The sequence below is a fragment of the Balaenoptera ricei genome, chromosome 4, assembly GCF_028023285.1.
Source record: "Balaenoptera ricei isolate mBalRic1 chromosome 4, mBalRic1.hap2, whole genome shotgun sequence".
Lineage (NCBI taxonomy): Eukaryota > Metazoa > Chordata > Mammalia > Artiodactyla > Balaenopteridae > Balaenoptera > Balaenoptera ricei.
In genome coordinates, this window is record NC_082642.1 from 73446043 (window position 1) to 73518131 (window position 72089).

Sequence of the window (72089 nt, forward strand, 5' to 3'; positions counted from 1 at the left end):
CCTTTTAAGGAAATTAATTTTACAATTTTCTTTGAAAGTAACTTACCATGTGTTTTCTAATTATTTTCTTTTCTGAGATGTTTTTATATTCTCACTTTTTGCCTTGTTTTACGTTACATTTCATTATTTTGTGGTTCTGTTAGCTTGATAATTTATACTTTCCAAAAGTAGCCTTTTAGTGAATGCCTTAGATTCTACACATACCTGTGATTTTTTTTTAAAAATTATAAATAGATGATCTGAAGTCATTTTCTTTCATATTGAAGTACCCCAGCAAGTGTGCTGCTAAAAATAATTTTCAATTTTTCCAAAAGACATTACTATTTTCAAATAATATTTATAAATGATATACAGAAGTGGTTAAAGTTTGTTTCTTTATATATAGATATCCAATTGTTGCAGTACCATCTTTGAAATCACTTTTATTTCTCTGTTAAAGTACCTTGGCACATTTGTTGAAAATAAATTGAAAATGTATGCATGAAAAAAAAAAAAAGAAAGAAAAGTTCCCTTTCGGCTCTGACTAGGACTTAATACGAAGAATACCAAAGACCTTCAAAAGGCTTGTTGCTGTATTCCATAATGGTATGGTTTAAATTATCAGGAAAATCCTGAGCTTTTCAGTTCAGTGGTGTTTTTTATAACAGGCTTTGTCCAGGATATCATAAACTGAGCCCTTAAATACACAGAGAGCGTAGAGTAAAGAACCAGTTAGTATAAAGTAGAATTAAACATGGAAACTCCCTAGGGGCATAATCTGTGAAAGAAAGTAGACAGTATGTTTAAAACTACAAATCTCCCCCAGAAAAAAAATACACAAACACGCATTTTGCATACAGTTTTAGAAGACTCACTGACCCTTAGAAAGTTTTGAGAAAAACTGGAATCTGAACATGAGAAATTAAGGGGACAGAGGAGGGTGACCTAATGAGGGCTACCTAGCCAGTGTGGGAGAAGGGTATTCATGTGATACTTTGCTTAAAGTCTAAATGCATTGTATTTGACAGCTACTTTATAATATAAAAAGCTTATTATGACTAGTCTTCAGCTAGAAGGCAAATACGGCATTTTTAGTCACATTCCAGCTTTTGAAAACGTTAACATAATATTTTCATTCATTCATCCCAAAAAGGAAATGCTGTTCATTTTCATTCAAAGACCAGTTTCCTTTTCATTCTTAAAAAAAATAAACAAATCTGACAAAAGGCATGATGAGATGCCCTCTTCTGTTTCTAAACAGTTAATGCAGGGTTACTGAATCCAAGCAATTTTTGGAGGATTTCATATTAAACTGTGAACACAGCAGGATTTTAAAATCCTAAAGTACTCTATTGACCTCCAGCAATTGGAATATCTCCTTATGCAGCAGAAGTTCCTCTTTGCCAATTAAAGAGTGCTCATTCCTCTCTGTGTAATAGTATACCCTGTTCCTGGCTGAGAAGAAAATAAAATTAACCTTGGGCTGGCGGCCGTGTGCCTGATTTCCCTGGGCGAGTGAATGAGCTCACCAAATGTATAAATAATGTGCCCAAGTCCCCTTGTTGCTCAGTTTTTTTTATATTCACTGCCCACAGCCTTGAGCACAATTCCAAACTGTTAATGTGTTAAATATTTTCATCAGGGCTTGATTCCAGTTGCTGAAAAACCAATAAGATAACAGTAAACCCAGAAGGGCAGCCCAAACTTCCTGTTCTTTGTTGGCAGAGTTTTGCTGTGCAACTTGCAAAGTTTGACAAATTATGCAAAGAACCAAATGTAAAAGGACAGTTCCGAGATCCACATCGAGGTGCTGGAGCACAGTTGTTTTAGTGGAACTGCTTCTGGGCCGCTGCCAGTAGCATCTGGGCAGGAAGGAAATGCAAATTAAAAGGAAAAATTAGGCCATTTTAGAGCAAAGCCATTTTTCAGCAAACGCTCAGTGCTAACACTAAAGAATAAAGAAGGCATTATGTAGTTTTAAATTCAATTGATTGATTCTTTTCCTGGGTTCTTCTAAACTGCTTCTTTCCCTCTTCCCTGGAGGCACTGAGGGGTTTTGATAAGAGCAGCGGCTGTTCTCATCCTTGGTACTTCATACAACCTCTTCTCATCTCATTCAACTACAGAAAGTGAGTTTGTCCTTATGTAAGATGTGTAACCTTTGCTGAAATCAAAGCTATTCGCTTTTTTTTTTTTTTTTTTTGTCTTTTAATCATCTTCAAAACTAAACAAATAACTCTAATCTAGAAAACTAGACTTTGGAATCAGAAGTGAATTTTAGACACCTCTCTACTACTTACCAGTCCTTTGAACTTGAGATTCCTTGTAAGATTCAGAAATAGATCTGTTTCCTGTTACACTGTCAAGTGGCTGTTGAGATAAAATGAGATTATATATGGAAATTCACAGTAACACTATTCTTTGCCCTTTATATTTATTAACTCATTTAATCCTCGCAACAGCTTTACAAAGTGAAGACTATTTTATTCCTATGTTACAGATAAGAAAACTGAGATAGAGAAATTAAGTATTTTGCCTAAGTCCTCCCAGCTACTAATGTCAGAATCTCTGACACTCAGACCCCCGTAGTCTGGCTCAGACTTTTTACAACTACGCACACCGCCTTCCAGTATGGATGTCAAGGGTTGTCATTCATTCATTTATGCAGCAGATATTTATTGGCCATCTACCATGTGCCACACACTCTTTGATTATAACTGAAAAATGATCAAATCAATGAGATTTTTATTACTTTTCATTTTCACTTTCTTCACCCTACAGAAAATGAACAAAACACAGAAGGAGAAGAAGAAAGAACCCATCACTGAGACCCTTTTCAAGATAGTCTCGTAGAACCTCACGGTGCTACCGTTCCGAGGAGAGGGCCCCTCTGTGGCGCAAACTCAGTTACTGCTGATAAGAGGGGCTGCGGGTGGGGGAGACAATGGTGCACAGCAGACAGCCTCCCCCTCCGCAGCAGGTGCAGAGGGGGGAAGGCCACAGAAGCACAGGCAAGCTAAATCGGGACCAGGATTTCCTGCTCACTGAACAGCAGAATCACTAAGCAGCAAACCCCAGAGCCCCACTAATCTTCAGCCTGCTTCACTAGGTTCTAGAAGATCCAGGGAGACAACGTGAACCGGGAACACACTTGCTGGACGGAAAGCGCTTGTGGTGTTAGATGTAATGACCAGGTGATCTGTAGTGAGTGACCCCCACCTCAGCAAGGACTCCAAAATTGGCAGGTCTATACAGGAGACATAGATGTAGTATTTAATTTGTAAAATGAGGGAAAGGAGATTCAAGTCCCAGAATTTACTTATAATCATCTAGAAAAAAAAACCATTAGAAAAAGGATAATTAATAGTTTTAACGCTAATAAGGCTTTCTCTTCCAAAGTAATCAAGAACGTCAAATAAGTTTAGCTTCATTAGTCAATCACCTTCCCCTGTAGTAAGTTATCATTGCTATTATTTACCCTACTTTTAAGAAAGGGAAAATTTAAATGATCAAGAATAAATAGGGGGCTTCCCTGGTGGCGCAGTGGTTGAGAATCTGCTTGCCAATGCAGGGCACACGGGTTCGAGCCCTGGTCTGGGAAGATCCCACATGCCACGGAGCAACTAGGCCCGTGAGCCACAATTACTGAGCCTGCGCGTCTGGAGCCTGTGCCCCGCAACGGGAGGGGCCGCGATGGTGAGAGGCCCGCGCACCGCGATGAAGAGTGGCCCCCGCTTGCCACAACTAGAGAAAGCCCTCGCAGAGAAACGAAGACCCAACACAGCCAAAAATAAATAAATAAACAAAGTAAACAATGCCTTAAAAAAAATTCTTAAAAAAAAAAAAAAAAAAAAAAGAATAAATAGGATTGTGATATTGTGACATAATAAGAGATATGTATATATTTGGACTTCATCCCTGATTACTGGCACAGAGTTCTTAAAACCCTTCTAATTTCCTAAGTCGTAGGGGTGAGAGGAGTGTCTTTTGCTATTCATGATAAGCCCCTTTCGACCCCACCTGAGTTTATGCTAATGAGGTGACACTCAGCGGACTGCTAGATACTTTCAGGATGGGGCTGGTAACCAGAGTAACCAATAGTGTGATTAGAAGGTTGGAACTTTCAGCCCCACCCCTGACCTCCAAGGCAAAGAGAGGGACTGGAAATTGAGTTAATCACCAATGGCCAATGATTTAATCAGTCATACCTACATAATAGAACCTCCATAGAAACCCTAATCAACAGCGTTTAGAGAGCTTCTGGGTTGGTGAATGCATTCATGTGCCAAGAAGGGGCTTATCCCAAATTCCAATAAGGACAGAAGCTCCTGCGCCCTTTCAATCTAACCCTATATACTTCTTCATCTGGCTGTTCATTTGTATCCTTCATAATATCCTTTATAATAAACCAATAATAGTAAGCAAAATGTTTTCCTTAGTCCTCTGAGCTGTTAAGCTCAGGACTAAGTGTGGGTCCTAAGACCCACACTTGAGCCCCTCCTCAGGCAAATTATCAAGCCTGAGGAGGGGATCAGGGGAACCTCCAATTTGTAGCCAAGTCAGACAGAAGTGTGGCTTACCTGGGGGCCCACTATGTGCAATTGGCTTCTGAAGTGAGGGGCAGTGTTATGGGACTGAGTCCTTAACCTCAGGGTTCTCTAACTCTGGGTAGTTATTGTCAAATTGAATTAAATTGTAGGACAGCCCTACTGGAGTCCACAGAGAATTGGAGAATTGCTTGGTGTGGAAAACCTACACATTTGGTGCCAGAATTGTTGGCAGTAAAAACAGTTAATAGCAGAGACATTTAGGCATTCCTACAGGAAGCTACAAAATGTCACCTGCCAGGAAAAAGATTCTCCTATCAGGGAACATGCACACTTTCTTCACTTGAAAATGTCGATTCCTTTTTGAAAATGCTGGCTAAGTATGGGCTCTGTCCTCTCCCATAATCTGCCCCTCTGATGAATATTAACAGTATTAACTTGGAAAGTGCAACATCCCTCTCTCACCATACTTTTTGCCCCATCTTCTAGGACACTTGGAAAGAGGAGGATCTTGGAGACCATTGCTGTCAATCAGTTCTCTATTACACTACACACACACACACACACACACACACACACACAGAGTGTGTGAGTGCATATACACCATCCTGATGCTGAACAAGCTGGTAATCTTCAAAGACACAGGTGGAATGGGTAAGAGGTGCACTAAGTTCACAGAGGCCAGTCAAGCAGTCCAAGGGTAATCCTGGGCCCCGGAGTTCAGACATTTACACAAAACAACACATCAAAATCATCTCAGAAAAGTGAAAGAGTAGACAGAAATAACTACAGATATTTTTCAAAAGCAAACTGAGGGGTTAAAGGTGTGGGTGATTATAAAATGGAGAAGAAGAGTGAGGTTTCATTGTCAGTGGTGCTTTTCTGCTGAGTAGGGCTGTCATTTAAGAAGCAGAAGGAAAACAGAAAGCATCCATGACACTGTGATGCCTGGAAACTTTTCAAATTCAGCTTTAGATAGAGGTTTGGAGTCCAAAGGAGGCTCAACATATCAAGAGGGATTTAGGTCTCATCTTTAAAAAGCACCTGAAAAGAGAGAGCAGTTAACACACTGGTAACCAAGGGTTAACAAGAGAAGATGTGAATTCTGTAGATTTTTGGAACACACATTCTTCCAAAGGCAGAAGAACCAATTAAATGACATAGGATCACAGATTCTTGGAAAATGTTTTAGAGATGTAGACCCTTGTTCCATACCACATGATTCTGTAGCCTTTGACTGAAAATTTTTCTTTGTTCATTGGGGTGAAATTTGCCTCCATATAACCCACATTTACTGATCCTAGGAGTAGTGAGAATAAGTCTCTGTGACAGTTCTTAAAAAATGAAGGCAGTTATCAATCCCTCTCCAAGCCTGCTCTTCTCCAAACCAAATAGCTACAGTTCCCTTTGAAAGTCAGATGACATGGCTCCTAGGGTCTCTCAAAACCCTAGGAGCTGCCAATGCAGGGGACACGGGTTCGAGCCCTGGTCTGGGAAGATCCCACATGCCGCGGAGCAACTGGGCCCGTGAGCCACAACTACTGAGCCTGCGCGTCTGGAGCCTGTGCTCCGCAACAAGAGAGGCCGCGATAGTGAAAGGCCCGCGCACCGCGATGAAGAGTGGCCCCCGCTTGCCGCAACTAGAGAAAGCCCTCGCACAGAAACGAAGACCCAACACAGCCATAAATAAATAAATAAATAAATAAAAACAAAACAAAACAAAAAACCCTAGGAGCTCTGTTTTGGCGTCAAACTTCAGGGGCCTAAGAATCCCATGGAATGCTTGTAAGGATGAGAGGAAGCCTGCCAGCCACACCCCACCCCCATGTTCTGTTGTAGTCAGAATATCTAGGATGGGACCTGAATCAGAATGTTTAGGTCTCCCTTCCTGATGCAGGTGGCCTAAGACCCACACTTGAGAAACTGCTAGTATATTCTTGCCACATTAAAGTGTGATGTCACAAACTGGATGTGGCCCTTCAAACTCCCTCCTACTAATTCAAGGTCGAGTGAAACAATAACCCTCTCTGATCTGGACACACAAGCCTATTTTCAAAGCCTCACCTCTTTTGGATAAAATATTTTATCAATTCTGTCCTTTGGGAATATAACTACAAAACACATTAACTTTAATGTCTAAGTGAATATGTTTTATATGACCCAAATCATAACTGTGGAAGTTGTATTTGGAGTTTTATTATGATGGGAACAGATATAATTCAAAAACAGTCTTTTCAGTCCTGACCCTGGTCCTGCCTGACAGGAAAGATCCTGACAGCCTAAGAGTATTCTTACACACTGATCTCTTTTTAGTTGAAATGTTTTTACTATTATTATAGTCTTTGGAGAATTATTTACTATTCTAAAACTCAATCATTTGATGTGCCTATTCTTACTTTTGATCCGAGACCACCCGGTCAGTATTCTTCATAAGTCCCCAGTGTCATAGGATCTGTGGACAATTATAAGAGCTCCTTCTCGGAAAAACAAAGGACAGAACAGACTCCATTTTCAGTTGGGGTTAAATGGGTGGAGACACAATGTCCTACCCAGCAGAACAGTGAAGTGGAAAGTAGCAACTCCAGGTTCAGGTATGAATCAGGAACAAGGCATGAAGCAACGTCCTGGCCATACATCTGATATGCCCAGTAGGAGCGAGGCCTCCCCGTGACCAGAGACAAGTCCCTATATCAGATTTCAGGTGTGACAAGAGAATAGAGGCTTCTCTTGTCCCTGATCTAAACAGAGAAACTTTGAAAGAAACTAATTTAAGAGCCAGACTGGTTCAGACACCCCAAAAGAATAATGTTTATGAAAATAAAACAGAAGATACCGATTATCCATGTTTACAAAATAGTTCAGAGAGGTGCCATCAACCAGTGTCCTCTACTAGTAACAATTTATATAACTACAGTACACTATCAAAATCAAGAAATTAACATGGGTACAATCCACAGACCTTATTCAGATTTCACCTGCTTTATATGTGCTCCTTTGTATGTGTTTCTATGTGGGTATATAGTTCTCTGCGATTTTATCACATATGGAGATTCATGTAATATTATAATATTATGATATATTATCATGATATTATGATACCATATCATACCATAATAATATTATCATGCTTTAAATCGGAACATGATGATTTATTTTTTAAGCTTCCATGTTGTTGGTGAAGTTGTTGAACTAGTATTGTAATGAAGTTCAACCTCACTATTAACCAAAGAAATCCTGTGTAAAATTTTAAAATACTCTTTTTTCCTTTTAAATCAGCAAATTTTCCTAACTGATAATATTCAACGTTAGAGTATAGTAAGTCTGGCGTTCTCATGGTCTGCTTCTAGGAGTCAAAATCAGTACAACTGTTCTGGAAACAAATATATATCAAGGGCCTTTTAATTTTTTTCTCCTTCTGATCTAGCAACTCCCCTTCTAGAAATATATACTAAGAAAATAATCAGATTATTGGACAGTTATCAGGAAAATATGTTTACATAATGTTATCTACACTAGTGAAAAACTGAAAACAGACTAAATGTCACAAAAAGGCCATTGAAGCAACGCTATGTTATACAACAATTAAAAGTGGTGGGGCTTCCCTGGTGGCGCAGGGGTTAAGGATCCACCTGCCAACGCAGGGGACACGAGTTCGAGCCCTGGTCCGGGAAGATCCCACATGCTGCGGAGCAACTAAGCCTGTGTACCACAACTACTGAAGCCCACGCCTAGAGCCCGTACTCCGAAACAAGAGAAGCCACCGCAATGAGAAGCCCACGCACTGCAGTGAAGAGTAGCCCCCGCTCATCGCAACTAGAGAAAGCCCGCACACAGCAACAAAAACCCAAGGCAGCCAAAAATAAATAAAAATAAAATAAATAAATTTATTTTTTAAAAAGTGGTGCTTTTCAGGGACTTACAGCCGAAAGAGAATCCCTATAATAAAATATTAAGTAGAAATAGTAGCTATAGCTCATAGCTCACATTAGTTTTGTGGAGATGTATTTTTAGAGCACTGGGCTTCTGCTTCTGGGAAGGTGAGGAGGGTGTACTTTTCTCTAGTCCTCCTGCTAAGTAAAATGTTATATGTAAGACAATCATAGGAATAATCAGAAAGGTGGAGAAAGGAAGGCAGAATGGCTAGGGACCTCAAGATGCAAGGAATGATATGGTCGTGAGTACCCTGGATTTTCTGTTTGCCTCATATATCCCAGACTTGTACAATAGCTAAGGAAGCCAGCTACTCAGCAAATAAGTGCAGATTTTTAAAAAGCTCTGACAAAAGCCTGCTGTCTCTAGCCAAAGGACTAGGAGAGGGGGAGCCAAGCAAGATAGTAAACGTTTAGACAAAAACAGCTATACTCTAGGCAAATACCACAGAAAAACCTGTGGTTCCCAACCCCACCCATGCCAGCAAAGGCTGAGTGGGGAGCTAGACTTCCACCCTCACCAGGCACCCCAACACCCCTGTCAGGGTTGCATCTGAGAAGGCCAAGTAGAGAACCTGGACTTGCATTCCCATCAGCCAGTAATGAGCTCCCACTCTAGCAGTGCCATTGGAGATCACATGGGAGCCTGGACTTCCACCTCCACTTAGTGCCCCCTGACACCCCCAGTGGCATGGATCAGAGGAGGTCTACTGATGAGTCAGGATCCTCACCACTGCCCAGCAGTGATGAGGCCACTCTCCCCTCAGGGTGTCAGTTGAGGCTATCTGGGGAGCAATAACAAGGCACTCCAACCCCTTCCAGCCAGGCAGGTGTCAGTGGAGGCCAAATGGGGAGCCAGAATTCCCACCCCTGAAAGGCAGTAATAAAGAGCCTCCTCTTGAACGTCAATAGATGCCAAGTGGGAAACCTGAACTTCCAGCCTCACTTGGCTGTCACAGTGTTCTGCTGCCGTTTCCCTGCTGGAGCAGGGCTTCAGGAATCCAGCTGATACAGAAGGTTTAACTAAGATCCAAGGTCTCATAACAAAATACTACCCAAATGTCCAGATTTTGATAGAAAGTCATCTGTCATACTAAGAAACAGGAAGATCTCAAATGGAATAAAAAAAGACAATTAATAGATGCCAACATGGAGATGACAGAATTATCTGACAAACATTTTAAATTATCTATCACAAAAATGTTCAATGAGCAATAATTAACACACTTGAAACAAATGAAAAAAATTGAAAGCCTCAACAAAGAAATAGAAGATATAAAGAAGAGTGAAATGGAAATTTTATAAATGAAAAATACAATAACCAAAATAAAAAACTCAGTGAATGGGCTCAAGAGCAGAATGAAAGGGACAGAGGAAAGAATCAGTGAAATAGAAGATAGAACGATAGAAATTACCCAATCTGAACAACCAGAAAGAAATATATACTTTTAAGAAATGAACATAGCCTCAGGGCCTCGCGGGATGATAACAACAGATTGAACATTTGTGTCATCAGAATTCTAAAAAGGGAGGAGAAAGAGGAAGGGGCTGAGAAAGGACTCAAAGAAATAATGGTGAAAACTTCCCAAATTGGCAGAAAACATAAACCTACAGATTCAGTTTGGGAGAAAATCCCAAATAAGGAAATCCAAAGATATCCATACCAAAACACATTATAGTCAAACCTCTGAAAATGAAAGACAAAGAAAATCTCTTAAAAGCAGTAAGAGAGAAATGACATGCCATCCATAGGAACAAACTATTTGAATGAAAGTGTATTGCTCATTCGAAAGCACAGAGGCCAGAAGGAAGTGGCACAACATTTTTCAAGTGCTGAAAGAAAGAACTGTCAACTCGGAATCCTATATCTAGCAAAAATAACCTTTAGGAAGGAAGAGAAAAACAGTACATTCCCAGATGAATGAAAACTATGAGAATCTGTCACCAGCATACCTACCCTAAAAGAATAGCTAAAGAAAGTTCTCGAAACAAAAAGGAAATGATAATAGTAGGAACCTTGGAAATACAAGGACCAAAAATATGGGTAAATACAATAGACTTTCCTTCTGCTCTTCAGTTTTCTAAATTATGTTTGAGAGTTGAAGCAAAAATTATTACACTGTCTGACATGGTTCTAAATATATGTGGAGGAAATAGTTAAGACAATTATAAGGAGGCAAGGGTAAAGGAAAGTAACTGGGGTAAGGTTTCTACACTTCATTTGAAATAGTAAAAGGACAACACTAGTAAACGGTGACGTTAGGTATACATAATGTAATACCTAGAGCAACCATTTAAAATGTTATAAAAACAGATACCACCAAAACACTATAGATAAATCAAAATGAAGTCTAAACAATGTTCAAGTAACCCCCAGGAGGGTAGGAAAAAGAAAACAGAAACAAAAAGCAGAGAGAACAGAAAACAAAAAATAAAATAAAATGGCAGTTTTAAGTCCTAACATATCAATAATTACATGGAAATGGTTTAACTACAATAATTAAAAGACACAGGTTGGCAGAGTGGATTAAAAACCATGACATAACTATATGATGTCTACGAGAAACTCACTTTATTTTCATTTTTTTACTTTTTCTTTTTTTATTGGGCTATAGTTGTTTTACGTTGTGTTAAGAAACTCATTTTAAACATAGCAATATAAGCATGTTGAAAGTGAAGGGATGGAAAAAGGTATACCATGAAAACATTCATTTAAAAAGCAGTAGTGGTTATATGAATATCAGATAAACAAGTCTTCAGAGCAAAGAAAATTACTAGAGACATTATATAATAATAAAGGGGTCAATCCACCATTATATAATAATAAAGGGGTCAATCCACCAAGCAGATATAGCAGTCCTAAATTTAGATACACCAAATTATAAAGTTCAAAATATGTGATGCAAAAATGATGAAACTGAAAGGAGAAATAGACAAATTCACAATTACAGTTGAAGACTTCAACTCTCCTTTCTCAACAATTACCAGGACAACTAGATAGAAAATCAGCAAGGATATAGAACTCAAAAACTTATCAATCAACATGATCTACTCATTCATAGAATATTCCATGCAGCAGCAGAATACATATTTTTTTCAAGCTCCCAAAGAATATATTCCAAAATAGACCATATTCTGGGCCATAAAACAAACCCCGACAAATTTTAAAAAATTGAAATCAGTCAGGGAATTCCCTGATAGTCCAGCGGTTAGCAGTCCATGCTTTCACTGCCAAGGGTGTGGTTTTGATCCCTGGTCAGGGAACTAAGATCCCACAAGCCATGCAGCGCAGCCAAAAAAAAAAAAAAAAAAAATCAGGCATCATTCTTTGACCACAGGGGAATCAAACTAGAAATCAAAAATAGGAAAATTTGGAAGTTAAGTTAAATTTGGAAAAACGCTTGGAAGTTAAGCAACACGCTGGTCACTCTTAAATCATCCATGTCAAAGAGGAAGTCTCAAGGGAATTTTTTAAAAATATATTAAACTGAACAAAGTGAAAACACAACACATTAGCACTAAAGCTGTGCTGAGAGTGAAATTTACAGTGTTAAATGCATAATTAGATACAAAGAAAACTCTCCAATTGATAATCCAAGCACTTGCCTCAACAGTCTAGAAAAAGAAGAGCAAAATAAACTCAAAGCAAGCCTAGGGAAGGAAATACTAAAGAGAAGAGAAGAACAGTGAAATTGAAAACAGAAGAACAATAGAGAAAAATCAATCAAACGCAGAAGTAATTCTCTGAAAAGATCAATGAAACCAACGAATCTCTAGCAAGGCTGACAAAGATTAAAAAGAGAAAAGACACATATTACAAATAAAATGGAGCTAGCACTACAGATTCTGCAGCCAACAAAAGGATGATAAAGGAATACTATGTATTTGAAATAGTACATATAACAAACATTGACAGTTTAGGCAAACTCAACCAAGTATCGAGATTTTGCTAGGTTACTCATTTTAATAATAATCCCAGCAATAAATTAATTGAAGCTTGAAAACAATACTTTCTTTTCATTTTCTTATCTTTTAAAACAAAAACATTCCCTCTAAACCACTGTGGGCACTGCCCCCAATCAGGTTCACCATAGGTACTTGTTCAAAATGCAGATTTCTGGGTTCAAGCCCAGGTTTACTTAATCCAGACCGCTGAAGGTGGGGCTAAAGAACCAGCACCCCAGGGATTCTAGTGCACACTGAAGCTTGAGAACTCCAGCCTCACCTCAAGAAGCCCTGAGGTGAAAACAGCGTGATTGTTTTCAGAATGTTACCTTTTATTCTTCATTCTTGTTCTATCTTTTGTTACCATCCCATGAGTGAAAAATAATTGCCACAACTAAAGGGCTTTTAGCCTTGCTCCGTAAAGCAAAGATGATGATGCAAACAAGATTTTCACAAAACTAAATATGGAAAAACCAGCCTCAATGGGAAAATGCAATTTCCCTTTCCCACATTATTTTTCCCATTACTTTACCCATATATGCATCCACACTTTTGGTTGTTTGCTTTGTTTACTTCGATTTAGGCTCCTGACTAAATTTGTTAAATGTAGTTAAGTTGAGTGTTACATCCCTGAATCAGGCATATCATCCTTCCATCACTCCATGCAGCTATATTCCTGCCTGTGTTGTGGTGAGTCAGTTGTGCATGTCTTCACAGGATGGTTATGAGATAATGGAAAGATTCCCACAGACATCAAGCATGTAACGTTTATTTAATGGCGAGGATGTGAAAACTTTGAAGATGGTTGTGTAAAGCAGGCAATAACACAAATAGAAGCAAAACTTCCCAGGTCCCCCCACATTCCACAGGGAGATGCATGGCTGTGGATAAACCACCCTTCTGGGCATGAGAATTTGCTAGGCAGGAGACATCTTTTCCATTCTCATGGAGATTGGTGCCCCTCTGTTCTGGAAACCACCCAGACTATGACAGACTACAAAACACCCCCAAATCCTTCTTAGGTGTTTACAGCAATGCTGGGGAAAGCAAAGGTACTTTTTCCAGAAGCATGTTCCCCCATGTTCTGGACAGTCTGAGGTCCATTCCTGTATCATTTCCAAAATATGCCAGAGCCTCAAGCACTGTGGTTTCTGGAAGTGCCACAAGGAAAACCAACAACAGAGGAATGGTGCCATTTGGCAAAAGTGGAAGTTTAGTTGCCAAGAACTTGACAGTGTTCTAAGAGGCAGGCACAGTGTTACTCATATTTTAGGAGCTTTTGAAAAACAAGACCAAGACCAATTTACTCTTCCTTCTTTTTCTCACTTTCTAATCAAATTCAAACAGGGTCACCATCTCCTACAGTCACACTGGCTGGCTTTGTCTCCTGCTCCATTGAGAAAATTTAGGTCAACTAACATCACCCATCTCAGCTTTCTTTTCCCTAAGTATGTATTTTCTACATTAGCTTCCCTTAAGAAACCATAAGACATAGTGGTAACGAGCATGAACTTTGAAACCAGACTACCTAGCAATCTGACTATGTACCAGCTGTGTGACCTTGGGTAGTTACTTAACTTTTCTGTGCCTCAATTTTCTAATCTGTAAAATGGGGATAATAATAATACATACCTCACAGGATACAAGAGTCCTTGTGAGGAAGAAAGGCTTATACTTGTTAAATACTTTGAAAACACTCAGAACATGCCAGGCACATAGTAGATAGTTTTTTGGCTATCATTACTCCTATCTCAGAGAATGAAGAATCCTTCACCTTTTAGAGGTGAGCACCTGCATCTGCACCCCTGATGCCCTTCCCATCATCTCCAACAAGAGTGGGCTCCATCAGTGTCTTCTTCCTCTATCTGCAATCTCTCCCTCTCTCCTAGCTCTTTCTCCTCAGCCTTTAAAGATGCTCGAGTGTGGAGGAGTTAGGTAAGGGTCCACAGAGGAATCTAAACTGAAGCTGGCCTTGAAGGCTGAGTAGGAATTTGCTGATGGAAGGAGGGGAGCAGGGAATCGGCATAGGGCTGCAGGAGTGGGGTTTTAAGCAAAGGAAACAGCACTAGCAAAGGGCTTTGATGTTGCATTGGAGTGCCTGAGGACTTGCTCTGGGTGGTCATGGCGTAGAATACCTGGAGTGAGTCGCTAAAGGAGAGTCTCTAGGACAGGGTCACAACTGCAAAGGCCTGCAGAACCAGGAAGGTAAACTGAACGAGTCAAGTGGGCTGGTTAAGAAAATTGGGAATGGAGGAGGTCTTAGCCTCGGTGCCCACCAAGCAGAGCCTGCGACAGGGGCTTAAGTACAAGCAGTTTATCTTAAGGAGGTCTTCCCAAAGAATGAGAGTGAGGGACTGGAAAGAGTGAAAACGAGGAGAGAAAACCAATCCAAGGGTGAAGGTGATCTGGTTACTGCGGTGGAAAACTGCAGCCCTGTTCCACTGGGGACTCTCCAGGAGCTATGGAGAATTACTACATGGAACACAGCTTGCAATTATTCCCCCAAGACATAAAAATAGGGCGTATTTATCAGCTGGCTCTTGATCCTCGTCACCAAAGGGCTGCCACATAGGTTATTAACACCTTGACGCTTACAGGTTTGCACCTGTAACAGAAAGGTTAGAGTTCCTTCCTGCTTTCCATCCTGCAGCAGCAGAGGAGCTGCGGGGCAGAGAGCAGGCTTGTAGTTCCAGAAGCCCCAGAGGAGTCCAATAAAGGGCGGAGGGCCGGCTGTTTCTGCAAAGTGGAGAGCTCATGCCCCATCCAAAAAGGGTAGCCACAGCTCACACGTCATCATCTGACTTGTACAGAAATGCTGCCCAATATGGCCAGAAATCCAAATTTTTATGGTAAATCCATTGGCTTTAGTCTCTTGGGAACTAATTCTAATTTTCCTAAAACACTGTGGGGCCAGAGAAAATATATCTGCAAGACAAATTCAGCCTTAGGCTGCTGGTTTGTGAGCTCTGCTTTAAGAAGTCTTTAATTTAATTCTATGACAATAGGGAAGCAGTGAAGGTTTTAAAGGCAAAGAACGACATGGCCAGATTTGACTTAGGCTCCTTCCTCAGATGCTTGGCTTTTACTCTTCAGGGCATCAGTCTATGAATTCCAAAAGTGGCAACTAGGGCTTCCCTGGTGGCGCAGTGGTTGAGAGTCTGCCTGCCAATGCAGGGGACACGGGTTCGAGCCCTTGTCTGGGAGGATCCCACGTGCCGCGGAGCAGCTGGGCCCGTGAGCCACAACTACTGAGCCTGCGCGTCTGGAGCCTGTGCTCCGCAACAAGAGAGGCCGCGACAGTGAGAGGCCCGCGCACCGCGATGAAGAGGGGCCCCCGCTTGCCGCAACTAGAGAAAGCCCTCGCACAGAAACGAAGACCCAAAACAACCAAAAATAAATATTAATTAATTAAAAAAAAAAAAAAGCGGCAACCACCTGTGATAGGGCAATTACAAGGTAGCACATAAATCCAGCACAGGCCACAGTTTTTCTAACTGGTAGTGACTCTGTAGAGTCCTTGAACCCAAAGATGAATTCCTGTTTTCCTCGCCAGCTACCAAGTGATCAAATGGTGATCACACGCAAAGAAACATGAAGCTGTTCATTCTCTTTCCTCGGTCCACTAAGAAGGACTTGGCAGGAGGGCATGTGGATGAAGTATATGGCGGCATCAGGCAACAGCCATTCTGAGAGTGCCCATCTGCAGAACACAATGAGCATTTCCTAAGGCCTTTGCTTAGGAACCCATTGGGTGGATACTGTGCTGCCAGCAATCAAAGAGAATTCCTAAGGAACAAATTTCATCATCCTCCTGCACAGGTGGAGGAAGGGAACAGAGGAAAAACAGCATCACACTCAGCAAATGAAAATCCCCCAGGCTGCTGACTGCGAGCCACTGGCACCAGAGGAAAGCGATAGTGAGTCCTCATGCAGAAATAGAGGCACGGTTCTCGTCCCAGGGAAAGGCTTTGCCTTATATAGTTTTATCCGTCCAAAACAGGAAACAGATAACTAAGGTGTCGCTGCTTGCCTTTTAAAACACAATTCTGCTACAGCAGTGAACTCTTGAGCTTTGGTCACTTGTTTTAATTCTCTAGAGTGTATTTTTACGCTGTAACGGGGGTGAATAAATTCATATCTAGTGTAACACATGGAAGAATTTAGCAAATCTGGGATAGAGATGAGAACATATGGTTAAATAAGAAGCACTATAACAGATACTAAAAGTAAAGGGCTTAGAAAACTTCTCCAGTAAAACATAAAAGCTACATACTTAGAGATACAGTGAAACAGGTTGGAAGGATGCACATTATGCTAGTAGTACGAGTTACCTCTAGGAAGGGAAAAGGGTTGGGGAAATGGGGATTTTAAGGAGCATTTTCCCTTTTCAAAAGTGTTGGAATATTTGACAGTGAAAATGTTTGTAGGTCTACTTACGTGATTAAACATGAACTTAAGTAATGGGAAAAAACAAATTTCTGAGAAAGTTCCTTCAGGTCACATAAATACACTTCAAAATAGCTGATCCGGTTGTGATTTAATGCTCTGTTCTACAACTTATTTGCAAAAATGCAGCGTAACTGGATAGGTGAATAATTATTCCCAAGACTCCACTGAAGGTCAGAAATTTTTCCAATTTTAGTGTTGGGCGGAAAAGCCCACATCACTAAAGGGACAATGTCCCAAGTTCTCTTTCTTTGGGAAGCGGCAGTTTTTATGCACTCAAATCCTATGCTCTGTCCAGGAAGTGGGTGGCAGCTTCCCCCAGGAAGAGCCCCAGACTGGATGCTGAAAGTGGAGTGCTTCACAGCCCGCTGAGCACAAAGCGCAGAGCCTCCGCGTCCTGCAGTGCGTTCTTTCTTAGGACTAACGTATTCTGACTTTCTGTCAAACTGCACTTTTTCACTCAAAATTTCAAAGTTTTCTTAAGTGGAAAGGAAATTTTGCAACAACTTTTAAGAGGGATAACATGAATAAAGTGCTCTTTAGAAGATTATCTGATATATAGTGAGTGCCTTACAAGTGTGAGTTAAGCAAATTAAACTCTATGGACTAAGAACTAATTATACTTAAAATAGGACAAAGCATTTGCTCAAGTGTTTTGAAAATTTCCTGCATTAGAAGTTCCAGCATAATATCTACCTGTCTGCTCTAGCCCCTTGTTGGTAAAACTGTCCTTTCTAAAGAGGCATCCCAGTAAAAGCTAAACGACACACACAATGCAGCCATGGCTGTTTTGGTCCAAGCAGTCATTCTAAAACTTGGCTACATATTAGAATCACCTAAGAAGCTTTAGAAGTCCCTGGAGACTCAGGCACATCCTAGAGCAATTAAATCAATTAAATCAAAATCTTTGGGGCATGACCCAGGCATAAGTTTGCTGTTATTGTTATTGCTGTTGGCTTTAACTCCCCAGGGGATTCAACTGTGGGACTAAGTTTGAGGACAACTGCTCAAACTTTAATATGCCTACAAATCCCCTGGGATCTTGCATAAAGATAGGTTCTAATTCAGTAGGTCTGGAGTGGAGTCTGGGATGCTGCATTTGTAACAAGTTCTGAGGTGATGAAGCAAGGATCCAGTTTCTAGAGTCTATGGAGATAAATTTTTAAAATCCACAGCAGTATTGTTTCTGAAAAGGAAATATTGAAAAACACCTAGATGTTCATCAGCGGAAGGATGAATTCAGACAGTGGGACACTATATAGTATTTAAAATGAATAAATAGCTAAATGTATATTGATAAATCTCAAAAACAATGATGAGAAAAAAAGAAAAATAGAGATATCTGCATATTGTGATGCCATTTATATTAATTTTGAAAGCATAAACAATAATACTATATATTGTTTATGGTACATATGATATTAATATAGTAATGTATGTGGAATAATAAATGCCAAGTTCAAGATGTGGGTTTATCTGGGGAGAGATGAGATTAGAATTGGGAAAAGGTGCACAGTGGGTTTCAGCTGAATCTGTACTTCAAAATATCAGAATAAAATATGGCAAAATGTTAGGATTTGATAGTGCTGGCAAGCTTTGTGATGAGTATATGTACGTCTGTTTGGTTTTCCGCTATGTTGCATATATGAAATAATTCATAATTTTAAAAGTTTAAAATTTTTGTACACCCATGTTCATAGCAGCATTATTCACAATAGCCAAAAGGTAGAAGCAGCCCAAATGTCCATCAACAGATGAATGGATAAACCAAATGCAGTATATACATACAATGAAATATTATTTGGCCTATAAAGGAAAGGAATTCTGACACATGCTACAACATGGACGAACCCTGAGGACATTATGCTAAATGAAATAAGACAGTCACAAGAAGACAAATACTGTATGATTCCACTTACATGTGGTACCTAGAATAGTCAAATTCATAAAGACAGAGAGTAGAACGGTGGTTGCCATACTAGGGGTGGGGTGGGGGGTGGGAAAGAGTGTTTTTTAATGAGTTAAAGAGTTTCAGTTTAGGAAGAAGAAAACAGTTCTGGAGTTGGAGGGTGGTGATAGTTGCACAACAATGTGAATATACTTAATGCCACTGAACTGTAGACTTAAAAATGGTTAAAATGATACATTTTGTTATGTATATTTTACTACGATTTTTAAAGGTTTTTAAACTTAAACAAATCACAAGTATACATCCATCAGTAGAGGACCAATAAAAGAAATTTTGGAAATTATACAAGGGAACACCACACTGTCAAAAAGAATGAGATCCACATGTGTTGGTATAGAATGACTGCCAAGGCACATTGGTCACTGGAAAAAGTGTATGAAATGCCACCATTCATATTGCATAGAATATCTCTGGGAAAATAGCTAAGAAACTGGTAACTGTGATTGCCTCTGGGGAAGGAAACAGGGAAGCATGAGTTCAGGGGTGAGATCAAGACTTATCTATTCAAAAAACTCAACTGATTTTTAAATGATCAATTCTCTAAATTATCCATACTACTAAGAGGGATGAAAATAAATAACTGGAATTCACACCTAATACCCCAATTCTGAGTAACTGAATTTTAGAGAGGTTAAGTGACATGCCCAAGAGCACACAGGTGACAGAACTGGAACCAGTTATCTTAGTATGTACTTTTTCTAAACGTTTGAAATATTTAATAAAAGACTTAAAAATATGTCTCTTTATGTACTGCTAGCTTACTGAGGCAGAAAACATTATGTTCTCCAAAATAAATTATGTTTGAGAAAACCTCAGTATTATCTAGTTTAGTTTGTATATTGTCAGCATGATTTACACATGTCTGTTAACATTTGTCCCTGTATATAATTTTAAAAATTTTCAACAATCTTCTCTGATGAAAGATTTTTCTAGTCCTTTCCTTCTAGTTTGGGACTTTTGTTGACCATTTTAATGTAGTTTCCATGTTTGTTGTTCACATACCCAAAAATGTATGGATAATGGATTCTTTAAAGCAAAATAGACATTTTTAAAACATCACAAAAAAATCATAGACCCATAGGCATATATATACAGACATATACATACATATGTATCCTGAATCCAGATCCGCCACTTTTCCCACTCTGTACACTTTAGCAGCTAAAGCTGTAAAAGAATACACTCCTCAGTATCTCCCAAAGACATATCTGCCTCTGTTTTATTTACGGATAAAAAGTCCTTTCCACCACTAGGTGTCTTTTAGCCAAAGATCCTGCTTCAAAGGTAGTGTACCAATCACATTCAAACTGCTAACTGCAAGATTTAGAGAGTCCACAGGGTGGCACTAGATACCTTTGGTCAAAGTCCATAACCTGGTAAGCTGTTTCCAGAAAACAAGGATAGAGAAGAGCCTCTAGCATCAGCAAAGATTAAAAAATTGAGGCTAATATGAAAGATATCTTGTTCCTGTCTGGAGGGATGGCTGCCAGCCAAAACACATTTGAAGCTCCAATTACATACTTAAAAACTTATCCAAAATGCCAAGCAGAAGTTATAGACTGCCCGTGGTGGAGCATATTTCTTCCAGTGGCAAATTTCCATCTGTTCCTTTGGACATACTTCATTACAAGTATTTGATCATCTTAAACATATTTCCATCTTTCCATCTACTCCCCCCAATACACATCTCTCTCTCTCTCTCTCTCTCTCTCTCTCTCTCACACACACACACACACACACACACTATGGAGTGTATTTTCAGGTGACTTGTTTTCTGATACAGGGTAAGAACACATAATCACATCTCTATTAAGTAATATTTATACTTCAAAATAGTTACCTATCTTTATCTTTTTCTAAGTTCCCAATTTTCAACAGTTTATGAATGTCTCACAAATAGGAATAAGACTTGGTGGGTTAAGTTTCAACTCAGATGATAAAAATCTTAAAACTTATCACAAAAAGATCTATTTCTGATCTTAACAATCTTGTATCAATTTATAACAGACTGGGAAAGTTCAGTGTTAGTCTTTTCCATATAGGCAATTTTAAAAGATAACACCCCATGCTTGACCTTGAATAGATTTTCAGCAAACACCTAAGCCTCAGAAATGCCTGAAGAAAGAAAATCTGACAAGCTCAAGTGGTTTAAAACTCTATTTTTATGCCCATTATCGTGGCTTTCTTTTAAGCCTTGAGTATTTTACAACACAGAGACAGATTCAATGCAATCTGTTCACTTCATTCAGAAACATTTTTTCTGTGCAGACACAAGAATTTTTCCCACGACAGTAAGCGTATGTGTCTTGCATCCCAATTTAAAAAACCACAACAGCACCTTCCAGGCCTATAATCTTCTTTTTAAAATAAGCATTCAAATTCAAAAGCACATTGCATACAGTTAACCAGAGTGCTTAAAAGACCATACCCCAATAATATATTGTTTATATAAGCTGATTATATTTGCAAGAGTATTTTATATGTAAAATACACAAAAGATTAGCAGGCATATATGCCTTCTAATATGTGTTTATTTCCAGAAGCAGCAGTTATGGTCCCGCTAAGCAACTTTTCTCAGAATTTGAAGGAAAGATAAACTTTAAAATATATCAACAAAATTGAGAACTCGCTCCAGTCCCAGGCGAACTCCAGTGATGGGGGAAAGGGGTAGGTAGTGTGGGCAGCTGGGTCAATTCTACTGCAAGCCTAAGTAGCTGACAATACTCTGCATGAGTTCAAGAAGCAGGTGGCAGAGTACGTGCAGACTGATGAATGGTGAATCCACAGCCATCAACCATCTGCATCAAAAATAACACCTCAGCACCTCAGTGCTGACCATGTACCTTCTTTCCTTGATCTCCAACTCATAAGCAAATGATTTGCAGACAAGACTCAGAAACTCTTTTATTAAATTGAACACAAAATGACTGTTATAATAATGTCAAGCCTTTATCAGAAATCAATACATAAGTGAGGATACACAGCCAAAATGAGCCATCAACATAAGCAGTGTAAATTTTAAATAACTTTCAGATTTCTCTATCCAATATGCTGAAGAAAATAAAACCAAAAGAGCAATTTCAGTTTCACAATTCACAGTTGAGTGGTTTTAATCCCATGACACTTTTGTCATTTATGTAGCCTCAGAACACAAACAGATTTCCATAGTGGTGACTGGCACATAGCATATACAGCATATACAGATGTTCAACCCCTGTATGACATTCAGGGAAAATTGTAGGAAACAATCCCAATTTCATACAGTTTTGGCTGGCATTTTTTAGCTATATCCTTTACCAGAGACATTGTCCTAGTGAAATAGTAAAAGCAGTTTTAAAAGTTTGCCATGCCATTAAATGCAGGGTTCTAAAGTCTCCGTTGGTTTTCCACGATTTTATTCTCTATTTTAAAACAATGACTGCGCTAAAATGCAACATTAACAGTGAAAGCAAAATCAGTTTTGCTTCTGGATCTAGAGCATACATCCAAGAGAGGCAACTTATTGTCCTAGCAGATACATGAAATGCTTTAGAGCAGAGTCTGACATACTCTAGTAAGGCATTTCAAAGCAGACACACCATACCCAAAGTAAATTATTACGGCAGCCGAGGATACCACAAGGTGAACACCAATTAATACAGAATAACATGAAATTCTTACAGAATGACACACTAATTTACAAAACCACAGAAAGGTGCTCAGTTACCAAAAGAAGGCAAAACAATGACCAGCCACTCTGAAAGAGTTTTGTTCCCATAAATGCCAGATTTTTCAGAGTAGAAATAAACTGCTTTATATGTGCTTTGCCCTAGGGTAATATCGTTCATCCAGACACATGGGGTTACTTTTCCTTAAAAAAATATATCATGTAGAGAATATACATATAATCAGCGATATAGAACATTTATTTTCACTAGTGAGGGGGTCACTTAAGCACTTACATAGAAAGAGTTATGAATGAATCAAGAAGGTTATATAATGCAAAAGGAAATCTGATAAAACCTGTATTGTTCGTGAGATTTTTAGCAGTTGCATTGACTTAATGAGGAACTGACCATGGAAAAATCTTGACGTTCAAAGAATTGTGAAATGTCTAAAAATGAAAGTCTAATTAGTAAAAATACATATTTTCATTTTAAGGGCCCCAAAGGAAGTGTTACTTTGAAAGCCATGAATTTTATCAAGCAAGCACAGCACATGCATCAGGAGTACTGACGTTTCAGTTCTGACTTACCCGCTGAATCTTCATGACCTGCAATAAGTCACTTAAATTCTTCCGATTTGGTCCACAAAAAAATTGGCGTAAAAATAAAGGCGTATGTCAAAACTTTTCCCTAAACAGTACTAGAGTAAAGCTGAAGATGGTTACTAAGGCTCACAATTTCAACAACTCATCGTACAGTACAGTCATTTTTAATCCTGCTAATTATGGCTAAGAGAAAGCATGGGCAATTACAATTCTCAGGGAAGTCAAAGGCTTTAGATAAATTAGTGGTTTCTACTTTCTAAACTACTCAATCTGTTCCTGTAGAGTTGATTAAAACAGCTAATAGTCTATGGGGTTGACTCTTTACTCCTCTCTACTTTCTGGTAGAACATGTGAAAGTAGTAAAAGAAGTGATACCATGGAGAAAAGCAGCAGTAGATTGAAATGAGGTATAAGCTGATTTAATAAACCCCAATCAGTAATTTACAGTTTTCTAAAGAAGCTGCATAGTTCAGCAAAAATACATCATAAGAGGAGGGGTAAAGAAAAAATTCTTGTCATGAAGCTTTAAAATGTATGACAATTAGCATTTAAAACGACCAACACCAGAAAACTTCAGTTTGAAAAGGAGTCGTCTTCCCTCACTCTAAGCACGTACAGAAACTGAAAGGGGAAGGCTAAAGTCCACAGGAGAAAAGAACATATGTTAATTGGCTCAGGTTTTCAACTTCATACACAGCTTTTTAAAAGATGTTAATATGCAGACAAATATTAAACTACAGTTAATGCCACCTATGCCGAAGTGTTTAAGGGAACTGTCTGAAATTTACATTAAAATGTGTATTTTTTAAAAGTCCATTGTTTGATGGATAAATAGAGGGATAGACAGATATGCAGTAATACAAGTACTGGAAAATGTTGATGGTAGAATCTAGTGGTAGTGTATTGTAAAATTCTTCAACTCTATGTTTAAAATTTTTCATAATGTCAAGAAAAATGTTAATATTTCTACAACAAAATTAATTTAGCAGTGTGTTTTAAAGACTCAAAGTACTCAGGCAATTTAAAATTTTAAATTAATTGAAGTAAGGAAAATTTTGCTCTAAAATACCTTGAACCTGATTTGTGAAGATGCCTGTTTTTAATGTAGAGATGAACTAGCACAATTAATAAGTATTGTGAAGACAGTCTCTCCACACACTTCATTTGCAAATACATAATTCTATCCTCTCTACAGTATTAGATAAGTTTGAAAAAGACACTGGAATAAAGTTTTTCCAGACTTCAATATCAAACTCTCCCAATCCACCACTCTACTATTCACTAAATATAAATGTAACACAGATCAAGGCGACAAAAAAAGATCAATGACTGTTGCCAGCCTGGGACAACTGGATTCATTTTCAGCATGTATGGTTCCTGATCAATAATGATACAGTCTTACTCAATATCAAATTGAGATTGCATAAAGAAAAAAAAAAAAGATGTAGAACACAGAATGCACATAAAGCTTTGTTATTCCAAGCTCCTGTTTTATGAATCGTGATTAATGGCAATAATTCTATCATCTCTCCTCTCTGTGAAATGCTAAAACTTGCTAAAGGCACTCATATTCTGGGCTTATCAAAGACAGGGTCACATGGTACCATAAGCCAGTATTTTTTTTGGTAGCTACCCAGAAAGGGAGTTGATAAATGATCCTCCCATTCATAACAAGAAGGCAAAGTCAAACAGCTATCAGTAGAAATGTCATATGAGAAGCTATTTACACAGCTATTTGTCCATTCAGTTAGATTGATAGTAATAGCTCACAATGGCAGGGGTCCACCACCAAAAAACTAAAGCAACAACAAAACATTCTTTATTATGCCTGAAGCTCCTGAAGGGTGATTTGGCTGGTTAAAAAAAAAAAAAAAAAAAAGTTGGTAAGGTGGAGTATTTTTAAAATATCTGTTCAAAAGCCTGCATTAAACTTTTGCCTATACTGACAAAACATTTCTCTATCTCTAAAGCAGCTCTGTTGTCTTTAGTACATGTCCCACCAAGTTTTTTTAGAAGGTACTTCCAGCCTATGTTCTGACACTGAGGAAACAAAACAGATTAGGTTCCAAATCCATCACTCCTAGGCCTCTCTGTAGAGGATATTATGCAGAACAGTTACCTGTCTCCCCTGACACGAGCAAGACTCGTTTCACATGGGTCACTGGATAGTCCTCAAACGGTCGTTGCTCATAATCCCAGCCAATTCAGGAGTGAAGGAATCATTAATCCCACCACTAATCCTTCGAGTCTATCTACAGAGGAAGATTTAACCAGATATAGATATATACATATATCCTTTTATCCTTTTTCAAAGTGTAGATAGTGTAGCTACAAGCAAGCACACCAGTACTGGAGAACAGCTCTGTAAAATAAAGTGGAAGATCTCATGCTTTACTTTTAGCTGTTTAAGTAAGAGGGACATGGGGATGATCTCTGATAGCCATGATTCTTCATTCAACCTCAGGGTTTCAAAAACTCTAAATGGTTTTCTAAGTTTACCAACGAATGAAAAGGGGCAATAGGGAGGAGGAGTTGGAGGCGGAACTTTTTCTAAATGAATGGTATAAAACAAGTATTCACCTTGCAGAATTCAGTGCAATAAGAGACAAGCAGACAAACGTCATAAACAACATGCACATATTTACAAGTTGTAGTACGTGATATACAAAGACAAGACCAACAAAGTGTTTTCAATGTGGGGTCCAAAGGATTACATGGCACACTTGGTTCTGTAGCTGAACATTTTTGAAAAAACACTTCGAAGGCATAAGCAATCCAACCTTTTAATTGGAACACCAAAATTTTTCCTTCACAACTTCTTGCCCTCAATATCTTAGAAGAGTTTCTAATTGTTATCTTCGAACACTGATTTTTGAATGACAACTTACACAAAGATATTCACAGAGAAAAGAGACTTTGATGCTCTGAGTTCTTCTTGCAGATGATTACTGGAATCTACTTATTTGACTAAAGGTTTTCCATTGGTTAGGGCTCTGTCCGTCCTTATGTACAGAATATAAAAAGATACTAACATGATTCCTGGGGAGCACAGGGTGCAAATTCTAAAGCACAATAAAGAGCAGGGCTCGATTTCACTAAATGAAACCAAATGAGTATCACTGACTGCAGTAGTAACAACAGCCTTCTTTGACAGGGGAAAAAAAAACACTGTCTGTAAGGAATGCATGAGTATGAGAAATTGTACCATGAAGAGATGTATTTATTTAGGCATTTCCTTTCTGACACCTCTGTCACCCTTTGTTTCACCTATGGAACACAGGAGAATACTGCAAGGTAACAAGCTCAAAACATAACCCACTGTCACAGAGATGTGTGATTTTTTTTGGACGGGTCTGTAACCTTTATAAATGATCATAGAAGTTATTTATCAACTTCCTAGAGTTTGGAAATTAAGGAGCAAACCCAGCTATTGTAGGCAATATGGTATCTAAAGTGTCATATAAAACAAACACATCACTCTTTTTTAGTGCAAAGAAATATAACAAGTAAGAATTAACACTATAAATCTAACTTTTTTCTTTAAAAGAAAATGCGTTTATGGATTCATAACATCCATTAAGGGCACTGAGAGATGAGAAACCTGAATATGCAAGGCCAGGAAAAACATTAAGGCCTTAAGTCCACTGCTGTTATACATATATAATGAAATTGTTATGTGGGGAGAGTAGAGGGAATACTTCCTTTAATTTTATTTGTAAAGGAAAAACCGAAAGTGGATGCATGCCACTTTTATAAAATGTAAATTCTTATCCACAATCTTTTACTGTTATCTAAGGATTCAATGAAATCTTCTCTATGGTATCACATAAAGCTATATGTACATAGTTTTATACATATATGTGTGTGTATATATATAAATATATATATATATACACACACATACCTATACATGTGTATACATATATATAGTCACACATACAGAGAAAGAGGGGGAAAAAATGAGATTTTTAAATAATCACAGAACCATGTGGCCAGAACTGTCATATTAAAATCTACCAAAAAATTATACTTAGCAGCAAAATGAGTAACCTACTGACCAATAAGATAAGCTCTAAATTGCCCTAAAATAATCAATTATACTTTATAGATTACTACAAAAAGGGTTATTATACTAAGAGTCACAGGTCTAGACAGAACCTCAACAGAATATTATTCCATTCTTCTGTTTCTGGAAGAAAATAAAATTACTAAGCAATTTTACCTTTCAAAAAACCACCACTTCAACAGAAGGGCAACTTGGTGGTGTACCAGAGGTTAATCACAAAACTTAATTTTAAATATGGGTCTAGCATTTAAAAATTGTTCAGAAGTACTAAAGGAGAGGAATGATGATAATTTTCCTTCTCCTCATCTCTTTGCCTACAGAATTTTCAAGGAAAAATAGGAGTTTTGTTTTTAATTAATAATATAAGCAATCAAAAGTGAATTTACCATAGTGCAAAGATACTGCTCAATACAAACTACCTGGTGAACATGGCCTTTCAAAAGAAGTATAGATGAGCACCAGTCTTATGCATGTAAATATAGTAAATAGGTAAAATATGGTTAATGAAAGTTCATAGAATCCTCCATTATTTAATCTAGATATAACACTAGAGCTTCTCATTTTAAAAACAAGAACAAAAATAATAATACTGTTGAAATGATCAGATATGAAAGTAATCTATAATATATTTTTATTATCTTCAAGGAAGCTAGATTATAAAGAATAATGCCAAAGTTCAGGTATTTTTCTACTGGAAATGATGATACTAAAATTTGATTAACTTTTTAAAAAAATTCTTCTCTATCTCAGAAATAGTAAAGGTGTGGTATTTTTCAGGACAGTCAACAAAGTAGCAAGACAAAGAAGAATGTAAGTAAAACGTAAGGATCTGTTTACCTAAAAAGTCTACCAAAACAAACATCAAGGGATCTGAACTTACAGTTGAGACCATCATATAAGTACATGTTATTATCATCAAGTAACTCTAAATTGAAATATCAAACACATTTCATTTCCTAAAACCAAATGAAAAAAATGTTTTTTTTTTTTTTAAATCACATCTATTCTAAACTCATTGGATATTCAAATGTGGGGCTTGGAAAACCCACAACATAGCTGGGGCATGAAAATGAGCTTATTGGATAAGCTAATTCAACTGGTGGAAAAAAAGAGGTGGGAAGAAGGTGAATTTAAATTTGTGAAATTCACAACCGGAAATGAAGTTTCACTGTTTGGAAGTACACAAGCACATTAGAACTGTCTGAATCCAAGAAAACCTTCATTTCAATAATTGGAGGACATGATAAAGAGAAAAACTGTCCTGGGAAGGACTCTAATGCAGTTTTACATAGTATATCCTACTGACAATGCATTGAGTTGAGGTGGTGATTCCAAAGAAGCCTTGGGAAACTAAAATCTTTGCTTACCTGTTTTTACTATGATCTCAAGCAAGAACTCAATAAAATTATTTATTTAGCAGTACATAACACTAAAACTGCAAAAAAAGATGAAGCTTTTAAATAGTTAAAGCTCTAAGTGGTCAGGCTACTAGTTGACCAGAACTTGGTCAAGATAAAAAGTTATTTTTCATGGGGTAGGTAGGTCACAGGCTTTAAGCAGCTCAACACAACTGACCTGAAAAAGTATCATGACTTAAGCACGTTCTCTTCCTTCCCCAGTTTTGACACCTCGTGGACCCACTGCAGGTTACGTGTATTAACATTAAGCAGAGGAATGTACTCATATCAAAAGAACCACAAGGCAGAACATGTTGACAGAAGGCAAACAACAGGCAGGACAAGGTGCTCTATCTGAATATGACAATCACTATACATATCCCAGATTCTCCATCTCATTCCTGTACCGCTGTTCAGACACCTTGCTTTTATGTTGCTTGCTCTCTAAATGCTGCCGGAATTCCATTTCTTCGCCGGCCCCAACATTACACATGGAGCAGTAAAACTGGCCACTTGGAGTAACGCACATGGCCAGATCACGTGGAATTCTCTGCCGAGAGCGGGGATTGAAGTAAGGACCTGCTAAAGCAAGAGGCAAAAGTAATGTATTCACTTCAACATACTAAGTGAATGGTGGTCTGACCAATTATCACTGTAATTTGTAATTCTAAGCTCAAAGTATAAAATTCACAGATTCCTAGCTTTAAAAGAATGTAAAGTTAATGGGTTTTTAAAATTACAGTTTTATACAGGTTCAATCTAAAAAGCTAAAATGATTCCTCCAACTATTGTCAGAAATGTTACTGTAGAGCCAGACCCAAACTCTAAAAGACAATGTCTCTAAAAAGTAAATATAATTTAAAAAATACTTTCATTTCCAAGCATTATATCAAAATCTGTATAATTATGCTAATTCTTTAATCCAAAAATTCTACTTGTAAGAATTATACTAAGAAAATGTTGAGAATTTTTGCATAGAGATTTATGAGCAAGGACATTTATTTCATCAGAGTTTATAAAAGCTTTTTTGGGAGGGTGAGGGGAAAGGAAAGATCCAAAAATATAACTCAAAAAATCATGGTAATGAATACAATGAAAAACTATACAGTCACTAAAAACAATGTTATAGAAAACTCTTTAGTAACAATATTTGATTATAATATGCTATTAAGTAAAATAAGAATATCACAAAATATGATTACATTTCCATTTTACAGAAGTAACATACACAAAGAATTGGAATGACGTATACAAAAATAGTGGAATTACTGATAATTTTTTTCTTTACGTAACTGACTTCTTGAGTTGGACCATTAGCTCAATAATTTTCTGCTTTTCCTTTCTACTATAATAATAAACATTTAAGGCTTTTCTCAAAATGTTACTTTAACTGCATGCTACAAATATTGATGTATTTTTATTACTATCTGGGTCTAAGAATTCTCCATCACCAGTATGATTTCTTCTTTGGCCCATGAGTTATTTAGAAATGTTTAAAAACTTCCAAACACATAAAAATTTTGTTTGCTTTTTTATATTTTTATTATTGAATAAAAATAATCTCATTTAATTGTACTCTGATCAGAGAACATAAGTCTAAACCACCTTCTACCCTAAAGTTTTTTTTATCTAATATTAAGATAGCTATCTGAGCTTCCTTCATTTCAGCTGAATATTTTTTACCTAATCTTAAAATCTTTGTCTTTTAACTGGGACTTTAGTAAGTTTACATTTATTGCAATTACTGATATATGTTTAGATTTTCATTAATCTTATTATATTGTGCTTTCTATATGTCCCTTTTTTCTATGCTTCTCTTGCCTTTCCAATTAGCTTTTTGTTGTTGTTGTTTGTTTTACTGTTCACATGAGTGACCTCTGCTCATATGTGTATGCACTGGAGGCTGGGGTAGGGATATGATGAGGGACTGCTCAGTCCTACTCTCCCTACTGAAGGTAATCAGAAAATGCAGTAAATATTCCTATAAACTAGTAATTCTGAACTGAAGGTATATATCAGAATCACTGCTGAAGCATTTTCAAAACACACATATGTCTGAGTACCACTCTAAACTTACTGATTGAAAATCTCTAAGTCATGGTTCAGCCATGTGTATTTTACAAAAACTCCCCAGATAATCTGAGTCACTACCCTGGTTAAACACCACTACTATAATTTTTATTTTTCCCAATAAATGGGGATTTAATATGGTGCAACTTTAAACCAAATAGCCCATTTTTATAATGCATTTCAATGTCTCAGCTGACAAATACCAGAAGAAACATAAAGGTACTGTGATAAGAGACCTTAAAACATAGACTTGGTTTAAAATCAAAATAAATAATACACTAAATAGGAAATAAATAAATAAATAAATAAGACCTGAAATAAACACCAGCTTGAAAAACCACTAGACCAATTCCACAAAACAACAGCTAACCCCAAATTCTCAGGGCTATCTATTACCATTAAAGGAAATAAAAATAGAGAAGACCATTTGCAGAACATAGTGAAGGTATGTGGAAATCCACAGAATACCTGAATTATTCTGTACTGCATACATATTTCTCCTATTAGGCATCATCTTATATTCATTCCCTTCTTTCCGGGTCCGCCGTTGACCAACCTCTGAGGATTCTCTGGAGAAGAGAAATTTTAAAAGAGTGAGACTTCTAAACAAGGATCCCTTTCAACTCTTTTCTCTCTAGAGACATTCTCACATAACACGCTGGCCTAAGAGAAAACAGCAATACCTACGAGAATGAGTTACTTTGAGCTTCCGCAAGCCGCAGCCTCTTGGCATGATTCTTCCCTTGATAGTGAGCCTGGGCCACAGCCGGAGAACTGAAGGAGGCATCACAGAGCTTACAGTAATCATTCTCTGTGGCCAGAATCACTCTGCCTCCTGGCTTAAAGGAGCTCATCTGACAGCAAAGATATGAGAAACAAGGTTTTAAAATGTGCACTTTATTCTCTTCTTCTCCTCAAAGTTCCTTCCTTCTAAGAGTTGAAAAATAACCGAACGTTATGGCATGACCACGAACACTCAGCTTTATAAGGACAGGAAATAATTCATTCCAGAAAGAAAAAGAAAAAAGAAAAAATGGCTGGGAGACAATCATTGTTTTGCATTACAATCACCTGTGTACCAAACTGATGAATGCCTCATTGCTATCTCCATTGAAGAAATTTTAGAAAAGAAGTTTAAAAACCCAATATGGAAGATTTAGGGCAGTACAGGTAAGGCCTAAAATCACATTACCAGAAAGAACGAAGTCCTCCCAGAATCCATCAACAAGTATTTACTGAATGCCTACTGTTTATAGGGCTTGCTACCTAATGCAAAAGTGATATACAGACATGTATTTAAAAAATGAGCCCCTGTCCTCAGAGTCTATAAATTAGCTACAGATATAGTATAATTAGGGGGGAAATAACCAGCAGATCCAGACAATTGTATTCAGGTTGGGAAACAGGGAGTTAAGGGAAACCTAACACAGTGCCTGGAAAATAGTGTGAACTCAGTAAGTATTGCTGGGTTAACAAAACATGACACATTAGATTTTGGCTAAAGAAGAATAAAATATACAATAAAGAATCTGGAAAGCATATCATATCAGGACCAGCTGAAGGAAATAGCACTGTTTCACCTGGAAGGGAAGATTTTTCTGGGGACAGGATAACTGTTTTCAAAAATCACAAAGGGCTATGCTATGAAAGAAGCCTAAGGCTGTTTTCCCAGGAGGGTGGAGCCAGCTGAAAACAGTCCCTAACAGGAAGCAGCTGTCCATTTTTAGAGCAGCCTTCAGGTATTAGCACTGAGACAACTACTCAGCCTGAAGATCTCTCTGGGTATTTTCCTGTCCTCTGATTCTGTTTTTAACATATCTCATTTTCCCCACAAATTCATGAGGACAGAGGAACAGCTGATATTGCTATCCACACTGTAAGTACTGAAAAACTGACACTCAGAAAAGTAAAATTATACCATGGTGTTTAGGAGTAAAGGTCTAACGTCAAGAGAAATCATTGCTCCACCACTTTATAAAATTTGTAACACGATGGACAAGTTACTTAGTTTACCTGGGCTTTTAATAAACTTCCGGGTGAAACCAATGCTGCTGGCCCATGGATCATACTTTGAGAAATAAGGTCAATACCTCTGAGTTGTTGCAAGCATTAAATGAAGTCAGGACCCAGGCCAGGAATGAGGCAAGGGAGGCACTTGCCATGGGCACACAATTTAAGGGAGCATCAAAAAACTCAGCAATCAGGATTAAAAATACTTAATGGGGGGCTTCCCTTGTGGCACAGCAGTTAAGAATCTGTCTGCCACTGCAGGGGACACGGGTTTGAGCCCTAGTCCGGGAAGATCACACATGTCGTGGAGCAGCTAAGCCTGAATGCCACAACTACTGAGCCTGTGCTCTAGAGCCCGCGAGCCACAACTACTGAGCCCACGAGCCACAGCTACTGAAGCCCGCATGCCTAGAGCCCGTGCTCCGCAACAAGAGAGGCCACCGCAGTGAGAAGCCCGCGCACCGCAACGAAGAGTAGCCCCTGCTCACCCCAACTAGAGAAAGCCCGCGTGCGGCAACGAAGACCCAAAATAAATAAATAGAAATAAAAATAAATAAATAAATAGAATTTAGAAAAAAATACTTAATGGAATATTTTTACCAATCAAACTTACTGCAAAAAAAATCAATGAGGAACAAAATATCAAAATTTAAAAAAAAAGACAGGATCAGCAACAGTGCCATGTCAAGCCACACTGCTGCTTAAGGCAAAAGGAAAATTAATAATACTTATCCTGTCTTTAAGTTTTTGACATTTTGTTCACCATTGACTTTTTCACGTTAATTTTGAATTTTTAAAATATCACATTATTTATCTTGATTACTGAGTATTTTGGCTCCCTCTTAAATTCTGTGCCTAAGTCAACTGCATCCCTCATCTCACCCTAGGCCCAGCTCTGAATGAAGTAATGCATGAAAAGCGCTTAGCAGAGTACCTGGCATAGTAAGTACTCAATTAAAGTGATTCTTATTTATTATTATTTATGACCTATAGAAAAATAATACTTCAAAGACAGAGTAGCATCCATATTTCAGAGGCTATTAAAGTACAGGAATATCCTGCCTCAAAGCACCTGATCTATCTCCCAAAGAGTGAAAGGAACTTGGCTCTCAAGTGTGTGTCATGATACCAAAGTCCAGAAAGAGTTTATACAGGCTCTCTGCATAGAGGTAAGAAAAGGGCAGCCTCAAGAAACTGATCTTGCTGGAAGGCAAAATATAAAGTCAATGGGATTAACTGCAATAGAGATATAAATGTTTAAAAATCTCTCATTCAGGGCTTCGCCTAGACATTCAGGGCCATTTAACCCAGAATTTTGAGAAATGCATAGAGAAAGACTCATGAAATAATTTTGTTTCATCATTTCATGCACCGTAACCAAAGCCAATGAGAAATCTTGGGATTCGTGGATTTTTGCATGCATTAAATCCAGCACCACGGAGTTCAAGGAGTTAAAAGCACTAAGTAGGACCTTTTAGGAATATTTGCTCAACGGTACCTTGATGGGCACATAGACAACAAATTTTATCCATGACCATCTGTGCATAGGACAGCCCCCACCTTGACACACGTGTCTCACCTGCGGAGGGACTGGAACAGCTGGAGTAGCCACAGGTTCCACTGCGTTGCTCATTCTGGCAGGAGGAGGACAGCTGTTTGCTGCATAGTAATTTCGTAGTTTCTTACCATGATTTTTACCCTAGAAGTAAAATGAAATGAGAAATCACCGTGAGGAAAATTTGTCAAATTGAGTTAACGTATTCACTGAAAAATAAATAAATAAATAAATTTTATTCTTTCAGAGATATGCAACAGTGGGATAAACAGACCACTAGCTAGATTTGATTATTACACCTTAAAGCAGAAGAGTCTACTCTTTGATTCTAACAGAAGGATTAAATTTATCTGGGAACAATAAGAGAACAAAGCCAAAAGACATTAATTTCCTATATATTTCTGGAAAAGTACCACACTTTCCAGATCTGTGTCCTCTCCCAACTTGTTGCCATTCATATGCCACCGCCTAAATATGAATTTTATGACACTCTGATCTAATCTACTTTATAAGTCAGTAATGAAATGGATAATCCAATTACTTTTACAAAAATAGCACTTACAGAGCATCTTTTTACTTACAAAGAACTCTCATATGCATTAGCTCATTTGCCACTCACAAAAATCCCGTAAGAGGAATTTGTTAATGTTATCCACATATGACAGCTGAGAAACTGCAATCCAGAGAGTGTGGGGAACTTGCCCCCAACACCTTCAGGAGGCCTAGCAATGGGGCCAGAGCTTGAGGCAGGCCTTCTGAATCGAAAGCAAGGCCCTTTTTCAGTACAGCATGATGGCTTCAGGATACACTGTGAACCTCTATTAAAATGGCTTTCCTCTCTCATCATGTTTTGTTTAATTTATTATTCACAAGTTTATGGCTGAGCTGATAAAAACTGGTGGGAAGGGTCAGTGGTCTAAAAGCATTCTAAATGAGGGTAAAACCATATATTATTCTTTAAACTGCACTGTAAAATCCAAACCTGTAGACAAATATTTATTCACCATCTACTACATGCTAAGCCCTAGAAATAAATAGGACTAGCATATTGTCTAGAGGAGGAGACAGATATGTAAGCAGTTAAAAGAATGAGCTAAGTTCCACTTTTTGGCCACTGGAATGCTGTAAAGGTGCTTTTACCGTGGTCACAGTGATCTCCAGGAGTCAAATACAACAGTCACATCTGTGCCGTCATTATGCTCTAAGAAGCACCATACTATTCATACTCCCTCCTTCTATTGTCTTCTATGACTACCTCTTACCTCCCTACCTCTCATTCTCTAAATGTTGCAGCGTCCAATGCACTACCCTCAGCCCTCTTTTATCTCCATCTATACGCAAACTCTAGGTTGTTTTACCCAGTCTCACAGCTTTAAAATATAATCAATAAGTTGGTGACTCCCAAAATTACCTATCTCCATCCCTGTTATGGGCTGATTGCTTGTGTCCCTCCAAAATTCCTATTTTGAAATCTAATCCCAATGGGATGGTATCTGGAGGTGGGACCTTTGGGAGGTAATTAGGTCATGAGGGTAAAGCCTAATTAGTGCCCTTTAAAGAAGAGGCCAGAGAGCTCCCCGGCCCTCTTTTCACCATGTAAGGATATAAGGAGATATCCTTACATATAAGGATATAAGGCTGTCTGCAATCTGGAAGAGGACTTCGCCAGAACCCACACATGCTAGCTCTCCGATCTCAGACTTCCAGCCTTTAGAACTGTGAGAAATAAATGTTTGTTGTTTAAGCCACCCAGTCTATGTAATTTTATAGCAGCCCCAACAGACTAAGACAATCCCTGACCTTCCGAGCCATATACCCAACTGCCTTCGTGCGATCCACACGTTGCATTCTTTTTTTTTTTTTTTTAAAGTATTTGTTTTTATTTATTTATTTATGACTGTGTTGGGTCTTCGTTTCTGTGCGAGGGCTTTCTCTAATTGTGGCAAGCGGGGGCCACTCTTCATTGCGGTGCACGGGCCTCTCACTATCGCGGCCTCTCTTGTTGCGGAGCACAGGCTCCAGACGTGCAGGCTCAGTAATTGTGGCTCACGGGCCCAGCTGCTCCGCGGCACGTGGGATCTTCCCAGACCAGGGCTCGAACCCGTGTCCCCTGTATTGGCAGGCAGATTCTCAACCACTGCGCCACACATTGCATTCTTAAGAGGCATATCCAACTTAAAACATCTAAAACATAAATTTGGGTTCCCTCCCCACCACAGAACTTTCTCATCAGTGCCACCACCACTATTCATCCACATGTCAGTAAACGGCACTACAGTCCACCCAGTTACTCAAGAAAAGCCGAGGGGTCCTTTTCTTGAGTCCATCTCTCCTTAAAGCCAACACATGCAATCCATCGGCAAGTCTTGTCAGCCTACCTCCAAAATATATTTCCTAAGTCATTCCATTTCTTTCCATGGACACTCAAATGCCACAGTAATCCAAGCTACCAACTTTTTTCACTTGTAGTGGGCAGCACCTCCCAATGGTCTCTGCTCTACACTCTCATCCCCCAAGCATTCTCCTCATATAAGCCATACTGACAACTCTAGACATAAATCACATCTTGTCACCTCTCACTTAAAATCTTCCAATGGCCTCCCACTACACATAAACTAAAATCCACAACTCTTACCTGTAGGTCCCATTTGATCTGGTCCTGTCTCTTCTTGGATTTGATTTCACACAGCACCCCTTCCTCCTCATCACGTTCCTGCCTCACGGCCCGTCATGCTGTTCCTTAAACATGCCAAACACATGGACTCTAGGGCCTTTGTACTCGCTATTCCTTCTGCTTAGAATGTTCTTTCCAATCTCTGCATGGCTGGCTCCTTCTTATCTTTCAGGTCTCAACCCAAACAGCATCTCACTCAACCTGAGGTGTCACCCCCATCGCCCAAACCCCACTCCCCACACACACTCTCCGTCACACCGCCACACTGTCTGCTTTCACTTTATCATAGTGCTACTCATCACTATCCGAAATAATGTTTGCTTATATTTGTCTCTTTCCTACCCTCTGGAATGTAGACTCCTTGAAAATAAGGGCCTTGTCTGTCTTGTATAGCCCCAATTTCTAGAACAGTTTCTAACATATAGCAGGCAATCAATCAATACTTGTTGGATAAATGAATCACTATTATAGTGGAGATAAGGAACAAACTGCTAGGAGAACACAGAGAAGGAATGGCTTACTTCTGCCTGAGTGTGTCAGGGAAAGCTTCCCTGAAAAGGGGACATGTGAGTTATCTTTTAAAATAAGCAAGTTTACTAGGCAGGTAGGGAGTGAGGGGAAAGAAAACTGGGAAAGAGGAAATAGTGTGAGCAAAGGCCCAGTCTGCTGGAGAGATGGTCTTCAGGATCCTTTGGAAAAGAGGTAGGAGTTGATATACACAGGGAGCTAATTATTCGTGGCTTTGTCCATGATACAGAACTCAGACTTCAGAGGCAGTAGGGGGCCCTCTGAACGACTTTAAGCAAAGCAGTTACATGACTGGATTGCATTTGATAAAGATCATAGGAAATGTGAAGACAGAGAAGAGAGCCAAAGACAAAGCCCTAGGATGATACAATATAGTGCAGTAGAGAATGAGGATCCAGAAAAATGAGATTGAGAATGCCTGGTTTATGAAGTAAAATGAAAACTCAGAGAAGTGTGGCATTATGGAAGTCTAGAACAAGGTGTTTCAAAAGAAGAGTCTAGGTATATACATTATTAACCCAGGAACTTTTACTTCCAGATATCACAAAACAGAAACACACATATAAGGAGGTACCTATAATAAATGTTCCCAGAAGGACGGTTTGTAACCACTGAAAAGTGGAAACAACTTAAGTGTCCAACTACAGGATAATGGATAAACTGTTCATACAATGTAACACTTACTACAGGATAATGGATAAACTGTTCATACAATGTAACACTATACTGTAGTGAAAATACAAGTCCTAGGCCGTGCGTGTCAACATAAATGATTCTCATAACAAAATGCTGAATAAAAAGAACATGTTGGAAAAGAAGATGTGTAAGAATAATCACTTTAATCTGGGGGTTAAAATATGAAAACCACTACATTTTTTATAGGAAGATACATATGTAGCAAAAGTACAAAAAAGTGTGGGGCGGGGACAATAAATACCAACTTAGTATAGTGGCTACATCTGGGAGCATAGGAGCAGCTACTGTTGGGAAAGGACACAGCTTCAATTGAATTGATAATTTTCACTCTTGAAGCTAGATGGCAAATACACATGTTCATTATATTATTTTAAATACTTTTTATGTCTGAGGGGCTTCAAAATGATTTTAAAACACCAATAACAAAAAAAGGAGTGGTTCACCAGGTCAGGACAGAGAAGTAATACTTGGATTTGAAAAGACACAGGTCAAGAATAACTTTGGTAAGAACCACTTCAGTAGAGTAGCAGGGGATAAAAGGTCATATGAAGTGGCTTAGAGAGAGAATGGGAGATGTGAAAATGGACACAACCAATATAGGCAGCTATACAGAAGAGTTCTACCATGACAGGGAGCAGAGAAATAGGGTACAGAGTTAGAAGGGGAAATGGGTCAACAGATTTTCTTTAAGATGGCTTAGGCTTGTTTGCATGACAACAGGAGGAAGTCAATAAAAACAAAAGAACAGATGATGCAGGAGCTACAGTATAGCTATAGAAGCATAGTCCATAAAAAGGCAGAAGAAGATGAGGTGCACAGGACTATGGGAGGGATCAACTTCACATAGTGTCAAGCATTTTATTTCCAAAGCAGTATCCACAGTAGTATTCGAGCAGATATTGCATCCATACATAACGACAATAATGGCAATTAACAATTTTGAGCACTTATGTGACAGGCAGTATATAAACACTTCATAAATATTATCTCATTTAACCTTCACAAAATCCCTATTAAGTAGGTATAATTATTATCCCTATTTTACATATGAGGAAACTAAGTTCAGAGAGTTAAAAATTTGCCCAAGAGCTTTCAGATAGCTAGGTAGAGGCTGCCCAGATTTGCATTTCTACATATATCCTCTATGAACAATATAGAACAATAAGAAAAACAAATAAAACTGCACAAAAACCATGTCCTCCATACAACTAGAAGCCACAGAATGCCCAGACTCCAAAATAACTGTAAGTGAAAAAGAAAAAACATCAAATCCCAGGGAGTAATCACTCATGCTCCTGCCACAAGCCTTCACAGTAAGCAAGAGCAGTCCAACAAAAACTGAAGGACAGAGAAAAGAGGGAGCTAGCAGCAGGCCTAAAATTGCTTTATAACCACTACCAGAAAAAGTAAATCCCTTAATTTTATAAATACTAAAACATGATCCAGTCACTGACTGCTGGAGAGGGACTTAAATGTACACATGATCTGAAGTGGGTATCTTCAAAGTGGCTTCTAGGGTAGAAAAAAGGCAAAAAGGAAGGGAGAGGCACCCTTTGGCAACTGGCAGGTGAAGGGGAAAAGAAGCAAAACAGGAAAAGTTAGCGTCCTTCAGGCCAAAACAGAACAAAGCAAAAATCAGAGGACATGCAAACACTCTCCTGACCACTGTAAAAAAAAAAACAAAAAAAATTCACAAATTATTAAAGAACTGGACTTTGATACAGTGATAGAAGAGGTTGCCATTGAATTAAGAATCTCATAAACTACCCAAAATCCACATAATGAATAGACAAAAACAAATCAATTCTATACAAAGTTACTACCAAAAAAAATCAATACATCTCAGCAAATGCACCACCCCTCAAAAAAAAAAAAAAAAAGAAGAAGAAAACAACACTCCAAACTGAATTAAATATAGTATTCAAACAAAACTTCGAGGATATAAAAAATCACCTTGAATCAGGAATTCAAAATGTACAAAGAAAAACGGGCAAAACGTAATGAGAAATGAAAAGAAGGAAAATTAAACTCAGGAAAGAAAAATATAATTATGTCAAAAATGTGGAGTAAATACAAGTGTCAAAGAAGAATAGACTCAAATGAAAATGTAATAAGAGGCATTGAAGAAAGACAGAAAAGCAGTCAAGAAAATAAAAATGATACAAAGAAAAAATTTTAATGGGTCAGAGAGGAAGCAATGGAAGTGAAGACAAGTAAAGAAGGAATAACTTATGTAAAACTGGAGTCCCTGAAGAAGAAAAGCAAAACAATCAAACAGAACTAATATTTGAGGGACTTCCCTGGTGGTCCAGTAGTTAAGACTCCGCACTTCCAGTGCCGGGGGTGCAGGTTCAATCCCTGGGTGGTGAACTGAGGTCCCACATGCCACTCAGCATGGCCAAAAAAAAAAAAGAAAAACTAGTATTGGAAAATATAATTGTCCAAAATTGTCTAAAATTGTCCAAAAGTAAATGAAGATCTGAATCTACATACTGAAAAGGCATACCAGGTATCTGAACAATCAAATCTGGGGTAGATCTTTTAAAAGGTATGAGACTTCAAAGAAAAAGAAAAAAGTCCTCAAGTTCTCCAGGCAAAAAGATCAAATAACTTACAAAGGCAAAAGAATTAGAATGGCATCCACAATATGCAAAACAAGACAATAATGGAGCAGCATTTTTAAAGAAATAAAGTGTGGAACAAGGATTTTATGTCCAGCCAACTCTTCCTGTATCAAGTGTCAAGACTATAGAAAAACATTTTTAAATATATAAGACCTTAGGAATTCAATACTTAAAAGTCACTCTTGAGAAATCTATTAGAGCTTCATTCAACAAAGAAATGACTGGGAAAACTTCAGCAAAAGGGCTGATGGTAAGTATTTTCATATGTCTCATTGTATCAAAGACTAAATAAAAGGTGAAGATGAGGGTGAAAGATCAATGTTCAAATATTATACATTATGATACAATGGAAATAAGGCAAAAAAAAATGGGAAGAAAAAGGAAAGAGGAAAGTAGAATAAGCTATTGATTCTGCAATAGGCAACTGTTGGGATACCATTAAAAACTGACAAACCAGACAGTAAAACATTAAATAACCAAACAGGCTGGTAAAATCATTTTAAATAGTATAAACAATAAGAGAATGAAAATGGACTACAAAGGATGGTATGGTGTGACACTTTTCTAAATATACCTTTATGTATGATTCTGACTTTTAGAACTATGTTAACATTTTACAGACTTAGAAAAAGAATCAAAGCCAACAAGAATTGGGGAAGACCCAAAATGAAATACATACAAACAGAAATAAGCCTAACTATATGAAAAAATAAATAACATAACCACACTGAAGGCGGAGTGAAGAAAAAAACTATTCACATATTCACATAGTCTCAAAGTTATCTCCCCCATGATACTTATTAAGCACAAAAAGAAAAATAGTAACTTTACAAAGGACAAACCTAGCAGGTAGCACCTTTATAAACTAAGTAACTTTGTATAACAGTACTTTAACTACACACTGTAATGCTAAAGACAAAAAGAACAATGCACAAATATTTCCTTCTCATTAGTAGGCTTGTTTTTCAAAAGGACATAGATTATCAATCCCTGAACTACTTTATGTGTACTGTGAGTGAGTGTGTGTCTGTGTTGTGAATAATGAAAGTCCAGGTTTCTCACTATCAAAGAAAGGAGTTAAACATTAAGATAAGATGGAAAGCTGGAATGAACACTGTCATGTTGTATTGAAATTTTAAGCATCAGCCTGAACTCAGTTTTCAATATGTGTACATATAGATAAATACAAATGTATGTATACATACATATATATTACTAGCTCTATCATGAGAAGATCTAGAAGCAATGACACTCCAGTACCAAAGGGCACACCTAACACTTAGATTTTGGTTTCTAAATACCATTCTCCAATAAAAGAAACCTCCTTGAAGAAATGGTTGGCATGGGGAAGGTACAACAAAATCCTGGAATATTTTGTATTGTCAGAAAGTAAGGAACTATGCAAAAAATTATGGAGACATATCAAAAGAACATAAGCAGCAGCCTGAAGGGACACACACTGGTCAAATGTGAGACAGTTAAAACATCAAAATAAATTATAGTAAGTGTTTATATCCCTGGAATAAAATAATAATCCATAGTGATATTAATTAATTAATTAATTAACTAACTAATTAAGAAGAAAAAAGTCCTTCTTTAAAGTAAAATTCTAACTATAAATGTAGAAAGAATGATTAAAACAGAAAAATCACCGTTCGGCAAACACCACAGTAATAATCGTTGCAGGGAAGAATCATCAATAGATGCTAAAATCACTGAGTAAAAATATAATGAGAAATATTCACATAGCCTCAAAGTATCCCCCCATATGATACTTATTAAACATGAGAAGAAAAATAATAACTTTACAAAGGAGAACCCTGGCAGGCACCACATTAACCAGTGATCAAAGTTAACAGCACCAGTGATGCAAAATATTCACATCATGTCCTTCCCAATATGAGGAACTGGGAAGGACACAACGTTGGTTCTGTGGTATTCCTGTCCAAAAATCCTGAATTTAATCATAAGAAAACAACAAACAAACCCAAATTGGGACATTCTACAAAACAACTCTTCAAACATTGCAAGATGGTAAAAAGCATAGAAAAACTTAAGCCAACCAGATTAAAGAATACATAACAACTACATGCAAAATTTTATCCTGGATTGGATCCTGGAATCAGAAAAAGTACATTAGTAGACAATTGGTGAAATGTAAACAGTCTGTGGATTAGATAATATTGTTGTTATCAGTGTTTTCCTGATTTTGCTAATTGCACTGCAGTTACATAAAATATCAAATTTGGAGAATCTGATGAGGTGCATGCAGAAATTTTTTAGAAGCGTTTTGTAAGTTAAAAGTTACTCAAATTAAAAAGTTAATAAAATAAAATAAAACTTGCCCAAAGCCACAAGTAAATGCCAGAGCTGGGAACACTCTTGTTCCAGACCCCATACCAACCTGCTCCACTGCACCTTAGGACAACTAAACACAATTAAAGACTAACTCAGGTACCAGGAACTGTCCTAAATGTCTTAAACATACTAACTTGCAGGTATTATAAGTATCATCATTATCATCATCATCTTCATGAGGCATAGAGAAATGAGGAAATATTTCCAATATCATACATCTAGTAAGTAGTAAGACTACAACTTGAACACTAGTCTAACCCCAAAGTCCATGATTTCATGTTCTTAACTAATATCCTATAAAACAGATGCTAGAAAAGAAAATAATAAGAAATCAAGAGATCCTTAAAAATTAAAGATATGATTGTCAAAATAAAAAAAAATTCAACATAGCATTAGAATTTAAGAATATCTCTCAGAAATTAAAGAAATAAGAGAGAAGAGTTAAGAAGTATGAAGAATCAATCCAGCTAATCCAAGATAGAGCTAACAGAATTACTGGGGAAAAAAAAAGAGAGAGAAAATATAGAGAAGAATATTATCAAGGAAGTAATACCAAAGAAAATTCCCCAGAGTTCAAGAGAAACAGGAGTATGCAAACTGAAAGGATCCACTAGTGCTGGCAGGGACAAATGAATAAAGACCCAGACCTAGACACATCCATCATTGTGAAATTTCAGATACCAAGGATAAAAAGGAAAGCCTAAAAACTTCCAGAAAAAAAAAAACTCCAAATTAAAGTGGGTCACCCACAAGAGAATAAGAATCTGAATAAGATTTCTCTTCAGCAACACTAGGAAGACAAAAAAACAAAACAAATCAAAACAATACACACACATACACAAACACAAAAAAATGCAGTATAGCCTTTAACATTCTTAGGAAAATAATTTTCAGCCTGGAACAGAACTGTCAAATATGAAGATATAATACAGACATTTTTAGAAACATAAAGGCTCAGAAAAATTTATTTCCCATTCATTACTCCATCACTTTTTTATTTTTATTTTTTTGATGTGGACCATTTTTAAAGCCTTTATTGAACTTGTTACAGTATTGTTTCTGTTTTTTTTTTTTTAATTTTATTTATTTATTTATTTATTTTATTTAGGGCTGTGTTGGGTCTTCGTTTCTGTGTGAGGGCTTTCTCTAGTTGTGGCAAGTGGGGGCCACTCCTCATCGCAGTGCGCGGGCCTCTCACCGTCGCGGCCTCTCTTGTTGTGGAACACAGGCTCCAGACGCGCAGGCTCAGTAATTGTGGCTCACGGGCCCAGCTGCTCCGCGGCATGTGGGATCTTCCCAGACCAGGGCTCGAACCCGTGTTCCCTGCATTGGCAGGCAGACTCTCAACCACCGCGCCACCAGGGTAGCCCATTGTTTCTGTTTTATGTTTTGGTTTTTTGGCTGCAAGGCATGTGGGATCTTAGCTCCCCGACCAGGGATCAAACCTGCACCCCCTGCATTGGAAGGTGAAGTCTTAACCAGTGGACCTCCAGGGAAGTCCCTCCCTCACTTTAAAGAGAGAGATGTGTTGTAATATAAACTTATATTTATCCTTTCTTCCTTCAAGTAAGGTGAAGATGTACTCCAACAAACAAGATTAAAAAAAAAAAAGAAAACATGTATATTTAGAAATAGTAGCCTAAGCCATAGAGTAATGAAGAGAAGTTCAAAATTAACAGCTGTGCAGCAAAGCCAGAGGGCAACCAGTTGAGACTGGAGCAAGAAGATAGAGGGATCTGGAAGGCGGGGTGGGGGTGGGGGGCGGTGAGGATCCCACACAATAGACAGAGTGATCAAGAGTTGGAGGGGAAAATGAGGATATGATAAAAATACATTATGTATGAAAAAGAAAGGAGAAAAGAAAAGCAATGAAAAACTATAGGGAATACAAAAATCTACAAAATGAAGTCATGATCCAAATGTAAAATATCTAGTCCAAATTAGAACAGGAAATCAGTGGGTTTCATGAAGATAAGTGAAATGGACTGTAAACAATAAACAGAAAGATTAAGAAACTAGTAGATTTTTTTAAGGCATAAGATTCTTCTCTGTATATTTTTTTAAAGTGTGAGAAACTCAAAGAAAAACAAAAAGCTATTTCAAAGTTATAATCCACATGTGAAGCAAACTAAAATGGACATGATTTTGAGTAACTGGTGACTTAAAAGAAAGGGCTACCCATCTGAACACCTCTTTTAAGTAGCATGGAATCATGACATTGGAAACAAAGAGAAAGAAACAGCTTTGCAGTGAATATTTCCCTACTGTTAATAATGCAAAAGCTGAATATCAATTTTCAACAGTCGGAATCAACCTGCACATATGAAGCATGGGACACTTAATTTGATTATAGAATAAACAAAAATGTGATAAACCTTGATAGTGTCAAAATAAAACTACAGCCAACCCAAGATGGGAGGTAGAAAGAAGAATGGAGAAGAAAGAAAAGGTAGGGGATGGATAAGGAAGGGAGAACCGGTGATTACTGCTTTTCATTACAAGTACTTTGTTCTATAGGCATTATTTTGCGAAAAATATCTTTTAATGTTTTAAGGAGAAAGCTGTTACCAGTGCAAATGCTACAAAGAGGTCAAGTGAGAAAGAGCTAGATTTGGCCTGTTAAATCACAGATGATCTTGAAAAGACCATTTCTCTAGAATATTGGAATGGAAACCAGAGTCCGGTGGGCTGGGAAATGAATGGGAAATGAAGACCTGAAGAGGACAAGTATACCCAGCAGAACTCTAAGGACAGGAGAGAAGAAAAGAAAGGTCGCTAACAAGAAGAATTAAAAAGAAAGGGAAGGTTGTTGTTGCTGTTTTTATTTACATGGGGAAAAAACCTGAGCATGTTTTTAATTTGACTAAGGTAAAGAAGAGATGACAGGTGATGAAATCCAGAGTACAGGATGAGGAATCAGCCTTGTACAGAAGAAGGGATATCTATTCTTCTGAAATACAAAGAAATGAGGTAGGGATGGATTCAGTTTGGGAGGCAGAAAGGTGGTGAGATCCAGCTAACAGGATCACGAAGAGCTTCTATCCACGAATGAAGTGTATTTTGACCATTCTCAGTACACTGCAAGTTCCTATGAAAAACAATCAGATGGGAAATTTTTGAAAACATAAAAATTAGCTGAAATTAGAGATTATGCTATCCAAAGCTGGGTGATCAATGTGAAAATGTATGTGCCAAAATCAGTACTTTAAATTTGGGGATAACATCAGTTGCATTCTCTTTATTATGAATTAAGATCACTACCTTCAGTATTACAATTCTAGAGCTACTTTTTCCCCGTGTTCTATCTCTCTTTCTTTCTTTTTTTTTTTTTTTTTATTTTTTGGCTGCATTGGGTCTTCGTTGTGGTGCGCGGGCTTTCTCTAGTTGTGGCGAGCAGGGGCTACTCTTCATTGAGGTGCGCAGGCTTCTCATTGCAGTGGCTTGTCTTTGTTGCAGAACACAGGCTCTAGGCACGCGGGCTTCAGTAGTTGTGGCACACGGGCTCAGCAGTTGTGACTTGTGGGCTCTAGAGCACAGGCTCAGTAGTTGTGGCACACGGGCTTAGTTGCTCCACAGCAATGTGGGATCTTCCAGGACCAGGGCTCGACCCTGTGTCCCCTGCATTGGCAGGCAGATTCCTAACTACTGCACCACCAGGGAAGTCCCTGTCTCTCTTTCAAATTAACCTGATTACTATGATAGGTTATTATTTGGCTACTAAATATTACAAATAGAAATCTATGTTTATGACAGATTTTAAAAATTTACCTTGAGTAACTAGTTCTTTTTCAAAAGAGTACAGGAATTAACAGAAAAAAAAAATGGTTGACTTTATTTTAAAATGTAGATGCTTTAGCAAAATTTATCCATGCTTTTTGCTTTCTAAATTTCTGTTAATGACCTTCCATCCTAAAGTGGTTCTTCCTCTGGGCATTTATGCTGCTGAAACAGTGTTATGTTACTCCATGCCAGGCTTACCCTAAGTAATCTGAAGCCTGCAGACAAATTTTAATAAAATGAAGACATGTTTTTCCTCCAAAGATTTTACTTTAAATTATAACTAAAGCCATAATTTTGAGACCACAAAAATATGTACCCTCATTAAAAATAAAACAACAGCTAAGGGTATCTTGAAGCAAGCTGACTGGGTTAAAAAGTCCTGGGAATAAAACTAAATCTGTGATGACCACTGATACTCATGGGTCATTGCTAAGGCAGCCCCAACTTAAGAACACAAGGATGGCAGGGAAAGATCGCAGTGAGCTTAAAGGGAAGTATTTATTGAGTGGTTTCCATTGTGTGTCCTGGATTACTGGAACATGATATGGTCAGACTCTAGTGTAACACCACTCAAACCAGACTAGAGGTTGTTTACAATACCCTGGGCAATTTGAAACTCTGAGATTTCAACAATGGCATCAACTAACTAAAACATTTTGAGTAATGTAATCAACTGTGATTTATTACCTCACATGAATGTGTTTCTAGCTTATAAATAAGCTACCACTGACCCCTTTTATCTCACACATAATTGAAATAATGAATTTGTAGTCTTGGTATCACTCTGTATTAAAAATTACAAAGCAAGTTTTTAGAGTCGAAATAAAACTTTACTCCCACCATCTCATCAGCCATTAGCTTTATTAGTCTACAATCATTGCCATTCTGCCTATTTCTGGTTCGCAATAAGACTTACTCATTAGTCTTACTCTTGTCTTTAGCAGCCTTTTAAAATCACAGCCTATTCATGTACCCTTGGTGTAGTCTTTGATGCATCTTTCAGGCCAACATTTCTATGCTTTCCTTCTATGTTGGTTCACCCACCTCTAGGTTGTGTTCATGTTCTGATTGTTTATTATTCTGATTTACTCTTTGATCCACACTCTCTCATCCTGACATTTCTATCTCGTTGAAATCCAGATTTCACATCTAAATTAGCTTTTGTCTATGCTATCCTAATGAAATTGCTCTGTACTTGTATACATCAACTACTTTGCTTTGTTTCTCTGCAGAAAACTTCTTCTTCTTTAAGACTTACCAGTGACATTGGTTTCATTAAAATCTTTGCTTCTAAGCTCTTAGGAACCGGCTTTTATTACACCCAAACTTTTCATTTTCCATTAGGTTCCACTCCCTTGATACCTGCTTGCTTCTTCTCTACTCTAACCCTCCTTAGTTTTTGGCTGCTTAAATTGTTTCTATGACAGTCTGTCCTTTTCCTCCAACTTTTCCACTTAAAAATTCTGATTATTGAGAAATTTATCTAAAACTTACTTCCATTTTCTTCTATTTTCTAATTTATATATTCGCTGTATCACTGAGGGAGCTGAAATTAAGTATATATTACTCGTCAGCTAAAAAGTTCAGAGCGCACACACACACAAATGTAGAAGAAAAGAAAAAACCTAAATAAATGTTGATTCTCTTTCTTATCTAGTTTAAGCCTTAGAATCCAATGACCCTGCTCAAACTGAATTCTCTCTATGCATAACCAGAAGCATCCATCACTGTCTATAAAGTCACAAAGTGATATTAGGAGAAAAAAAGGCAGGAGGTGTATGCACAATCCATGCACACATATTAGAATTACACATTGCCCGAGAGTTTTCCCTCCTAAAAGTAAACAACTCTTCTGTAAAGAGTAATTATATGTTTGTATGACACACAAGTGGGTTTGCTCCCAAGTTAATGGTTTACTAGGGGCTTTACACAGCTAAAAATCAAAACTTTAGAACACAGGCTTGATTTTTCATAGTGAGTCGTAGGCCATAAAACCGAATATTCCACAGGAACAAATTAAGACAAAAACTAGCACTGTGTCTTGGATTTGAGATAGATCATCCATCCTGACAGACTCCAACTGAATGGCAAAACAGGCAAAGGAAGACCCTGTATAAAACCATCGTCGAGGGGAGTGGTACACAGAGAGAATAAGAGTAGGGGTTGGGGAAAAGGAAAAAAATGTAAACTAAAACCAGAAGAGGCCTTTATGAACCAATAATGACACGTGCCAAGATTTGGGCGATAATCAACTCAACTTTTTGCACCAGAGGGCAAAACAAACCCAAACAACGGGAACTCCAGAGAAGTAACATATCATGTTTTCCCCTAAATCTCAGAGAAAACAATTCACCACCAAAATGTTTCTGATGTACAATCACAAAGTGACACAATTATCAGTCTTCAAGATCAAAACAAAACAAAAAAGACTTACACCCAGAGTAAATAAAAACTTTAAGTTGGAGAAAGTTATAGAGGCACAATAGAAGAAACATCTTTGTAACAGTCATCTTTCTACCATACTGTCTTATTATTTTAGATATTCATGCAGAGAATAGATAGTCAAATCAATGATAACCCAGAAGATACACTTTCATTCAAAAGCTTGGCCTCAATTGCTTCTTTGAGCTCTTTTCTCAAAAAAAGGATATAATTTTATATACAGAAAACAATCTAGAATAAAAAGAAATACTGTACTCTTTCTAGCCAAAATTTAATTTTCCATTTGTTCTTAGGTAATAACATCCTTTAAAATTGTCCTTTCCACTAGTTATTCTACATGGAGGTGGAAGCTTTACATCTTAGAAATAAGTAACAGCTCATACTAAAGGCTAAAAGGAGTCAGAGTATGATTATTAAAAATGAAGAACAGGGCTCAATACTGCAATGTCATTTTATTCTCACTACAGAAAGATACCTGTGTTTTCCTTAGCAGTGACAGAGGCCAACAGGAAAAGCATAAGATTCTTAGACAGAGAATACCCTGAACTGATACAAACTGTATTAGCTAGAAGAGAATATTTATAAAACTAATTCTTCTAAACAATTTTGACACTGGATTGAGTTTGGTACACCATGTTTCAAACAGCTGTTCTCCTTAGGATCACAGGTTCAAACGCGCATAGACGATTTACATTTAACAACTGGTAAGCAATCAAATGCCACACAGCTAAGTGTAGGAGGTTGAGAGAGACGCCATTCTATGAAAAGTGATGCTTTCTTTTAAAGTAGGAACATTGTGCTTTTAGCCAAACAAATACTTAGCCATCTTATAATTCCAGGCACAACTGGTCATTTCAGAGACAACTCTGAATTGGGCAGAGCCCTGAAATGTTCTCCCACTAAATGCCTGATTTTTCTTTTCTTCCCTTACCTGATAATGAGCCTGGGCTTGCTGTGCTGAGTTCAAGGTGACATTGCAGAGCTTGCAGTACAGGGGCTTACAAAGCTCCTCCAGGGCAGTGTCTTGCTCCCCTCCCTTAGGTAACTCTTCTTCCCCTGCCAGAGGCAAGGAAGCCTCCTGCCCAAAAGGCTTCTGCGGCGGAAGCGGCAAGGTTCCTGTAGACCTGGCGGCCACTGACATAGGAGGAGAGGATGAGGGCCGCTTAGGCAGAGGAAGCCCGGCGTGTTGCAAGAGGATCATTGGGTAGGAAAGACTTGGGCATAATCCAGTGGGTGACGAGAAGTCGGGTCTTCAGATCTGAATCAACAGCAAAAAAATACTTGAAAATGTGTCCTCTGCAATATGACGTGTAAATGACCACACCATCTGCCCCTTCCTCTACTTCTCCAAACCATCTTTAGGACTCCTTTCCTTTTACCTCATCCAGCAGACTGCCCCTGTGTGTTAATCCACACTGACACAGTGCTCTTCCACTGAGAACAGCTTTATAGATCTGGCTTGATTTTGCTTGGCACAGCTCCAAATGCAGTCCCTCTGGCCCAGGAACATTACTAACAGTATTGCATCCGTGGCTAATTAAATCTAAAAATCACATGGCTGAAATGGACATCAAAGGTCACCCAGTCCAGACCCCTTCCCTCAGGCACACTTAAACACTCCTGATGATAATAATGCATAGACAAAAAAAAAAAAACACCACCAGCAAAGAACCTTAGCAAATATCTCCTTTCCGTGCAAACTAGTCTTTCTATCCAAATGATATCAAAAAGAATGAAATAAAGAGTGTCACTGCTCAGATTACTGTAAGCACTTCTAGAACTAGCTAAAATATCAAGGAACTCTGGGAAAAAATCTGAGTTACCATGTGACAAAAATAAATAAAAGTGTACCTTCTGATCAACTAGTAATATTTAAATAATTGAGCCAATGACTCCTCAGAGCAGAGGCTGCAAGCAGACAACCTATACGCCACATGCAGTCACAGATGTGCTCTGTTTGGAATATACAGTGTTTTGTTTTGCTTTCATTTTTAAATTGAATTAAAGTCAACATTTAAAAATCAAAAGATTTGTGGCTCCTCTTGATAAAAGGGTGATCTGGCAACACTTGGCCCATGGTCCTACATGGGCAATAATTAGCTAGTTAGTGCTGAGAGGCACTGTCCTGGGGTAGCCAAGCTTGCGTTCTCTAGGCCACCTCAGTCCCCACTCAGCCTGCTGCCTATATTCATTACTTGCCTGCTCCCCGTAGGCTTGAGTTTAAGACCCCACCTCATATAGCCTTAGACGGTATTCATGAGTCCACTATAAAATCAGAGTATTTTCTCTCCCTCTAGAGGTAAATTACCTACATGAAATAGTGTATCAAGTAAATGTCCAATGGCGTACTGAATCACACTACCACAAGCCCCAATATAATTCTAGTTCCTCAGTCTTTCGACTACTTGCTTTCCCCTTCTTATTAAATAACTGATAGTCTCTATTCTGTTTCCCTCAGAAAAGACCCAGTATGTTCCAATCCCACTTCAATTTTATCGATACGATTTCTCCGGCCTCCCACCCAGATGGCAACTTCTAACCCTGAGTATCTCAAAATGAACCACAGTATGCACTTTGAGTTCCCACGATTCTAATTAACCCAAATTAAAATCCTTATTTCAAAATCCTCTATTCTTTTCACTCTCAATACTATTAAAACCTCTTTTCTTGGTCAATAGAATATGGCTATTTTAAGCTGCTGAAATTTCCCACCTGCAATAGAAATGTGTACATTTTATGACAATAATAGATTTACTGAAATTAACCAAGAACATTTTGAAAAGTTAGAAGTCTCTCTTACCACATTTAATAAGTACATACACATGGAAATTGCAACCAAGTAACAGCTTTTATACTAAATTCAGGGTCTTGGGGCAGCAAAGGACATCAGTGCAATGGGAAAATAATATAGTAAAGGACAAAGTACATAAATTATTAGTCATAGTACTTAACAATACTTCTCATTAAACATGATATTTAGAAAAACAACAATATTATTTTATTCTCAAGCAGAAGTATGCTGTCCATGTCTCTGAGAATATTTTTTTAAAAAGCAATACAGATTTAGAACATTTAAAAAGTCAGGGTCTCTATAACCATATTATTTCTCTCAATTAAATCAAAGACATTCAGAAAGCAAAGGCAGACATGGATATTTTGAAAAGGGAAACTAAGGAGACAAAGACCACTTTTTTTAAGTTCAACTACCTAATTATAATAATTCATAATATTAAAAAACTACACATACCACCTGTACAGAGACATACTGATACCAAAGTGCCAACGACAAGCTGCCAGTTCAGAAGAGAAATGGTGGAGGAGGGTGTCAAAACATCTGGATAAAGGAAATCAGCAATATAAACAGAAAATCAAATGCTACCAAATGCCTAGACATGTCTGGACTTGTTTTATGAAAGTTTACTCCCACTTGAGGAAATACCATCATGTGTCTCCCCCAGTGTTGTCTACAGGTTTCCATCAAAATAAAGGCCTGATAAAATCCCCTGAATTGAAGAAAAAATTCTCACCAAGTACAGACTTACCCATCATTGCATCTTACCTTTATAATGTTTAAAGAACAGCTAGATAGTCCAAAATTCTTTCTTGTAATATTTAACAATCGAAACAATGTCAACTCCCCCCAAAAGCATCTGTGCATGACAATTACATCAGGTATTTCTATACTTGCAAAAAAAAAAAAAAAAAAACTAGCGTAAAATAAAAATCTAAAAGAAATACTAAAACGAAGCCTTCAGTGAAAGCAGGAATGGTGGAATATAAAGAAACTCAAAGCACTTGCGACTCAGATCTGCTCAACCACCGCATTAGATTAAAAGAAACTAACTTGATAGCTGATGTAAATAAAATATTCCTCGGATCATAAAAGCCATTCAATTTGATGCTTGAAGTGGCATAAATGAAGGATTTATGGTGGTTAATATCCCGGTTGGGAAGGGGTTGAGGGGACAATAAAGAAAATCAAAGCCTCAGTGTACCCTATTTAAAGAAAACGAATGATCATATAGCATAGTTTTCATGATCGGACTGGGGCCTACTCTTCACTTACTGTATTAAAGACAACCACTTTCTCATTTGGAGAAATCTTCTTAGGAAAGGGAACACAATAAAGGAACAGGTTACTGGCACCTCAGCGAACTAGAGAAGTCTGTAATTGGGAATTCTGGAAACGAGGGAAAGACGGTGAGCATTATTCAAAGGTCATCAGAACGCAGCGAGAAGGAATGAGAGAGAGGAAAATAGAAAAATAATCAGTTGAGGTAAGGTATATCACATAAGGAAGACCCAAAAGAACGGAAGAATCTGGGGGGAGAAGAGGCCTTGGTGGATTGGCGAATGTTTTCTAGGCTCAGCTATGACGGTTCCTAATCCTAGGGAACCTTTCACGTTATTTTAATCAAAGCTACATATACTTCAGCATCGCCCACATATACCTTACATTCTTAAAATGTGCATGCATACACACGAGCGCGCACGCACATACATACACATACACACGCACCTCAATCCCGTAAGGATGCCATCACGAAAGATGGAATCCCCGGTCTCCCACGGGGCGGGGGCAAGCGCGAGGGCCAAGGCAGCTGCACGCCTAAAATGATCCAAACAGTACACGTGAAATGCTTATAAACAAACAGATAAATAAAAGCAGCGCAAGCCTGTCACGTGGAGGGCAGGTGGAACGACCGCACCGGAAAGGAACTCCTTGTCCCGTCGCTCCTGTGCTCTTCCTAAATGCCCCAAGGCTCGCGATCGCCCGCACTTACCGGAACCCCCGGAACGCGCCGGGAGTCTGGGCGCCGCGTCTGCTCGGGACGTCTGTCCTACGCACCCCGCTCGGCCCGGTTCAACTCCGGCTCCCTCCCCGCAACTTTCTTGCTGGTCCCGCCGAGCCCCCTCCGCAGCTAAAGGCTGACTGTCAAAAGTCAGTCCAACCGGACCCACAGGGAAACAGCTGCAGGAAGTGGCTGCGGAACCGGGAGGCGGCGGAGGAGGAGACTGAAGGCGCCGGCCCGGCGTCGCCAGTGCGCATGTGCCTGGTGGAGCAGGCCCCGTGGCGGCGGCAACTACAGCGGCGGCGGAGGCTGCAGCCCCGGGCTGGTGGGGCGCGCGCCCGGCAGGTGCGGGGACTGTGAGCGCAGGGGCTCTGAGCAGGAGCGGCGAACCAAGGCACGAGTCAGAGGGGGGATGCACCACCGCGAGTCCTAAGACCTGTTCATCATATAACCTGGAAAGTTGATCCAGAGCAGAAACCTGGGCAGAGTTTTTGCAACTTTCATCTGCTGTCATTGAGATCCAAACCTTTTTCATTCCAGCCCCACCCTCAGTCCGCTGATTGCGGGCTAAGGCGGCAGAGTGGAGTGGCCAAAATATCCAGGATCTTTTAACCTGCTGCGACAGAACCTTTAAATTGCACCTTTCCCCGGGAAGGAGGAAGACTAGTGCGGCTGCCTACTCAGTGGTCTCCAATCACACAAGAAAACACGGAGGCAGAGGGAGAGAGAGAGAGAGACAGACACAGACAGGCAGACAGACTTGCCCTCTCCCCAGCATCAAAGTGGGCAAGGGATAGACAAGACCTTCTCTTGCGCGCGCGCGCACACACACGCACGCACACACAGACGCACACACACACACACACCAGCCTCGCCTGCAAAACAGGAAAGGCTAGGAAGAGACTGGCTAAGGCCAAAATGTCACATCCTCTCATAGTCAACCTCCACACTTTCAGGGTTGACATTGAGAGATGAGCTGAGAAAATTCCAGCTCTAAAGTTCTGTTAACTTGTAAATTATCCCATAGGAATATTTCGGGGGGGGGGAGGCATGTAAACTATGCATAACATAAATTTACCATTTTCACCATTTTAAGTGTTCAGTTCAGTGCCATTAAGTACATTCACAACGTTGTGTACTTATTTTTTAATCATTAATTAAAATGTCAAGGAGACCTACTTATAGAAAGATGTGCCCTAGTAGTAGGCAAACTACCGCAGGAAATTAAAGCTGTTTCTTTGGTTGAAACACACCATCCAATGCTACCACCAACACACCAAACTGACTGTTTTCTAGAAATGACTTAATAAATACATTGACTGTTTAGCAATCACACCCACAGCTAGTGTACACAGGCCATTTGGGGAGAGTAATCCATCATGCTTAGGTAGAAAACAAATTGTTTTTCTGAACTAATTTTCTGTTTGTATATACATACTTATATGTCAAGTTTTTAAATGGCCACATTGTTTTTAAGTAATCTGGTTTGATTCTTCCATATGAAACTGTCCAGTTTCCCCAACACCATTTATTGAAGAGGCTGTCTTTTCCGCATTGTATATTCTTGCCTCTTTTGTCATCGATTAATTGACTATATAAGTATGAGTTTATTTCTGGGGTCTCTATCCTGTTCCATTGATCTGTCTGTTTTTTTGCCAGTACCATGCTGCTTTGATTACTGTAGTATTGTAGTATAGTCTGAAGACAGGGAGCATGATACCTGCAGCTCTGTTCTTCTTTCTCAAGATTGTTTTGGCTGCTCAGGGTCTTTGTGTTTCCATACAAATTTAGAATTATTTGTTCTAGTTTGTGAAAATGCCATTGGTATTTTGATAGGGATTGCATTAAATCTGTAGGTTGCCAGGGGTATTATTGTCATTTTAACAATACTGATTCTTCCAGTCCATGAACACAGTATATCTTTCCATCTGTCTGTGTCATCTTCAATTTCTTTCATCAGTGTCATAGTTTTCTGAGTACAGGTCTTTTACCTCATTAGGTAGGTTTATTCCTAGGCATTTTATCCTTTTTGATATTATGGTAAATGGAATCGTTTCCTTAATTTCTCTTTCTGATAGTTCGTTGTTGGTGTATAAAATTGCAACAGATTCCTGTATAATAATTTTGTATCCTGCAACTTTACCAAATTCATTGATGAGTTCCAATAGTTCTTTGGTGGCATCTTTAGGATTTTCTATGTATAGTATTGTGTCATCTGCAAACAGTGACAGTTTTACTTCTTCCTTTCCAATTTGGATTCCTTTTATTTCCTTTTCTTCTCTGATGGCTGTGGCTAGGGTTTCCAGTACTATGTTGAATAAAAGTGGCAAGAGTGGACATTCTTGTCTTGTTCCTGATCTTAGAGGAAATGCTTTCAGCTTTTCACCATTGAGTATGATGTTGGCTATAGGTTTGTCATATATGGCCCTTATTATATTGAGGTATATGCCCTCTGTACCCACTTTGTTGAGAGTTTTTTATCATAAATGGATATTGAATTTTGTCAAATGCTTTTTCTGCATCTGTGGGGTGATCATGTGATTTTTATCCTCCCTTTTGTTAATGTGGTGTATCATGTTGATTGATTTACAAATACTGAACCATCCTTGCATCCCTAGGATAAATCCCACTATATCAAGGTACATGATACTTTTAACATATTGCTGAATTTCGTTTGCTAATATTTTGTTGAGGATTTTTGCATCTACGTTCTGTGATATTGGCCTATAATTTTCTTTTCTTGCAGTGTCCTTGACTGATTTTAGTATCAGCATGAAGCTGACTTTGTAGAGTAAGTTCAGAAGCATTCCTTCCTCTTCAATTTTTTGGAATAGTCTGAAAAGAACAGAATTTCTTTAAATGTTTGGCAGAATTCATCTGTGAAGCTGTCTAGTCCTGGACTTTTTTTGTTTGGAGTTTTTTAGATTACTAATTTAATTTCATTACTGGAAATTGTCTGTTCATATTTTCTATTTCTTCCTGATTCAGTCTTTGGAAATTGTGCATTTCTAGGAATTTATCCATTCTTTCTACATTGTCCATTTTATTGGCATGTGTTTGTTTGTAGTGATCTTTTATGTAATTCTGTGGTGTTAGTTGTAACCTCTTTCATTTATGATTTTATGTATTTAATTTTTAATTGTTTTCTTGATGAGTCTGGCAAAAGCATTATCAATTTTGTTTATCTTTTCGGGACTTCTCTGGTGGCGCAGTGGTTAAGAATCCGCCTGCCAATGCAGGGGACACGGGTTTGATCCCTGGTTCGAGAAGATCCCACATGCCGCGGAGCAACTAAGCCCGTGTGTCACAACTACTGAGCCTGCGCTCTAGAGCCTGTGAGCCACAACTACTGAGCCCACGTGCCACAACTACTGAAGCCCACATGCCTAGAGCCCATGCTCCACAACAAGAGAAGCCACCACAACAAGAAGTCTGGGCACCGCAACAAAGAGTAGCCCCCACTCGCCGCAACTAGAGAAAGCCCATGCGCAGCAACGAAGACCCAATGCAGCCAAAAATAAATAAATAAATTTTTTAAAAATGTTTTATCTTTTCAAAAACAAGCTCTTAGTTAAATTGATCTTTTCTGTTTTTTAAGTCTCTATTTCATTTACTTCTGTTCTGATCTATATTATTTCTTTCCTTCTACTAACTTTTGGTTTTGTTTGTTCTTCTTTTTCTAGTTCCATTAGGTGTAAGGTTTTGTTATCCACTTCATGTGAATGCAGATGTTCATGATCCTCTTTCCTCACTGGCATGGAAAAGAGTTTATTTACCAAAATCAGTGACCACAAATAATGTACCTGAAGCCACATTCATCTGTTCTAACAAAAATACTACACCCAGCATGACTACTGCAGTGAGGCTATTACTTGAGGTAGTCTACAGTTATTCTGCAGGATCTATATGGCTTCTGCAGAGGCCAGTGCAGTGGATTAAATCGAGATTATCATCTTTGCATCTTTTGGATATTTAAGGGATGCACTCCACTGTCTTCTCTGGGATGCAACATTGTTTTTGATTTACTATTTTGGCTAGGGGTGAGGGTGAGAAGTTTCAAAGGCTTCCACTTAGTTTTCCCTGGTATGGTATTTCTTACCTCACAAACCAAGACCCATTATGGGGCTATGACATGCTTGACATAACCAAGAATATCATTCCCAATTTAGCAACATGAAAATGAACACCAGGTGCGTCTGCAGTCTAATGGACCAATGGGAACTCACACTTTGATCAGGACTCTATTCATTACCTGCCCCACCATGTGCTTCCAAACTAATAGGGCATATTATGGACTGAATGTTGGTGTCCCTTAAAAATTCATATATTGAAGACCTAGCCTCCCGTGTAGCTGTATTTGGAAATGAGTCTTGTAAAGACATAAGTAATTAAGTAATTAAGGTTAAGTGAGATCATAAGGGTGGGGACTTGATCCAATAGGATTGGTGCCCTTATAAGAAGAGACAACAGAGAGTTCATTCTTTCTCTCTTCACATGTGCACATAGAAAAGGTCATGTGAGCATACAGGGAGATGGTGACCACCTACAAGTGAAGAGAAGAGGCCTCAGAATAAAACCTACCTTGACATCACCTTGATCTTGGACTTCCCAACCTCCAGAACTGTGAGAAATAAATTTCTGTTGTTTAATCCATCCAGTCTGTAGTATTTTGTTATGGCAACCCAAGCAGACTAATATAGGGGGCATTATGACACTTTGGGTTTCTGTTATCAATGTCAACTTATTTCCTGCAGCATCTAATAGTCTTCAACATGTCTGGACAGTTCCCTTTCCTCAGTGAACAGAACTGTCACCTGAATAAATGGCCATAGGTCCCTTAGGGCAAAGACTGAGGCTACCATCAGGGCATGTACTTCCTGTGGTATTTCAGAGAACTTCCTCTTGGGAATCTAGCTACCTCTTCATGTAGCAGGTTCTGAACCTGAGCACTGACTCTGGTCTGGGCAAGGGATCATCTCTTTTCAAATTAAGGTAAACTTTACATAGCACAAAATTCATCATTTTAACCACTTTAGAGTGTACAATTTAGTGATTTTTAGTACATTCACAATGTTGTACAATTATCACCCCTATCTAATTCCAAAACATTTTATTACCTCTAAAAAGAAAATCTGTACCTATTACATAGTTGTCACTATTCTCTATCTCACCAACCCCCCACCAGCCCCTGACAACTACTAATCTACTTTCTATCTCTATGGATTTGCCTATTCTAGACATTTCATATAAATAGAATCATATAATATGTCACCTTTAATCTTTACTTTTTAATGGAAGATAACCCTCAGTTTCCTGCTTATCCATTGCCACTTTCTTTTGATTATATGTACTAAACAGCACCCTCATTGCCTGCTCATCTCTTTTGTCTCTAGGGATGCCATGCTCTGTTAACCATCTTCACAACGCTATGTGGTTCAAGCCTGCCTCTATGAACCGAATGTTTGTGTCCCCACAAAAGCCATACATTTAAAGCCTTAATCCCCAATGTGATGATATTTGGAGGTGGAGCCTTTGGGGAGTAACTAAATTCAGATGAGATCATGATGGTAGTACCTCCATGATGAGATTAGCATCCTTGTAAGAAGAGGTGGGGACCAGAGCTTCTTCTCTCTACCATGTGAGGATACAGCAAGAAGGCTGCTGTTTATTAACCAGGGCGAGGGCCCTCACCAGAAACCACCACACGTGCTGGCAACTTGATCTCTGACTTTCAGCCTCCAGACCTGTGAGAAATAAATTTCTGCTGCGTAAGCCACCGAATGTATGGTATTTGTTATAACAGCCCAAGCTGACTAAGACAGCTGCCATTCCAGCCCCTCTGGACATTACAATAATTGCAACCCCCTGGCTTCTGGCAGATAAGCATCACCCTCTGGCCTCTATAACTTTGGGGTCCCATTGTTCCCATTGCTATCATGAGCCAAGCTCTGTGACAACTTCTCCTTCCATCAGTTATAACCTACAAAGGAGAGCCACCACTGACCTTGTTAGTTATTCCCCTCTCACTTATGCACTCATGATGGTCTTGGTAATGATATGTCCTCTGGGGGTTGGGCTATAATTCCCTGGTGGGTTTTCTCGTGGTGCATAATATAAAAATTTTGGCATGCCCAATCCCTAAGCCTTTTAATCCCTTCTTCCACCATCAGTCATGGTAGTTCAGGCATTTAAATTTCATTCAGCCTGGGCCATTGCTTTCTCCAAGCTTCTAAGAGTCATCCTAGCTCTGAGTTTGCACCATCCTCTGGCATCCTTGTCAGGATGTTAAATCTCATATCCTAAGAAAGTGGCCCCAAGTCAATAACCTCTTCCTTATCCAGTCTTAAATTTTAGTCACTTTGATCAAGAACCTTCCCTGGCTCCTGTCAGTACATGCTGACATTTTTGCAGCTCCTTTGGGGTATGGTCACTTTCTTTCCATGTCAAGTCCAGCATGTCCTTGGATGGGTTATGTTGTGACTTAATCTTAGTTATTGGCCTGGAAGCCAGAAGAGGAAGCAAGGACAGATCTTGAGGGAGTCTCCATTGCTTTGCAGAAGAGCGTCCTCTGTAGTGTCTTCCCCCATGGAGAACAGAAGATAGGAGTACTAGCTCTTAATACGGAGGGGCGGGATATCTCTGCAGGCTCTGACGGTTCAGAGGAATCTGGGATTCAAAATCTTTGAGGTTATCCACACAAATATCCTCATCCCATACATCAGGGACCCAAGTTTTCCAACCAAAGCCCTCACCTTGACATAGAAGTCCTGCCTTAGCTAAGAAGTCAATTGTCTTTGAAGACCGGTGACTCAAACTAAGTACTGAGTATGGTTTTCAGCAATTTCTGTTCTCTCATTGCAGGAGATAAAGGCCTTTTGTAATTACCAAGGAGGTCTTACGACCTTCACACTTAGTTTTCAAAGGTTTGTTAAATGCCCTCAACATTTCTTTAGCCCCCTGTAAAGCATCAATGCAACTTACTTAATATCAGTCAGCAAATTTCATGTCATTGTTTTCATTGTTCACCCACTACCACCCTGGCACTTTTCAAAAGCTTGAATTATTGTACCAGTCAAGGCATTCTCCACCAGAACATTTTCCCAAATCATCATTGGTGAAAGTGTAAACAACTTGGCTGCCATCTTGTGCTAGAAACTATCTTTGCCACACATACCACTTGGGATGCCAGCCAAATGGTGAATGATCCAGTTCATAATCTTCACTGCTGGTGCCTTACTGCGTCACTTCAGGTCCTTGAGTAAGCAGACACTAAGGTAGTATTAGGAGTGCAAGAGTTTTATTGGAGGGTGAGATCTATCAAAGTTAGAGGGAATAAAGCAGGATTAGGCAGGAAAAGTCATCAAAAACCAATGTAGAGGGGCTTCCCTGGTGGCGCAGTGGTTAGGAACCTGCCTGCCAATGCAGGGAACACGGGTTCGAGCCCTGGTCCGGGAAGATCCCACATGCCATGGAACAACTAAGCCCGTGCGCCACAGCTACTGAGCCTGCGCTCTGGAGCCTGCGAGCCACAGCTGCTGAGCCCACGTGCTGCAGCTGCTGAAGCCCGCACGGCCTGGAGCCCGTGCTCCGCAACGGGAGAAGTCACTGCAATGGGAAGCCTACGCACCGCAACGAAGAGTGGCCCCCGCTCACCGCAACTAGAGAAAGCCTGCGCGCAGCAACGAAGACCCAATGCAACCAAATATAACTAATAAATTAATTAATAAAAAAAAAAACATTGTAGATCTGACAGTCTTGGCATACCCAGTGGGGATCTCCAGAATAAAAAAAGTCTATTAGAACTCTTGTATCCTACTTTATATGTCTGTTTGAATATAGAAACAATGTTTTGAATTAGTCACTGCTAGGGAAAATTTTAGTAAAAGCATGTCTTGTGGTAAATTGACAGAATTCTGTAACAGTGAACACCAGTTTGAAAAATTGGATTCAAGCAAGCTCCTACCAAACATATTTTCAATTTCTTGTCAATTTTCTCTATTCTCTTGAGATAACAATATTTTGGAGACCCAGAACCCCATAAATGTGTAGGTAGAGATAACAAGAGGTTTGTTTGTATGTGTTTGTTTTTACTACATTTCGAGCTATGAAGGGAAATCATCAAGAGGAGGCACTCAGAATGTAGCTACTAAGATAAGTGGGTGCAAGCAGAAACATCAGGCTAATGTTAGACATTCTGTAAGAACAAGTCACTAGTAACATAAGAAAGACTGATAGGCTCCTTAATCCAGGGTCAGTATATTTTACAATTTGGGGATTACTTGTCAAAAGACATTTTCAATGAAGAAAGTGAGATTTTTACCATTAAAGCTATAATTTTCAATCACATGTATATTTAACAGTCTCAAATGGTTCATGATCCTCAAGATCAACCTTCTTCTTCAATCCTCAAGATCTACCCTCAAAGTTCATTTTTCATTGAAGCAACACTATTGTTTTAAGTAAAAACATTCACAATTTATCATTTTTATCATCCTGTGAAATGTTCTCAACAAATTCTACAGTATTAGCTAATAAATTCAGGAGATAAGCACCTCCCAACTTTATATGTGATAGATTTCACCACATTTATTAATTTTTTCAGTTTCTATTCTGTTCACTAAAAACTCATCATCTTGTTGAAAATATTTTTGTTTGTACTTTGCAAATAAACATGAATTCACAAATATTCTCATTGTAAACAATAGTAAACAAAAATCAATGAGAAGCTAGATCAATAATGTTTGTCATCAACATGTTTGCACACATGTTTTGAGCATATAAAAATGTGCCCTTCAACAGTATAGTTCAGAAAGGTCAATTGTTTCAGCTTGGATACCAATTTTTGAGGCAAAACATATTTTAGCTAAATCTACAGTACCAAATCTTCTCCAGACTTTCTCCCATTCACTAGCATCATTGGCCACAAGAATTCTGAAAATAATTTCAAAGGCAGCTTTAATTATTTCATTTTTGTTTAAAATTTTTAGTGATTTTCTTCATAATTTGTGTGGTTGGTTTTTAAAAACCACTGAAAGATGGGTCATTTTATGTAGGTACTCTGACTTTATCCCCATAAGTCACGCTAAGGTTCAAGCTATTTTGCACCTCCATAATAATAAGACTCATGCTTGAAGAAGCACCAATGGTAGAGTCCTGTACTCCTCACCAAATATACATGTGTTACTCCACATTTCCTTAGACACTTGCAGTTAGATAAGCCTGTGTGACTAGCTTTGGGTTGGGAAAGAAAATAATGTGTGTCATTTCTAACTCAAAGCTTTTAAGAGCCAGTATGTGATCTTCCAATCTGGAAGCCAGGTTTTGAGATAACAGTCACAATATGGAAGCAAACTAGATTCTTGAGTCCCTGTTTGGAACAGAGCTGCCCTGAAGAGCAACTGGACCCACAATTGACTGGTCAAGTGAAAAATAGCCACTATACTATTAAGCCACTAAGATTTTGAGGTTAATTTGTTAACCTAGCATAACCTAGCATCTGAGTACATTCTACAATTTTTGATTACTGCTGACTCTCCCTACTGTGATTGGAGTAATGCTAATTCTTTTATTTTCTGCCAGTGAGGTAGTCTTCAGGTAAAATGCCACTCGCTCACAACCTTTGATCATTTCAGTTATTTTCTTTATTCAAGTATGAATAATTTACATATTCATAGGTTTTAAGCTTATATTGTACATCAAAATTTTCATTTGCCACTACCCATGGGTGGCCCTAGTTGAAAATACAATTTTAAATGTATAATATTACATTTTTAAGAGGAAAAAGAGAGGCATTACAGTAATTTTTAAAGCAGAATTTCAGGTATATTTGTATTACAAGGGAACTCACCACCAAGGAAAGTAAAACTAAGTAAAGTTTCATATTTATAAACAAGAGATTTAATTATGGGAAATTATGTTAGGAAGTTGAGCTGATTTGTGAGAAAATTATTTTCTACATTCTAAATCATATATAAACAAATACACAAACAAATGTATGCAGGGGTTTGAAAAGAGGCTACCTTTTCAAAATACTAAACGTGTGAGCCTCCGCAGGGTGACTGAAAAATCACATGGTCTAGATCTAGGGGGCAGAGGATGAATAGTAGAGTGGAAGTGGGTTCACAGCAAAAATGTACCCAATTGGGAGGGGGCAAAGGGGCAAATAAACGAGGTTTCCTTAATGATACAAAAGTCCAAATTTCCCAGTAATTCCCGGTATATAAAAATATTAAAACGTATAAAAATTGAACAAATGTAAAACATAAAACTGGTAAAAAGACATAAAAACACAAGATAAGTACTGATTTTTCTTGTGGACTTATGTGACAAAATGTTTTAATAAAAAATATTCACAACTTTCCCTCAAAATCTTCACATAAATTTAATGCTTCAGAAAGATGGGACATGTTAATTCTTTGGTTTCAAGTATCCCCAGTACGCTGATATATATCATCCCAGGGACAGAATTACTTCAATTTGAGAAGCATCACTCCAATTTCCCTAAAGATTATCCTTGTATTACGCTAGTACACCTGAACACTTTCAATTTTGAGTGTGTAGATTTTTCATATCAGTGCTTTCACTTAGTGATATTTTGTTTCTATGCCACCAGTTTACATTTAAGGGGTACCAGACAGTTCAGGTTGCTACAATAGAATATCATAGCCTGGGTAGATTAAACAACAGAAATTTATTTCTCGCAGTTCTGGAGGCTGGGAAATCCAAGATCGAAGTGCTGGCATATTCAGTGTCTGGTGAAAGCACTCTCTTCCTGATTGGCATATGGCCATCTTCTTGCTGTACCGTCACGTGGCAGAAAGAGAGAGAGAGGGAGAGAGAGAAAAGGAGAGAAAGCGAACGCTCTTAGGTCTCTTCCTATGAGGACACAAAATTCCCACGGTGAGGACCCCGCCCCCCATGACCTCATGACCTCATCTAAATTTAATTACCTCCCCAAAGCCTCACTTCCCAATATCATATAACATATATATGATAAAATTTGGAAAATAAAAAAGATATTCATATGTAACTCATACTAGAGCTCTTTTAGATATATTGTTGAGAGCATTTTCTATGATTTCATATAATGTTCTCTTTATGCAGTTCCATGAAATAAATTAAATTTCTTTCATATCTCAGTCTGGAGGGGGGGATGGGAAACAATTTTCTTTTTCCCACAAAACTGCTTCGTTTTTTAAATTAATAATGCTGAATCTTTTAATTGGATTTTGGTGAAGCCGTTTGCCAAGACGGCCCCCAGTGATCCCCAATGATTATTTTCTTGAGTAGTTACATCTCACAATGTAATAGGGTTGGTCTGTGTGACCAACAGAATACTACGGAAGTAATGGTATGTCATTTCCAAAACTAGATCACAGAAGGCAATATGGCTTCCTCTCTTGCCTTCTCGCTTAAATCAGTCACTCTGGGAAATCCAGCTGTCATATCATAAGGACACCCAGGCAGCCCTGTGGAGAGGCATGGTGAAAAATCAACGCCTTCTGCCAACAGCCAGCCAAGAACCAAGACCATCAGCCTGAGCCAACAGCCATGTGATGCACTATCTTGGAAATGGATCCTGCAGCCCCAGCTGACATCTTAACTTCAGCCTTAGGAGAGACCTTGAGCCAAAAGCAGCCAGCTACACCCCTCCTAGATTCCTGACCCTCAGAGATAATAAATGTTTGCTATTTTAAACAGCTAGGTTTTGAGGTAATTTGTTATACAGTAATAGATCATTTACCAATCTGCTTCCCTCTTTCTTTTGACTGTTAGGAATCCTAGATTCAAATATGAGACTCACCTCTAAAATTTATACAGGAGTCTCAGCATGTATGTTTGTGTTCTAACATTATTTCCTTATTTTTATTTTTCCCTTATCTCAATTTCCTCTTCTATTTATATACTTTTATTACAATATATGCTAAAGCCACCTCAAATAGTTTTTATGGGAATAAGGCAAAGTATTTTTTATGACAAAATGAAGAAAAATAACCAGAGGAGGATAACGAGATATAAGTAAAGAAGTTACTATTCCATGCTAGACCTAAGTTTAAAGCTTTCTTCAACATGGAAGAAACAAAGCTATTATCTGAGGCTTTCTTGAAGGATTTGAATGTAAGTTCTAGATAGGAAAAAATAAAAATATTCAACAGAAGTATAAGCTATTTGAAATGAAGGTTATGCTTTTATCCTCTGAGTAGGGATTCTGAACCACTACTCCACAAAGATAATTTCACCAGTCTGCTAGAAAATAAGAAAAATAAGGCCAATGCAGTCAATTTTCCATTAAATTAAATTTATTTAACTTAAATTCGTCTATTTATATTGAGATTATGTTCTTTCTAATCTTGATGTATCTTCTTTTAGAATATGGTAATGATAGTGTATTGTGGGTTTTTTTAAATGTTCTTAATCACACAACTTCCCCATTTCTCCTAATATTTATGTGTTTTTGTTTGGTTGTATCTTATTAAATGTTTCCTGTGCATGAAACCACTAAGTGCAGAAACCACTGCTCCTAGAGAAGTATTGAGGGATGGTGGTGGAGACGGCAGGGCAGTGCACAGGTCTCAAGGCAAGGTCATGTTTGAGGGAGAAAAATATACATACTTTCAGTATACACTTTGTTTTCATAACACGAACTCCAGACAAAAAAGCTCAACCAACGTGCACCTCAGGCCCTCCCCCCACCCCAACCTGATTGAGCTTCAGTGTTCCAGAGCAGTAGATAGACAGCTTCCTACCTTTGCCCCTTGGCCTGTGGAGATAATACAAGAGATTATACAACACTTTTGCTCACTTAACATTACCTACAGTCTGAAGAATGTCTCCAGATAATATGTGTACAGTAAGTCCCCTACATATGAATGAGTTCCATTCCAAGAGCTCATTTGTAAGTCCAATTTGATGTAAGTCCAACAAAGTTAGCCTAGGTACCCAACTAACACAATCGGCTATATAGTACCGTACTGTAATAGGCTTACAATGCTTTTCACACAAATAACACATAAAAAACAAACACACAAAAATAAAGAAAACATTTTTAATCTTACAGTACGGTACCTTGAAAAGTACATTAGTACAGTACGACAGCTGGCATACAGGGGCTGGCATCGAGTGAACAGGCAAGAAGAGTTACTGACTGGAAGAGGGAGAGGAGGTGGGAGATGGTAGAGCTGAAGGATCGTTAACAATAGGAGATGGAGGGCAAGCTGCAAGTTCACTCACGCCTGATGTTGATGGCACAGGTTCTGGCTCCTTGCTGGATTCAATTCTATCTACCCTCTTGAAAAACGATCCAGTGATGTCTGGGTAGTAGCTCTTTTTCTCGTTGTAGATGACATGGTAGCACTGGATTGTATTCTGAATGACTGCTGCAAACTTTGTGTAGTGTTCTATGCTTGGGTCCTGTGCCTCAAAAACTAACAGTGCCTCCTCTGATAAAGAAAATCCCCTTGCCATTTCCTGCATCATGAATCTGTTCGGTTCTTCAGTTACTTCTTCCTCTTGTCTCTCTTTGTCCTTTCTCTGGGCCTCCAATTCCATCAGGTCTTCATTAGTAAGCTGCACAACGTAAGTACACAAAAGCACAACCACTTGCAGAGGATGCATGCATGTGACAATGTACGCCAGAAATGTGAACTAACTTATGTGATTGGATGTGAAAAGGCACGTTCGCATCTTTGAAAGTTTGCAGCTTGTAGGGGACTTGTACTATGTTTCAAATGCATAGAACTGCTAGGCATAACTAATCAAATTCTATTAAAAGTGGTCTAAATTTATGGCACGTTTTTATATATGTGTCATCTTCTAATTACTGGATACAAAAATATAATTTCAATGAGATGGGCATCATAAATTTTTTAATGTTTTTAACAAGGGGCCCTTGCAATAGTGGGAAACTGGTGCTAAACAAATGTTTTTGAATAGGTTAGAGGGGCTTGAAAGCAGAATATAGAAAAGAAAGAAGTGCTTGAATCTTCTTTCCCATAATACAAGCTCCTGCGAAAAGTTCTTAACAGTGATAAACTCTCAATCTGACACATAACTTTTTTTTTTTTTCATAAGGTTAAGTGGTTCCTTGCTGCTATCCCCAAATGAAGTAAAATTGCCTCACTTTTAAAAAAGGTGAAATTCTTTCTTTTTTCAGATTATCTGAAGAATGTGTTCAAGTCTAATATCCTATTTATGAGATAATAATAAGACCAATTCCATAAACCACCCTAGAAAATCAGTAATTTCTTCATAAAAAAGAGCTCTAGTTTCCACAAGTAATATAAGCAGATGGCTACAGCCTGCAACTTGTCATAGAGGAGTCAAGATATTCTGCATCTCCTATGTGTTTTGAATATTTAAACATGCTTCCAGTACTTACTGTACCTTCCATTCCATTTTCTCTCCCCTCAGCTTTAGGTTTCTTTGTGAGAAACTGCATATTGTAAACATACATCTTTCCCAATACTGGATATTGAATCCTTTTAATAATAGAAACATGTTCAGACTTAATCTTCTGGATTTTTTTTAATTGTGAGAGGATGAGGATATGTCTGGAACAATTCTGCTACCTTTTAGCAGATGGACTTAAAAGAAGAATGGCAACCAGTTAACTTTCCTTATTGCTCCAAAAATTCTTTCACTATAATCCCCCACCCTTCAGGAATGGTTTTCTAATCAAGGTTTGCATTCCCCTCAAAACTGGAGAATAAATAAAGCTCAGCAAAGTAAATAGCAAGAAAAATCACTGCATCTTAGAGACTGAAAGATAAAAACAAAACAAAAATCTAAACTCAAGGCTTGAATTTATAACAGAGGAAAGTAAGGCCCATGTGTCTTGATTCATGTCACACCACCACTTCCAACAGGAGCCAGAATTAGAATTCAGGTCTCCTGGCATCGGCTTAGAGTTTCTTCTATTTAGGAATTCATGGTGTTGATGGTATAACTGGATAGAGAATTGGGGAAAAGGAGAAAGATAAAATATTCTAATAAATCATTCCAATTCTAATTTGGTACTTCTCAGAGGAAACTTCAAGGGCCCCTAAGCCTGGAAAGGCAGGAAGTCCTCCTTCCGGAGTCTCTTCCATCACAGCAAGTACTGGCTTCAAAAACAACTTAATTTTACATTTGCCTTGAAAGTCGTGATGATGTCATGGCTGACCTACCCAGCCAACTCTCCTTCAGGACCACAGGTTTTCTAAAAATGAAATAAAAACCAAAGCAGTATTTTCCTCTGCACAGAATAAAAAAGAAAGGGGATGGGGTGGAGGGAGAAAGAGAGAATGACACTGTGATAGGCATATGACAAATTAAAGCCAGTGAATAAATTAAATGGCATTTTCTGACCTTAATTTACTTAGGGTTTTTTTAATTATCAAGAAATGATAAGATACACATCATTTTAAACATTAAAAATCATCAAGAGGAAAACATTAATGAACTTTCAGCAGAACCCAGGAGAGAGCAACATTGGACAGAGGGTATTCCAAATTGCACTACATCCACTGCACTACCTCCTAGTGTTAATTTTTAAAATTATATGAGTTACCTTTTGTACCCACAATTCCTTGAATTTTATATCAGGTTCTTTCACTGACTTAGCTTTAATCCCACTGTTGGTGGTATTGTAAATTGAGACAGCCACTATGCAAAACAGTATGGAGGAACTTCAAAAAATTAAAAATAGAACTACCATATGATCCAGCAATTCCACTCCTGGGAATACATCCAAAGAAAACAAAAGACACTAATTCAAAAAGATACCTGCCCCCCCACATTCATAGCAGCATTATTTACGACAGCCAAGACGTGGAAACAGCCTAAGTGTCCACTGATGGATGAAATGGATAAAGAAGTTGTGAGATATGTAACGAAGAAATCCTACAATTTGTGACAACATGCATGGACCATGAAGGCATTATACTAAGTGAAAAAAGTCAGAGAGAGAGAGACAAATACTGTACAATCTCACTTATATGTGGTATCTTCAAAAAACAAACAAACAAAAAACCCAAACTCCTAGAAAAAGAGATCAGACTTTGATAACCATAGGTGGAGGGTATGGGGAAGGGGAATTGGAGGAAGGTGGTCAAAATGTACAAACTTCCAGTTATAAGATAAATAAGTACTAGTGATGTAATATACAACAGGATGACTATAGCTAACACTGCTGTTCAATATATAGGACTGTTGTTTAGACAGTAAATCCTAAGAGTTCTCATCACAGCAGATTTTTTTCTTTTCTTCTTTCTTTCCTTTTTATTGTATTTATATGGGAAGATGGATGTTAGCTGAACTTATTGTGGTAATTATTTCACAATATTTTAGATTAAACCATCATGCTGTATGCCTTAAACTTACACACTGATGTATGTCAATTAGTTTTCAATAAAACTGGGGGAAAAATTACAACATCAACTTTATTACACTAGATGGCAGCAAATAATTAGAAGGGCCAAATAAAACATTTGAGTATCACATAAATATTGAAGTGCTGGAGTGAGTAGAGACAGAATGGTAATATTTGAGAAAGAAAAACAAAACCTGGCTGACTCATAAACATTCTTTAAGATTTATCATTTATTTATTCTTTCATTCAACAAACATTAACAAATTATTAAACAAAAATTTAGACTACTACAAAGTACTATGGGAGTACTTCCTCTATGCTGATTCTATAATTCTTAGATACCACACGAGGACTTACTTTGTTGCTCTTGTACAAAGAGCTATGTTTTGGTGTTTGAAGACTCCCCATTTACTGTATAACTTTGATACATAGTAGGTTCTCAGATTTTACGTTCAGTTACTTACTAGTTTCCAGTCACAACATGCACTCTCATACCTCTGTAGTTTTTCATATGTTGTTCTCTATATCTGGAATTATGCCCAACTCCCCACCACACACACACACACACACACACACACACCACCCCTTTCAAGTGCTTTCTCTTTGCCTGGCCTTCAGTGACTATCATAAGCATATCAGAGCTCACTCTTCTAAGTTCCCACAGCATCCTGAGAATGCCTACGATAGTGGGGAGTTCTGTGTTATATTTGACTGTCTTCTCCACTAGACTATGAGCAGTGTGTCACATTTTTATACAGTCACCACCCAGCACAGCTTCTCTTACAGAGGAGGACTTCTGTAAAATTTTGTTGAGTGATTTAGCTGTGTTACAGGAAATCAAGCTTCTGCGTTAGAGGTCTGCTTATGACTAACATATGTAAGTGCCAATATCTTATAATTTGTTGTGGTACCATAAGGATAAGACTTGTAAAAGTGGTCAGTAGACCAGAATTCCCTCCAAAACAGATTCAAGGTTCATGATGACACATTGTTACATAATACTAATACAGGCACATGTCCAAGATATTGCACGTTCGGTTCTAGACCATCTCAATAAAGCGAGTATCACAATAAAGTGAGTCACATGAACTTCTTGGTTTCCCAGTACATATAAAAGTTTAGTTTACATGTAATGCTATATTACGAGTGCAATAGCATTATGTCTAAAGAAGCATATATATCTTAATTTAAAAATACTTTATTGCTAAAAATTGGTAAGCATCATCTGAGCCTTCAGTGAGTAGTAATCTTTGTGCTGGTGGAGGGTCTTGCCTTGATGTTTTGATGGCTGCTGACTGATCAGGGTGGTGATCGCTGAAGTTTGGGGCGGCTGGGGCAATTTCTTAAAATAAGACAATAGTGAAGTGTGCCACGTCTATTGACTCTTCCTTTCACAAATGATTTCTCTGTAGCATGAAGTGCTGTTTGATAGCATTTTACCCACAGTAGAGCTTCTTTCAAAATTGGACAATCCTTTCAAAGCCTGCCACTGCTTTATCAACTAAATTTACATAATATTCTAAATTCTTTGTTGTCATTTCAACAATCTTCACAGTATTTTCACCCGGAGTAGACTCCATCACAAGAAACCACTTTCTTTGCTTATCCATAAAAGGCAGCTCCTCATGCTTATAGCTTTATCATGACATTGCAGTAATGCAGTCACATTATTAGGCACCACTTC

General features: G+C 38.3%; 1 protein-coding gene across 3 annotated transcripts; it reads right to left on the reverse strand.

Annotated features, from left to right (window-relative positions):
- Positions 1-27804: 27804 nt before the first annotated feature.
- On the reverse strand, positions 27805-54226 carry ZMAT3 (zinc finger matrin-type 3). Of its 3 annotated transcripts, none has more exons than XM_059922034.1 (7): positions 54049-54226; positions 53784-53873; positions 50196-50522; positions 34187-34306; positions 31285-31451; positions 31066-31166; positions 27805-29106 (listed from the first exon to the last, which is right to left on the reverse strand). In XM_059922034.1, the coding sequence occupies exons 3-7, from the start codon at positions 50463-50465 to the stop codon at positions 28898-28900; spliced, it is 867 nt and encodes a 288-aa protein (XP_059778017.1). In that variant the 5' UTR covers positions 50466-50522; positions 53784-53873; positions 54049-54226; the 3' UTR covers positions 27805-28897. The 3 variants fall into 3 exon arrangements, with proteins under 3 accessions (XP_059778017.1, XP_059778015.1, XP_059778016.1); XM_059922032.1 differs by having other exon boundaries at positions 27805-29109; XM_059922033.1 differs by lacking the exon at positions 53784-53873 and having other exon boundaries at positions 27805-29109.
- Positions 54227-72089: the final 17863 nt, after the last annotated feature.

Bases quoted from the DNA above. Each gene is read 5' to 3' on its own strand.
- ZMAT3 (XM_059922033.1), bottom strand. From the start codon at position 50,465: ATGATCCTCTTGCAACACGCCGGGCTTCCTCTGCCTAAGCGGCCCTCA. The intron at 34,307-50,195 runs GTAAGGGAAGAA...TTTTACTTCTAG, and splicing joins AAGCCCAGGCTCATTATCAG to GGTAAAAATCATGGTAAGAA. The intron at 29,110-31,065 runs GTATTCTGTGGA...CTCTTGCTTTAG, and splicing joins TGCAGTACAGAATAATTCAG to CAGGTCCTTACTTCAATCCC.